Below are 72,089 nucleotides of genomic sequence, written 5' to 3' on the forward strand. Positions count from 1 at the left end.
AAATTTTGTATATGTTATATGTTGCTTGGATAGATATCAAAAGTGGGAATTAAGAACAAGTTTTGTTTTTTTGATTCTTGCTGAACAAGTACAAATCGAAAAAGGAACAAGATTGTGTATTTTTTTCTGAACGGAGCACGGATGGTGAAGATGGGAATTAATCTTGTTGGAGAGGAAGAGAGGAAAAAAAGAGACCAAAATACCCTCGCATGACTAGCACGTGACTAACACTTAACGGACTAAATTAACGTCTGTCAGCGTGAGTGACTAAACGTGTAATATTCTAAAACTACAATGACTAAAATTGCAAGAAAAAAACCATAGTGACTAAAGTTGTAAAATTTGACAAACCACAATGACTATTCGTGTAATTAAGTCGTGTATAATTTGCAATTTAATAAAAATTAATTCAATCTTGTACATACCATTTTCATAAATGCATTTATTAACTAATCTGACTTTTTTAGGGCGAAGATAACGAATCCTATATAATTAAAGCGATGCCATCGAAAGATGAAAATACCAAATAAGAATACACCAATAATAATGAGAAGGCTCGAGACTAGAAAATATAACAGAACCATCGAGCCTCCGCTAACAACAACTGATCCTAACCGGGCTAAAACTAACAATGGGGCACTAAACTGAACAAGGAACAAAGCAAAATACAAACCAAATAAATAGCCAAAACTAAGCTAAATGAAAACAAAACCAAGCACTAAAAAGAAGAGAACTTAAAACTAACACAATAGAACTGAATAAAACACAACATAAACAAACCAAAGTAAGCTATGGAGCTTTTCTACCATTTAGAACACAACTTTATCACCTTACCATTAACCTTTTCATGGTGAACTTTGAAATGTCCCGTTCATATTGATTATAAATGTTCCATATTAATTGATTTCGTTGCGAGGTTTTGACCTCTATATGAGACGTTTTTCAAAGACTGCATTCATTTTTAAAACAAACCATAACCTTTATTTTATCGATAAGGTTAACAAGACACCACTTAGATTATCCAGAAATGATAATCTAACAAATATCACACTTACACACTACCAATACATATTGGTTTACAAATATTAATATGTTACAACAAAATAAATCTCGAATGCGGTTTTAAACAATATTATACAAGCATGCTGACACCAAATCTTGTCCATATAATAGCATGCAACAGCGGAAGCTCTTAATAATCACCTGAGAATAAACATGCTTTAAACGTCAACAAAAATGTTGGTGAGTTATAGGTTTAACCTATATTTATCAAATTGTAATAATAGACCACAAGATTTCATATTTCAATATACATCTCATACATAGAGATAAAAATCATTCATATAGTGAACACCTGGTAACCGACCTTAACAAGATGCATATGGAATATCCCCTATCATTCCGGGACTCCCTTCGGACATGATGAATTCGAAGTACTAAAGCATCCGGTACTTTGGATGGGGCTCGTTGGGCCCAATAGATCTATCTTTAGGATTCGCGCCAATTAGGGTGTCTGTTCCCTAATTCTTAGATTACCGGACTAAAAAGGGGCATATTCGGTTTAATAATCTAGCCATAGAATGTAGTTTCATTTACTTGTGTCTATTTTGTAAAACATTTATAAAACTGCATGTATTCTCATCCCAAAATATTAGATTTTAAAAGTGGGACTATAAATCACTTTCACAGATTTTTACTTCGTCGGGAAGTAAGACTTGGCCACTGGTCGATTCACGAACCTATAACAAATATGTACATATATATCAAAGTATGTTCAAAATATAATTACAACATTTTTAATACGTTTTAATGTTTTAAGTTTATTAAGTCAGCTGTCCTCGTTAGTAACCTACAACTAGTTGTCCATAGTTAGATGTACAGAAAATAAATTGATATATATTATCTTGACCCAATCCACGACCTAGTGTATACACGTCTCAGGCTAGATCACAACTCAAAGTATATATATTTTTGGAATCAACCTCAACCCTGTATAGCTAACTCCAATATTACTGCATATAGAGTGTCTATGGTTGTTCCAAATAATATATATATATGGGTCGATATTGTAGTGACCCGAACTTTTCCATGTTTATATATATATTAATTGAGATTGATATTTACATGATTAAATGTTTCTAACATGTTAAGCAATCAAACTTGGTAAGACTTGATTAATTGAAATATGTTTCATATAGACAATTGACCACCCAAGTTGACCGGTGATTCACGAACGTTAAAACTTGTAAAAACTATATGATGACATATATATGGATATATATATATAGTTAACATGATACTATGATAAGTAAACATATCATTAAGTATATTAACAATGAACTACATATGTAAAAACAAGACTACTAACTTAATGATTTTTAAACGAGACATATATGTAACGATTATCGTTGTAAAGACATTTAATGTATATATATCATATTAAGAGATATTCATACATGATAATATCATGATAATATAATAATTTAAAATCTCATTTGATATTATAAACATTGGGTTAACAACATTTAACAAGATCGTTAACCTAAAAGTTTCAAAACAACACTTACATGTAACGACTAACGATGACTTAACGACTCAGTTAAAATGTATATACATGTAGTGTTTTAATATGTATTTATACACTTTTAAAAGACTTCAATACACTTATCAAAATACTTCTACTTAACAAAAATGCTTACAATTACATCCTCGTTCAGTTTCATCAACAATTCTACTCGTATGCACCCGTATTCGTACTCGTACAATACATAGCTTTTAGATGTATGTACTATTGGTATATACACTCCAATGATCAGCTCTTAGCAGCCCATGTGAGTCACCTAACACATGTGGGAACCATCATTTGGCAACTAGCATGAAATATCTCATAAAATTACAAAAATATGAGTAATCATTCATGACTTATTTACATGAAAACAAAATAACATATCCTTTATATCTAATCCATACACCAACAACCAAAAACACCTACAAACACTTTCATTCTTCAATTTTCTTCATCTAATTGATCTCTCTCAAGTTCTATCTTCAAGTTCTAAGTGTTCTTCATAAATTCCAAAAGTTCTAGTTTCATAAAATCAAGAATACTTTCAAGTTTGCTAGCTCACTTCCAATCTTGTAAGGTGATCATCCAACCTCAAGAAATCTTTGTTTCTTACAGTAGGTTATCATTCTAATACAAGGTAATAATCATATTCAAACTTTGGTTCAATTTCTATAACTATAACAATCTTATTTTAAGTGATGATCTTACTTGAACTTGTTTTCGTGTCATGATTCTGCTTCAAGAACTTCGAGCCATCCAAGGATCCATTGAAGCTAGATCCATTTTTCTCTTTTCCAGTAGGTTTATCCAAGGAACTTAAGGTAGTAATTATGTTCATAACATCATTCGATTCATACATATAAAGCTATCTTATTCGAAGGTTTAAACTTGTAATCACTAGAACATAGTTTAGTTAATTCTAAACTTGTTCGCAAACAAAAGTTAATCCTTCTAACTTGACTTTTAAAATAAACTAAACACATGTTCTATATCTATATGATATGCTAACTTAATGATTTAAAACCTGGAAACACGAAAAACATCGTAAAACCGGATTTACGCCGTCGTAGTAACACCGCGGGCTGTTTTGGGTTAGTTAATTAAAAACTATGATAAACTTTGATTTAAAAGTTGTTATTCTGAGAAAATGATTTTTATTATGAACATGAAACTATATCCAAAAATTATGGTTAAACTCAAAGTGGAAGTATGTTTTCTAAAATGGTCATCTAGACGTCGTTCTTTCGACTGAAATGACTACCTTTACAAAAACGACTTGTAACTTATTTTTCCGACTATAAACCTATACTTTTTCTGTTTAGATTCATAAAATAGAGTTCAATATGAAACCATATCAATTTGATTCACTCAAAACGGATTTAAAATGAAGAAGTTATGGGTAAAACAAGATTGGATAATTTTTCTCATTTTAGCTACGTGAAAATTGGTAACAAATATATTCCAACCATAACTTAATCAACTTGTATTGTATATTATGTAATCTTGAGATACCATAGACACGTATACAATGTTTCGACCTATCATGTCGACACATCTATATATATTTCGGAACAACCATAGACACTCTATATGTGAATGTTGGAGTTAGCTATACAGGGTTGAGGTTGATTCCAAAATATGTATAGTTTGAGTTGTGATCAATACTGAGATACGTATACACTGGGTCATGGATTGATTCAAGATAATATTTATCGATTTATTTCTGTATATCTAACTGTGGACAACTAGTTATAGGTTACTAACGAGGACAGCTGACTTAATAAACTTAAAACATCAAAATATATTAAAAGTGTTGTAAATATATTTTGAACATACTTTGATATATATGTATATATTGTTATAGGTTCGTGAATCAACCAGTGGCCAAGTCTTACTTCCCGACGAAGTAAAAATCTGTGAAAGTGAGTTATAGTCCCACTTTTAAAATCTAATATTTTTGGGATGAGAATACATGCAGGTTTTATAAATGATTTACAAAATAGACACAAGTACGTGAAACTACATTCTATGGTTGAATTATCGAAATCGAATATGCCCCTTTTTATTAAGTCTGGTAATCTAAGAATTAGGGAACAGACACCCTAATTGACGCGAATCCTAAAGATAGATCTATTGGGCCTAACAAACCCCATCCAAAGTACCGGATGCTTTAGTACTTCGAAATTTATATCATATCCGAAGGGTGTCCCGGAATGATGGGGATATTCTTATATATATGCATCTGGTTAATGTCGATTACCAGGTGTTCACCATATGAATGATTTTTATCTCTATGTATGGGATGTGTATTGAAATATGAAATCTTGTGGTCTATTGTTACGATTTGATATATATAGGTTAAACCTATAACTCACCAACATTTTTGTTGACGTTTTAAACATGTTTATTCTCAGGTGATTATTAAGAGCTTCCGCTGTCGCATACTTAAATAAGGACAAGATTTGGAGTCCATGCTTGTATGATATTGTGTAAAAACTGCATTCAAGAAACTTATTTTGTTGTAACATATTTGTATTGTAAACCATTATGTAATGGTCGTGTGTAAACAGGATATTTTAGATTATCATTATTTGATAATCTACGTAAAGCTTTTTAAACCTTTATTGATGAAATAAAGGTTTTGGTTTGTTTAAAAATGAATGCAGTCTTTGAAAAACGTCTCATATAGAGGTCAAAACCTCGCAACGAAATCAATTAATATGGAACGTTTTTAATCAATAAGAACGGGACATTTCAGTTGGTATCCGAGCGTTGGTCTTAGAGAACCAGAATTTTGCATTAGTGTGTCTTATCGAGTTTGTTAGGATGCATTAGTGAGTCTGGACTTCGACCGTGTTTACTTGAAAAATGATTGCTTAACAAATTTTGTTGGAAACTATATATTTTTAACATGTGAATATTATGTGATATATTAATCTCTTAACGCGTTTGATATTATGTGATAGATGTCTACCTCTAGAAAAAGTCCCATTGACTCACCTAATAATAATGAAGAGTCAAATGTAAATTGGAATGATTCGGGGACTGATTCACAAGTTCCCGAAGAGGAACCGGAAGAAGAGTCGGAACCGGAAGAAGAATCGGAACCGGAAGAAGAATCGGAACCGGATGAAGAAATAGAACCGGTGGGGGAAATAATAAAACAGTTAAGTAAAAGAAAATCCTCAACCAACCGACCAAGGTTAATTATGGTCAATGGTGTTTCCGCCAAGGAAGCAAAATATTGGGAGGATTACCAATTCTCCGATGAATCGGATTCCGACGAGAATTCCGATGATGTTATAGAAATTACCCCAACTGAATTTAAAAAGGCAAAAGAAAATAATAAGGGAAAGGGTATAAAAATAGAGAAATCTAATTCCAACCCCGATGAACTTTATATGTATCGTCAACCCCCGAAGTCCTTAAGTTGTAACAATGACCCGGGAACCTCTAAACCACCAGGTTTTTCTAAACCAATGTGGATAACGACGGCTCGTATTAGGGGAAAATCATATATCCCTAGAAACTTGGCAAAACGAACCAAAACCGAAGAAGAAGAAACAAGCGAGTCGGAATAAGATAGTTGTATTCATGTGGTGTAATATATGTAATATAGTGTGCTTATGCTTTATGATATATGTAAAAATTGCTTGTATTAATAAGTATTTTTTTTTATGAATCTAACTCTTGTCTATTTTACAGTATAAAAACACAAAATGGATAGACAACCCAATATTTTAAGAGACCTACCCGGAGACATGATTGATGAAATCTTGTCTAGAGTCGGTCAGAATTCCTCGGCACAACTATTTAAGGCGAGATCAGTTTGTAAGACATTCGAAGAACGTTCCAAGAATGTCTTGGTTTATAAGAGACTTTCGTTTGAAAGATGGGGGATATCACATTGGGAAACCCATAAGTTACGATGTGTTTACTTTGATGCATATATTGCGGGGAACTCAAATGCTATTTTACGCAACGGGTTAAGAAATTATTTTGACTCAATATATCCGAATATAGGACTTCATGATTTAGAAAAAGCGGCTAACATGCAACATAAAGAAGCATGCTATGCTTATGGGTTAGTAATGTTCGCTTCTCACCAAAGTGAGAAAAAGAACATCGGGCTACAGCTATTAAACAAAACGTTCCCACAAGTGACGGAGTCGGTAATTGGGGTAAGAAATGAGGTTTTTAGATTGTTACGGGACTGTTGGACATTACGTAACCCTCGTCCCTTTGACGACGTTACAACACGCTGTCTTATCAACGGCCATAACGGTTATGTTGCACAAGACCAAGGATGGGAAGTAGTCCTAGTAAAACCAGAATGCATGACTTGTTTCTGGACGTATGAATTACGTGTCTTTATTGCCTTTGCTGAACGACTTGTGTACTAGCTAGAATTATCTTCACAACTATCTTGTATCAAAGTTATTGTGTGCTATATTTCATGCTTTATGTAAAATAAGCGGTATTGTAAGTTTGTAAAATATTGTATAAAAGTTTGAACGCGAAATATTATTATAATCAGTTTTTCATATAGAATTGTAGTAGTTGAATTGTATATTAGCTACTAAGTATGAACTTAACGGGTAGGTACTACCCGAATTTAAACTTATAAAACGCTAATATGAAGAAAAAGCTTTTATAAATGAGTTCATATTATGCTACGAAATACTATTAACTACTCTTAATATTCTGTATGATTAACTTGTTCCATTTGACTATTTTGAAGGAAATGGCACCGACTACTCGACACACAGTGAATATGAATGAAGAGGAATTCCGTACTTTTCTAGCTTCAAACATAGCCGCAGTACAGGCTGCGCTACATACCAACAATAACCTTGGATCTAGCAGTACAGGAAATCGTGTAGGATGCACCTACAAAGAATTCACTGCCTGCAAACCTTTGGAATTTGATGGAACCGAAGGACCGATCGGATTGAAACGGTGGACCGAGAAGGTCGAATCGGTGTTTGCCATAAGTAAGTGTACTGAAGAGGACAAAGTGAAGTACGCTACGCATACCTTCACAGGTTCTGCGTTAACATGGTGGAATACCTATCTAGAGCAAGTGGGACAAGACGATGCGTACGCACTACCGTGGTCAGCATTCAAGCACTTGATGAACGAGAAGTACCGTCCCAGAACCGAGGTCAATAAGCTCAAGACAGAACTTAGAGGGTTACGAACCCAAGGAATTTGATATTACCACGTATGAAAGACGATTCACAGAATTGTGCCTATTGTGTCCGGGAGCATTCGAAGATGAGGAAGAGAAGATCGACGCGTTTGTGAAAGGATTACCGGAAAGAATCCAAGAAGATATAAGTTCACACGAGCCCGCCTCCATACAACAGGCATGTAGAATGGCTCATAAACTAGTGAACCAGATTGAAGAAAGAATTAAAGAACAGACTGCTGAAGAGGCCAATGTGAAGCAAGTCAAAAGAAAGTGGGAGGAAAATGGTGATAAGAATCACCAATACAACAACAGCAATCGCAACAATTATCCCAACAATCGCAACATCAATCGCAACTACAACAAACGGCCCAACAACAACAACAACAACAACAGCAACTACAACAATCATCCCAATAACAATAATAACCGCAACAACAACAACAATCAGAAGCAGCTATGCCAAAGGTGTGAAAAGTATCACTCGGGGTTCTGCACCAAATTTTGCAACAAGTGTAAAAGAAATGGTCATAGCGCGGCGAAGTGTGAGGTCTACGGACCAGGGGTTAATAGAACGAAAGGAACAAATGGTGTCGGAACCAGTAATGGCGGAGCAAGTAGTGTCGGAGCAAGCTATGCCAATGTAGTTTGTTATAAATGTGGAAAACCGGGCCACATTATTAGAAATTGCCCGAACCAGGAGAACACGAATGGACAAGGCCGCGGAAGAGTTTTCAATATTAATGCGGCAGAGGCACAGGAAGACCCGGAGCTTGTTACGGGTACGTTTCTTATTGACAATAAATCTGCTTACGTTTTATTTGATTCGGGTGCGGATAGAAGCTATATGAGTAGAGATTTTTGTGCTAAATTAAGTTGTCCATTGACGCCTTTGGATAGTAAATTTTTACTCGAATTAGCAAATGGTAAATTAATTTCAGCAGATAACATATGTCGGAATCGAGAAATTAAACTGGTTAGCGAAACATTTAAGATTGATTTGATACCAGTAGAGTTAGGGAGTTTTGATGTGATAATAGGTATAGACTGGTTGAAAGAAGTGAAAGCAGAGATCGTTTGTTACAAAAATGCAATTCGCATTATACGAGAAAAAGGAAAACCCTTAATGGTGTACGGAGAAAAGGGCAACATGAAGCTACATCTTATTAGTAATTTGAAGGCACAAAAACTAATAAGAAAAGGTTGCTATGCTGTTCTAGCACACGTCGAGAAAGTACAAACTGAAGAAAAGAGCATCAATGATGTTCCCGTTGCAAAAGAATTTCCCGATGTATTTCTGAAAGAATTACCGGGATTACCCCCACATCGATCCGTTGAATTTCAAATAGATCTTGTACCAGGAGCTGCACCAATAGCTCGTGCTCCTTACAGACTCGCACCCAGCGAGATGAAAGAACTGCAAAGCCAATTATAAGAACTTTTAGAGCGTGGTTTCATTCGACCAAGCACATCACCATGGGGAGCTCCTGTTTTGTTTGTCAAGAAGAAAGATGGTACATTCAGGTTGTGTATTAACTACCGAGAGTTGAACAAACTTACCATCAAGAACCGCTACCCACTACCGAGAATCGACGACTTATTTGATCAACTACAAGGCTCGTCTGTTTATTCAAAGATTGACTTACGTTCCGGGTATCATCAAATGCGGGTGAAAGAAGATGATATTCCAAAGACTGCTTTCAGAACACGTTACGGTCATTACGAGTTTATGGTCATGCCGTTTGGTTTAACTAATGCACCAGCTGTGTTCATGGACCTTATGAACCGAGTGTGTGGACCATACCTTTTACACTTGTTGCAAAATTTGGTGCAGAACCCCGAGTGATACTTTTCACACCTTTGGCATAGCTGCTTCTGATTGTTGTTGTTATTGCGGTTGTTATTGTTGTTGGGATGATTGTTGTAGTTGCTGTTGTTGTTGTTGTTGTTGTTGTTGGGCCGTTTGTTGTAGTTGCGATTGATGTTGCGATTGTTGGGATAATTGTTGCGATTATTATTGTAATTGCTGTTGTTGTTGTATTGGTGATTCTTATCACCGTTTTCCTCCCACTTTCTTTTGACTTGCTTCACATTGGCCTCTTCAGCCGTCTGTTCTTTAATTCTTTCCTCAATCTGGTTCACTAGTTTGTGAGCCATTCTACATGCCTGTTGTATGGAGGCGGGCTCGTGTGAACTTATATCTTCTTGGATTCTTTCCGGTAATCCTTTCACAAATGCGTCGATCTTCTCTTCCTCATCTTCGAATGCTCCCGGACACAATAGGCACAATTCTGTGAATCGTCTTTCGTACGTGGTAATATCAAATCCTTGGGTTCGTAACCCTCTAAGTTCTGTCTTGAGCTTATTGACCTCGGTTCTGGGACGGTACTTCTCGTTCATCAAGTGCTTGAATGCTGACCACGGTAGTGCGTACGCATCGTCTTGTCCCACTTGCTCTAGATAGGTATTCCACCATGTTAACGCAGAACCTGTGAAGGTATGTGTAGCGTACTTCACTTTGTCCTCTTCAGTACATTTACTTATGGCAAACACCGATTCGACCTTCTCGGTCCACCGTTTCAATCCGATCGGTCCTTCGGTTCCATCAAATTCCAAAGGTTTGCAGACAGTGAATTCTTTGTAGGTGCATCCTACACGATTTCCTGTACTGCTAGATCCAAGGTTATTGTTGGTATGTAGCGCAGCCTGTACTGCGGCTATGTTTGAAGCTAGAAAAGTACGGAATTCCTCTTCATTCATATTCACGGTGTGTCGAGTAGTCGGTGCCATTTCCTTCAAAATAGTCAAATGGAACAAGTTAATCATACAGAATATTAAGAGTAGTTAATAGTATTTCGTAGCATAATATGAACTCATTTATAAAAGCTTTTTCTTCATATTAGCGTTTTATAAGTTTAAATTCGGGTAGTACCTACCCGTTAAGTTCATACTTAGTAGCTAATATACAATTCAACTACTACAATTCTATATGAAAAACTGATTGTAATAATATTTCGCGTTCAAACTTTTATACAATATTTTACAAACTTACAATACCGCTTATTTTACATAAAGCATGAAATATAGCACACAATAACTTTGATACAAGATAGTTGTGAAGATAATTCTAGCTAGTACACAAGTCGTTCAGCAAAGGCAATAAAGACACGTAATTCATACGTCCAGAAACAAGTCATGCATTCTGGTTTTACTAGGACTACTTCCCATCCTTGGTCTTGTGGAACATAACCGTTATGGCCGTTGATAAGACAGCGTGTTGTAACGTCGTCAAAGGGACGAGGGTTACGTAATGACCAACAGTCTCGTAATAACCTAAAAACCTCATTTCTTACCCCAATTACCGACTCCGTCACTTGTGGGAACGTTTTGTTTAATAGTTGTAGCCCGATGTTCTTATTCTCACTTTGGTGAGAAGCGAACATTACTAATCCGTAAGCATAACATGCTTCTTTATGTTGCATGTTAGCCGCTTTTTCTAAATCACGAAGTCCAATATTTGGATATATTGAGTCAAAATAATTTTTTAACCCATTGTGTAAAATAGCATTTGGGTTCCCCGCAATATATGCGTCAAAGTAAACACATCGTAACTTATGGATTTCCCAATGTGATATCCCCCATCTTTCGAACGAAAGCCTTTTATAAACCAAGGCATTCTTGGAACGTTCTTCGAATGTCTTACAAACTGATCTAGCCTTAAATAGTTGTGCCGAAGAATTCTGACCGACTCTAGACAAGATTTCATCAATCATGTCTCCGGGTAGGTCTCTTAAAATATTGGGTTGTCTATCCATTTTTGTGTTTTTATACTGTAAAATAGACAAGAGTTAGATTCATAAAAAAAATACTTATTAATACAAGCAATTTTTACATATATCATAAAGCATAAGCACACTATATTACATATATTACACCACACGAATACAACTATCTTATTCCGACTCGCTTGTTTCTTCTTCTTCGGTTTTGGTTCGTTTTGCCAAGTTTCTAGGGATATATGATGTTCCCCTAATATGAGCCGTCGTTTTCCACATTGGTTTAGAAAAACCTGGTGGTTTAGAGGTTCCCGGGTCATTGTTACAACTTAAGGACTTCGGGGGTTGACGATACATATAAAGTTCATCGGGGTTGGAATTAGATTTCTCTATTTTTATGCCCTTTCCCTTATTATTTTCTTTTGCCTTTTTAAATTCAGTTGGGGTAATTTCTATAACATCATCGGAATTCTCGTCGGAATCCGATTCATCGGAGAATTGGTAATCCTCCCAATATTTTGCTTCCTTGGCGGAAACACCATTGACCATAATTAACCTTGGTCGGTTGGTTGAGGATTTTCTTTTACTTAACCGTTTTATTATTTCCCCCACCGGTTCTATTTCTTCATCCGGTTTCGATTCTTCTTCCGGTTCCGATTCTTCTTCCGGTTCCGACTCTTCTTCCGGTTCCTCTTCGGGAACTTGTGAATCAGTCCACGAATCATTCCAATTTACATTTGACTCTTCATTATTATTAGGTGAGTCAATGGGACTTGTTCTAGAGGTAGACATCTATCACATAATATCAAACGAGTTAAGAGATTAATATATCACATAATATTCACATGTTAAAAATATATAGTTTCCAACAAAATTTGTTAAGCAATCATTTTTCAAGTAAACACGGTCGAAGTCCAGACTCACTAATGCATCCTAACAAACTCGATAAGACACACTAATGCAAAATTCTGGTTCTCTAAGACCAACGCTCGGATACCAACTGAAATGTCCCGTTCTTATTGATTAAAAACGTTCCATATTAATTGATTTCGTTGCGAGGTTTTGACCTCTATATGAGACGTTTTTCAAAGACTGCATTCATTTAAAACAAACCATAACCTTTATTTCATCAATAAAGGTTTAAAAACCTTTACGTAGATTATCAAATAATGATAATCAAAAATATCCTGTTTACACACGACCATTACATAATGGTTTACAATACAAATATGTTACAACAAAATAAGTTTCTTGAATGCAGTTTTTACACAATATCATACAAGCATGGACTCCAAATCTCGTCCTTATTTAAGTATGCGACAGCGGAAGCTCTTAATAATCACCTGAGAATAAACATGCTTAAAACGTCAACAAAAATGTTGGTGAGTTATAGGTTTAACCTATATATATCAAATCATAATAATAGACCACAAGATTTCATATTTCAATACACATCCCATACATAGAGATAAAAATCATTCATATGGTGAACACCTGGTAACCAACATTAACAAGATGCATATATAAGAATATCCCCATCATTCCGGGACACCCTTCGGATATGATATAAATTTCGAAGTACTAAAGCATCCGGTACTTTGGATGGGGTTTGTTAGGCCCAATAGATCTATCTTTAGGATTCGCGTCAATTAGGGTGTCTGTTCCCTAATTCTTAGATTACCAGACTTAATAAAAAGGGGCATATTCGATTTCGATAATTCAACCATAGAATGTAGTTTCACGTACTTGTGTCTATTTTGTAAATCATTTATAAAACCTGCATGTATTCTCATCCCAAAAATATTAGATTTTAAAAGTGGGACTATAACTCACTTTCACAGATTTTTACTTCGTCCGGAAGTAAGACTTGGCCACTGGTTGATTCACGAACCTATAACAATATATACATATATATCAAAGTATGTTCAAAATATATTTACAACACTTTTAATATATTTTGATGTTTTAAGTTTATTAAGTCAGCTGTCCTCGTTAGTAACCTACAACTAGTTGTCCACAGTTAAATGTACAGAAATAAATCGATAAATATTATCTTGAATCAATCCACGACCCAGTGTATACGTATCTCAGTATTGATCACAACTCAAACTATATATATTTTGGAATCAACCTCAACCCTGTATAGCTAACTCCAACATTCACATATAGAGTGTCTATGGTTGTTCCGAAATATATATAGATGTGTCGACATGATAGGTCGAAACATTGTATACGTGTCTATGGTATCTCAAGATTACATAATATACAATACAAGTTGATTAAGTTATGGTTGGAATAGATTTGTTACCAATTTTCACGTAGCTAAAATGAGAAAAATTATCCAATCTTGTTTTACCCATAACTTCTTCATTTTAAATCCGTTTTGAGTGAATCAAATTGCTATGGTTTCATATTGAACTCTATTTTATGAATCTAAACAGAAAAAGTATAGGTTTATAGTCGGAAAAATAAGTTACAAGTCGTTTTTGTAAAGGTAGTCATTTCAGTCGAAAGAACGACGTCTAGATGATCATTTTAGAAAACATACTTCCACTTTGAGTTTAACCATAATTTTTGGATATAGTTTCATGTTCATAATAAAAATCATTTTCTCAGAATAACAACTTTTAAATCAAAGTTTATCATAGTTTTTAATTAACTAACCCAAAACAGCCCGCGGTGTGACTACGACGGCGTAAATCCGGTTTTACGGTGTTTTTCGTGTTTCCAGGTTTTAAATCATTAAGTTAGCATATCATATAGATATAGAACATATGTTTAGTTGATTTTAAAAGTCAAGTTAGAAGGATTAACTTTTGTTTGCGAACAAGTTTAGAATTAACTAAACTATGTTCTAGTGATTACAAGTTTAAACCTTCGAATAAGATAGCTTTATATGTATGAATCGAATGATGTTATGAACATCATTACTACCTTAGGTTCCTTGGATAAACCTACTGTAAAATAGAAAAATGGATCTAGCTTCAACGGATCCTTGGATGGCTCGAAGTTCTTGAAGCAGAATCATGACACGAAAACAAGTTCAAGTAAGATCATCACTTGAAATAAGATTGTTATAGTTATAGAAATTGAATCAAAGTTTGAATATGATTATTACCTTGTATTAGAATGATAACCTACTGTAAGAAACAAAGATTTCTTGAGGTTGGATGATCACCTTACAAGATTGGAAGTGAGCTAGCAAACTTGAAAGTATTCTTGATTTTATGTAACTACAACTTGTAGAATTTATGAAGAACACTTAGAACTTGAAGATAGAACTTGAGAGAGATTAATTAGATGAAGAAAATTGAAGAATGAAAGTGTTTGTAGGTGTTTTTGGTCGTTGGTGTATGGATTAGATATAAAGGATATGTAATTTTGTTTTCATGTAAATAAGTCATGAATGATTACTCATATTTTTGTAATTTTATGAGATATTTCATGCTAGTTGCCAAATGATGGTTTCCAAATGTGTTAGGTGACTCACATGGGCTGCTAAGAGCTGATCATTGGAGTGTATATACCAATAGTACATACATCTAAAAGCTGTGTATTGTACGAGTACGAATATGGGTGCATACGAGTAGAATTGTTGATGAAACTGAACGAGGATGTAATTGTAAGCATTTTTGTTAAGTAGAAGTATTTTGATAAGTGTATTGAAGTCTTTCAAAAGTGTATAAATACATATTAAAACACTACATGTATATACATTTTAACTGAGTCGTTAAGTCATCGTTAGTCGTTACATGTAAGTGTTGTTTTGAAACCTTTAGATTAACGATCTTGTTAAATGTTGTTAACCCAATGTTTATAATATCAAATGAGATTTTAAATTATTATATTATCATGATATTATCATGTATGAATATCTCTTAATATGATATATATACATTAAATGTCTTTACAACGATAGTCGTTACATATATGTCTCGTTTAAAAATCATTAAGTTAGTAGTCTTGTTTTTACATATGTAGTTCATTGTTAATATACTTAATGATATGTTTACTTATCATAGTATCATGTTAACTATATATATATCCATATATATGTCATCATATAGTTTTTACAAGTTTTAACGTTCGTGAATCACCGGTCAACTTGGGTGGTCAATTGTCTATATGAAACATATTTTAATTAATCAAGTCTTAACAAGTTTGATTGCTTAACATGTTGGAAACATTTAATCATGTAAATATCAATCTCAATTAATATATATAAACATGGAAAAGTTCGGGTCACTACAGGAACATCACTGATGTTCTTTTCTTCGGGTTTAACTTCCTTGATGTGTGCTAGAATGACGTAACAACCTTTTCTTATTAGTTTTTGCGCCTTCAAACTACTAATAAGATTTAATTTCGCATTGTTCTTTTCTCCGTACACCATTAAAGGTTTTCCCTTTTCACGCATAATGCGAATCGCGTTTTTGTAACAAACGACCTCTGCTCTCACCTTTTTCAATCAGTCCATGCCAATTATTACATTAAAACTCCCTAACTCGACTGGTATTAAATCAATTTTAAACGTTTCATCCCCCAGTTTAATTTCTCTATCCCGACATATATTATCTGCAGAAATTAATTTACCGTTTGCTAATTCGAGTAAAAATTTACTATCCAAAGGCGTCAATGGGCAACTTAATTTAGCATAAAAATCTCTACTCATATAGCTTCTATCCGCACCCGAATCAAATAAAACATAAGCAGATGTATTGTCAATAAGAAACGTACCCGTAACAAGTTCCGGGTCTTTCTGCGCTTCTGCCGCATTAATATTGAAAAATCTTTCGCGGCCTTGCCCATTAGTGTTCGCTTGGTTTGGGCAATTTTTAATAATGTGGCCCGGTTTTCCACATTTATAACAAACTACGTCGGCATTATTTGTTCCGACCTTATTTGTTTCTTTATTTTTGTTGTTCTTTGGTCCGTAAACCTCACATTTTGCCGCGCCATGACCACTTCTCTTACACTTGGTGCAAACTGTTGTTCAAATCGCATTCGGATGGTACTCTGCACACCTGAAGCATGGTTGTTTCTGTTGTTTGTTGTTATTGAGGTTGTTGTTGTTGGGATTGTTATTGTTGTTGAAAAGGTTGTTGTTGTAGTTGTTGTTGTTGTTGTTGTTGGGACGTTTATTGTAGTTATTGTTAGGATTGCGGTTATTGTTACAATTGTTGTTGCGGTTGTGGTTGTAATTGTTATTGTTGTTATACTGGTAACTCTTGTCGCCGTTTTCCTCCCACTTCCTCTTGAGTTGTTTCGTGTTGGCTTCTTCGGCCGCCTGTTCTTTAATTCTCCCCTCAATCTGATTTATGAGTTTATGAGCCATTCGACTTGCCTTCTGTATGGAAGCGAGCTCATGTGAACTCACATCTTCTTGAATCCTTACTGGTAACCCTTTTACAAACGCGTCGATCTTCTCTTCTTCATCTTCGAACGCTCCCGGACACAATAGGCACAACTCTGTGAATCGTCGTTCATATGTGGTAATGTCGAATCCTTGTGTTCATAACTCTCTAAGTTCTACCTTGAGCTTATTGACTTCGTTTCTAGGACGGTATTGCTCGTTCATCAATTGCTTGAATGCCGACCACGGTAGTGCGTAAGCAGCATTTTGTCCTACCTGTTCAAGATAGGTGTTCCACCACGTTAATGCAGTACATGTGAAGGTATGCGTAGCGTACTTAACTTTGTCCTCTTCAGTACACTTACTTATGGCAAACACCGATTCGACCTTCTCGGTCCACCGTTTCAATCCAATTGGTCCTTCGGTTCCATCAAATTCCAAAGGTTTGCAGGCAGTGAATTTTTTGTAGGAGCATCCTACACAATTTCTTGTGGAATTAGTTCCACTGCTAGATCTAGAGTTATTGTTATTTTGCATCGCAGCCTATACTGCGGCTATGTTTGCTGCAAGGAAAACACGGAAGTCTTCCTCGCTCATGTTCAAATTCTGACGAGTCGCTGGTGCCATTTCCTTTAAAAATAGCCCAAAAGAATTGAGTTAATCATATAGAATTTAAGAGTAGTCAATAGTATTTCGTAGCATAATATGAACTTATTTATAAAAGCTTTTTCTTCATATTAGCATTTTATAGTTTTAATTCGGGTAGTACCTACCCGTTAAGTTCATACTTAGTAGCTATTATACAATTCAACTACTACGATTCTATATGAAAAACTTATTACAATAATATTTCGCGTTCAAACTTTTATACAATATTTTACAAACATACAATATCACTATTATACATATAAGATGAAATATAGCACATAATAACTTGCTACACGGCAGCTATAAAGGTAATTCTAATTAATACGCAAGTTGTTCAGCAAAGGCAATAAATACACGTAATTCAAAAGTCCAGAAACAGGTCATGCATTCTGGTTTTACTAAAACGACTTCCCATCCTTGATCTTGTGAAAAGTAACCGTTATGACCATTGGCTAGGCAGCATGTTGTAATGTCGTCAAAAGGACGAGGGTTTCGTAATGCCCAACAGCCTCGTAGCAATCTAAAAACCTTGTTTCTTACCCCAACTACTGAGTTTGTCACTTGTGAGAATGTTTCATTTAATAGTTGTAATCTGATGTTCTTTTTCTCACTTTAGTGAGAAGCGAACATCACTAACCTGTAAGCATAACATGCTTCTTTATGTTGCATGTTAGAAGCTCTTTCTAATTCACGAAATCCTATGTTGGGATATGTTGAGTCAAAATAGGTTCTTAACCCGTAGCGAAAAATTGCATTTGGGTTCCCCACATTTAACGCTTTAAAGAAAACACGGCGTAACTTACGGTCTCCTCAATGTGATATACCTCACCTATCAAAGGAAAGCCTTTTATAAACTAAGGCATTTCTGGAAAGTCTTTCACATGTTTGACAAGTTAATTTCGCCATAACTAATTGTACTGATGAATTCTGACCGACTCTAGACAAGATTTCATCAATCATATCCTCTGGTAGGTCTTCTAAAATATTCGATTGTTTACCCTTAACGTCCATTTTGTGTTTTTATACTGTAAAAATAGACGAGGGTTAGATTCATAAAAGATAATTAACAAACAATACAAGCAATTTTATATTTATCAAAAAAGCACAAGCACACTATATTACATATATTACACAACATGATTACAACTCTTTAATCCGACTCACTCGTTTCTTCTTCTTCGGACTTGGTTCGTTTTGCTAATTTCCTAGGGATATATGATGCTCCTCTAATACGAGCCATCATTTTCCACAATGATTTAGAAAAACCTGGTGGTTTAGAGGTTCCCGGATTATTGTTACATTTTAGAAAATACGGATGTTGCCGATACATATAAAGTTCATCGGGGTTGGAATCAGGTTTCTCTATTTTTATACCTTTTCCCTTATTATTTCTTTTGCTTTATTAAATTGGGTCGAGGTAATTTCTATAACATCATCGGAATCCTCATCGGGATCCGATTCATCGGAAAATTGGTAATCTTCCCAATATTTTTCTTCCTCGGCGGAAACACCATTGACCATTATTGACTTTGGTCCATTGGTTGAGGATTTTCTTTTATTTAACCGATTTACTGTAGGTATCAATATTTCTTTCTCCGGAACCTCTTCTTCTTCCGGTTCTTCCTCTTCCGGTTCCTCCTCTTCCGGTTCCTCCTCTTCCGGTTCCTCCTCTTCTGGTTCCTCTTCTTCCGGTTCCTCTTCTTCCGGTTCCTCTTCGGGAATTTGTGAATCTTCCCAAAGTATATTCGACTCTTCATTATTATTAGGTGAGTCGATGGGATTTGTACTAGAGGTAGACATCTATCACACAATATCAAACATGTTAAAAGATTAATATAACACATAATATTTACATGTTAATAATATATAATTTCCAACAAAAATGTTAAACAATCGTTTTTGAAGAAAAACACGGTCGAAGTCCAGACTCACTAATGTATCCTAACAAACTCGGTAAGACACACTAATGCAAAAATTCAGGTTCTCTAAGACCAACGCTCGGATACCAACTGAAATATCCCGTTCATATTGATTATAAACGTTCCATATTAATTGATTTCGTTGCGAGGTTTTGACCTCTATATGAGACGTTTTTCAAAGACTGCATTCGTTTTTAAAACAAACCATAACCTTTATTTTATCGACAAGGCTAACAAGACACCACTTAGATTATCCAGAAATGATAATCTAACAAATATCACACTTACACACTACCAATACATATTGGTTTACAAATATTAATATGTTGCAACAAAATAAATCTCGAATGCAGTTTTAAACAATATTATACAAGCATGCTGACACCAAATCTTGTCCATATAATAGCATGCAACAGCGGAAGCTCTTAATAATTACCTGAGAATAAGCATGCTTTAAACGTCAACAAAAATATTGGTAAGTTATAGGTTTAACCTATATTTATCAAATCGTAATAATAGACCACACGTTTTCTTATTTCAATATACATCTCATACATATAGATAAAAATCATTCATATGGTGAACACCTGGTAACCGACCTTAACAAGATGCATATAAAATATCCCCTATCATTCCGGGACTCCCTTCGGACATGATGAATTCGAAGTACTAAAGCATCCGGTACTTTGGATGGGGCTCGTTGGGCCCAATAGATCTATCTTTAGAATTCGCGTCAATTAGGGTGTCTGTTCCCTAATTCTTAGATTACTAGACTAAAAAGGGGCATATTCGATTTAATAATCCAGCCATAGAATGTAGTTTCATTTACTTGTGTCTATTTTGTAAAACATTTATAAAACTGCATGTATTCTCATCCCAAAATATTAGATTTTAAAAGTGTGACTATAACTCACTATCACAGATTTTTACTTCGTCGGGAAGTAAGACTTGGCCACTGGTCGATTCACGAACCTATAACAAATATGTACATATATATCAAAGTATGTTCAAAATATAATTACAACATTTTTAATACGTTTTAATGTTTTAAGTTTATTAAGTCAGCTGTCCTCGTTAGTAACCTACAACTAGTTGTCCATAGTTAGATGTACAGAAAATAAATTGATATATATTATCTTGACCCAATCCATGACCCAGTGTATACACGTCTCATGCTAGATCACAACTCAAAGTATATATATTTTTGGAATCAACCTCAATCCTGTATAGCTAACTCCAACATTACTGCATATAGAGTGTCTATGGTTGTTGCAAATAATATATTGTAACACCCGCGTTTTGGGCCTAGATGAAATGACCATTGTACCCTTAGGGTATGGTGTAATTAGTGATTTTAATAATTATATGTTTATAATTATTTGGTTATTTAGTTGAGACCAGTTTGTGACAAGGGTCACAGAACAGGTTCGTTTGTTGAATTTGGGCTTCGTTTGGGTTGCCAAATGATGTACGAAAGATATCAGATAACTGATAAATACCCGTGTGTTGTGATGTATGAGTTTTAAGACTCATAAGTGTTTGGTGGGAGGGTTATTCTTCCATTTTCTAGAAAATTCCCCAAACCCACCCGTTCACTCACCTCTCCATCCTACCAAACCCTAATTTCTAATCTTTGTTCTTGAGCTCAAATCATTTACATTTTCGTGTTCCTTATGATCTACTGATTCTATCAAGGTAAGAATCACAAGTTTTCATGATTTAATCTTCAAGAAAATTGGGTTTTGTGATAGTTTTTACAAAGTGGGTAATTTGGGTCAAAAGAGTTGAATTTGATGTTGGTTGAGTCCAAATCTTGTGGGTTTATGTTTCTTGATGTATAGTGTCTTAGATTTGATCAGTTTTGAGGTAAAAATCGAGCTCTAGAGCAAGAATTGGATGAATTTGGGTGAAACCCGTCACTTTGGCTTCAGCTTCTGCAGATGAACTACCCTCGGTCGATGGTCTCTGACCATCGACCGATGGAGTGAGACGATCGGTCGACGGACTAGACGATCGACCGATGGTGGAAGTCCTTCGACGAACGGTTGAAAATTTAACGATCGACCGATGGTGTAGTCCTCCGGCCGATGGAGTAGTGACGATCGGCCGATAGTCTCTGACGATCGACCGATGGTCTTAGACAGTGAAATTTTTACTAAGTGTTGATTTCTAGCCGTTATGCTGTCCGTTTGTATTTTGAGATTTTGATGTAAATTTCAAAAGTGCACAAGTGTTAAGGAGAAAAATTTTAGCGGACAGATTTTCTGACAAAATTTCTATATTTGTGTTATTTAGTGTTTATGGACATAAACTAACTCGTGTATATGTATTTCTCAGGAGAAAAGGAGACAGAGAAGGTTCAGTGATTAGATAGCTGAACACCTTCTCATTTGCTGGTAATCGGTGAGTGGGATTATCTCCGGGTGTAGTATAGAGTAGCAAGTTGTGCTACTATGTTATACTGTTATAGTCGCTATGCTTAGTAGATATGTTGTAATAATGATCATCGTAGAGTTGCCATGCTAGTCGTAGGAACAGTTGTTCGTAGTGGTAGTTGCTTAACAGTTGTGTGCACAAGTTGTAGTTGCCTGTTGGAACCTATTGTTGTTAGGTTCAGCTCAGAGAGGTCAACCTTGTTGTGGTTGGGTCCAGTTGGCTACTGTTTGTTGAGTATAGTGCTGAATGACGCATCACCTGCGTGTGGATTTACTATACTGGGGATTCAGTAGTAAGGACTTTCGGTAGACGCTAGACTGATCAGCTAGTGGTCGTGTGCTCGTACAAGCCGCCGAGTCTCTAGTTGGAGCATAGTTGCTAGTTGATTGTTGTCAGTTGATAGTTGCTAGTTATTAGTTGTCAGTTGCCTGTTATGGATTGTTGTAGTTGCTGTAGTTGTACAAGTTGGTACTGTATGCTAGATCTGTTAGATGATTCTATTCACTTAGCCTCGTGCTAACCCCCCTCACCTCCTCCCTTGCAGGTTTTCGATCTTAGTGCTGGTAGGGACGGGAGTTGGGTTGACGATATGTTTGACAAGACGAACTCTGATGTCTTAACTTTTATAAATATGTAACTAGTTGTTTAACGTAACACTGGTTGTTTGTAATAAGTAACTAGCTAATGATTTGTGATAATCATGTTCGTAATTAACTAAGGGTATTTATGTGAATCAAGACTTCCGCTGTGATTTAAAAAAAAAAAAAAAAAAAAAGCAGGGTGTTTCAACTTGGTATCAGAGCTGGTTTAACCTGACTGGCAGGTTAATCGTAGAGGGGGTTCTCACAGTGGCGACCTGTGACGAAGCATTGGCTCTTACCCCTTGCGATCCCTTTATGTGTAAAGGGTTGGCCGGCTGTGCGGAGACGCGGGCTGTAAAACCAGGCTTTGAGGTACACTCAGTGGTCACCCTGTGCGCAGGAACGGCACTGAGTGGGATGCGTCCCCAACTTGTGTTTCAACTTGGTATCAGAGCATAGGTTTGGCCGCATGTACATTGTGTTGAATGTCATGTTCCCAAACCTTGTGTTGTGTCAAACATATATGAGGGAACGGGTTAAGTGAATGTAGGGATTACATGTGTTAGATGATAGGTACTAACCTGTTTTCCACTAAGAGTTGTGTGAGATATTGTGGTAGTGCAGATATGGCAGATAATACAGGAAACGCAACTGGTCCGTCAGCCCCCGGAACATTCAGAGCCCCAGATGAAGATGGATATGTGTCAGAAGAGGATCCGCAGGAACAAATTTTAGATTTGCAAAGTAAGTTAAAGGAAGCATGTGATCGAATAAGGGAATTAGAACAATGCCAGGTAACCGTGAATCCAAGTGGTAGTGTACCGAATCAGACGATTAGTGGGTATCCGGTGCAGTCAAATAATTATCAGCAAATTGGAAGTGCTTTCCAACAACAGCAATGGTTACCACCTCAATATCAGTTTCCTCAACAGTTTCAGATGCCACCTCAGTTTAATCAACAGTTCCCAAATCAGATGTGGGGTCCGTATCAGACGCCGATGTTTCAACAACCAAAGAAATGTACCTTCAAACAGTTTCTGAATTGTAATCCACCAGAGTACTCAGGAAGTTTTAACCCAACGGTAACACTTAACTGGTTAAGAGAGATAGAAAAGGTTTTTGAGGCCTGTCAGTGCGAACCAGAATTACAGGTTATTTATGCTAGTCGTATGTTGAAAAATAGGGCAATGGTTTGGTGGGATACGGTTATTTCTAGTATACCAAAAGAGCAAGTGAACATGATTACTTGGGAACAATTTTATAGTAAAGTTTGTGAGCAGTATTGTTCGTCTTATGACCTCAATCGAATTAAGACGGAATTTCTGGCAATGAAAATGACACCTCAGATGACGATAGATGAGGTGATTGAGCAGTATATGGATAAATTAAGGTTTGTGCAACAGTGGGTTCCAGATGAGCAGTCCAGAATTCAGCACTTTGTTAATATAATTTTACCGGAGTACAGAACAATGGTTAGGATGGCGACAATGTTATCGCAAGCGTTTGTTATGGCAAAGATGGTAGAGGATGACGTCAGAGCAGCAAGGAATAGAATAGTAGGTTATGAGATGCCACAACAAGATCAGGTGATGAGTCATTCAGACTCTAGGTCAAAGAAGTCTGTTAAGTTGAAACAGAAGAGTGGGTCAGAACATAGTGGGTCAGCATCAAGTCAGAATTCTTGGTGCTATAGTTGCAGATCATCTCATAGTGGTCCTTGTTCAGATTCAACCAAAAGATGTTTGAGATGTGGTATTGTGGGGCACGAGATTCGAATGTGTTCATTCCAAGAGGATGTATGTTGGAAATGTCATCAAGTGGGGCATAGGTCAGCTCAGTGTCCGTATGTAAGAGGATCAGGTTCTGAGGCGGGGCCAGGAGCGCAGTCGGGATCAGTAGGTGGATCTTCTGGTTCTCCAGTTGGGCAGAAAAGAAAGAATCCACCTACGGCAACAGCAAGAGCTTATCAAATGGTTTTAGATGCAGATGTTGATTATGATGTGAATGCAGGTATGATTCAAAATCCTCGTACTGTTTAGTTGTATATATGTATGATTGTGTATATATACATATATGTGTGTTTTAGATTGATAAATCTTGTTGGTAGTGTAAAATTTATTTTGTTGTGCTATGTTGTTGTATGTTTAGTTGCGACCCTTGTGTGCCTGGTTGGGTAAGGGAGACCTTTAGGTTAATTTTGAGATTGAAAACTGTGACTTTGATAAAGATGTGTTGGGTACCCTGATGTAGTGGACTTTTTGTCGACATGAGATTATATGATAGTAACACTGTTGTAACAGATATGATAGAAAGAGGACTGTGCTGATTGGATAATTCCTTTGCTTAAACAGATGTATGATACTGCTAGTTAAGCGTATTTTTGACATTGATGAACATATGTTGCGATTTCCTATGCTTGTTGGATGTGTAGTAATGTTGGTAGATTATATTTGAGTATTTGATGGACAATGTTTTGAGTAACTATGATTGGACAGATGTTGTGATTGATTAGTTATAAAGTAGTTAAATTAATTACCGATGCTTATTGAGGTGATTGATTGGACATAAGTTAGTGAATGAGACAAGTAGAATTTTTTCGTTACGAGCAACTCAGAATGAAGGTATGATTTAGGATAATATGCTTGTGTCTGGCTAACAGAAGTATATTGTGATAAATCATACGGAATTTCTGGGAAGCTGAAGGAAAATTAGGCGGCCTGTGCTATATTGGATTGTGATGTGACTGGATATGAGATGAATAACCTGTGAAGTTCTGTTGACTTACGAGGCAATTTCGTAGACATAGGTATAGATTTTAGCATGATGACTAATTCTATTGCCTAAGCTTTGGATAATTGGGAAAAGTGGACAGTATAAAGAGTTGAATTGGATGACAGATCGTGAAATTTATGATGCGGAATGGCGAAGAAACACGAATTTGACTCTGATTATTTGACTTGATCGTGTAATTTGTGGGCTTAAGTGGATTAACGGACGTTGATCGATGAAGATTATGATAACTTATTTTGTACCGGGAGTGTATTGACGTCAAGAATCTCATTTTCCTATGCAATTGTGGTGGATATTTTCGGTATTGGGGATAAGATTGATAAAGTTAACCGTGTGTTTTGGCGGTTCGAGTAACAATTTTTGGGTTTGTTGACCATAGTTGACCCGATTCCGAGGACGGAATCTCTTTTAAGGAGGGTAGATTTGTAACACCCGTGTTTTGGGCCTAGATGAAATGACCATTGTACCCTTAGGGTATGGTGTAATTAGTGATTTTAATAATTATATGTTTATAATTATTTGGTTATTTAGTTGAGACCAGTTTGTGACAAGGGTCACAGAACAGGTTCGTTTGTTGAATTTGGGCTTCGTTTGGGTTGCCAAATGATGTACGAAAGATATCAGATAACTGATAAATACCCGTGTGTTGTGATGTATGAGTTTTAAGACTCATAAGTGTTTGGTGGGAGGGTTATTCTTCCATTTTCTAGAAAATTCCCCAAACCCACCCGTTCACTCACCTCTCCATCCTACCAAACCCTAATTTCTAATCTTTGTTCTTGAGCTCAAATCATTTACATTTTCGTGTTCCTTATGATCTACTGATTCTATCAAGGTAAGAATCACAAGTTTTCATGATTTAATCTTCAAGAAAATTGGGTTTTGTGATAGTTTTTACAAAGTGGGTAATTTGGGTCAAAAGAGTTGAATTTGATGTTGGTTGAGTCCAAATCTTGTGGGTTTATGTTTCTTGATGTATAGTGTCTTAGATTTGATCAGTTTTGAGGTAAAAATCGAGCTCTAGAGCAAGAATTGGATGAATTTGGGTGAAACCCGTCACTTTGGCTTCAGCTTCTGCAGATGAACTACCCTCGGTCGATGGTCTCTGACCATCGACCGATGGAGTGAGACGATCGGTCGACGGACTAGACGATCGACCGATGGTGGAAGTCCTTCGACGAACGGTTGAAAATTTAACGATCGACCGATGGTGTAGTCCTCCGGCCGATGGAGTAGTGACGATCGGCCGATAGTCTCTGACGATCGACCGATGGTCTTAGACAGTGAAATTTTTACTAAGTGTTGATTTCTAGCCGTTATGCTGTCCGTTTGTATTTTGAGATTTTGATGTAAATTTCAAAAGTGCACAAGTGTTAAGGAGAAAAATTTTAGCGGACAGATTTTCTGACAAAATTTCTATATTTGTGTTATTTAGTGTTTATGGACATAAACTAACTCGTGTATATGTATTTCTCAGGAGAAAAGGAGACAGAGAAGGTTCAGTGATTAGATAGCTGAACACCTTCTCATTTGCTGGTAATCGGTGAGTGGGATTATCTCCGGGTGTAGTATAGAGTAGCAAGTTGTGCTACTATGTTATACTGTTATAGTCGCTATGCTTAGTAGATATGTTGTAATAATGATCATCGTAGAGTTGCCATGCTAGTCGTAGGAACAGTTGTTCGTAGTGGTAGTTGCTTAACAGTTGTGTGCACAAGTTGTAGTTGCCTGTTGGAACCTATTGTTGTTAGGTTCAGCTCAGAGAGGTCAACCTTGTTGTGGTTGGGTCCAGTTGGCTACTGTTTGTTGAGTATAGTGCTGAATGACGCATCACCTGCGTGTGGATTTACTATACTGGGGATTCAGTAGTAAGGACTTTCGGTAGACGCTAGACTGATCAGCTAGTGGTCGTGTGCTCGTACAAGCCGCCGAGTCTCTAGTTGGAGCATAGTTGCTAGTTGATTGTTGTCAGTTGATAGTTGCTAGTTATTAGTTGTCAGTTGCCTGTTATGGATTGTTGTAGTTGCTGTAGTTGTACAAGTTGGTACTGTATGCTAGATCTGTTAGATGATTCTATTCACTTAGCCTCGTGCTAACCCCCCTCACCTCCTCCCTTGCAGGTTTTCGATCTTAGTGCTGGTAGGGACGGGAGTTGGGTTGACGATATGTTTGACAAGACGAACTCTGATGTCTTAACTTTTATAAATATGTAACTAGTTGTTTAACGTAACACCGGTTGTTTGTAATAAGTAACTAGCTAATGATTTGTGATAATCATGTTCGTAATTAACTAAGGGTATTTATGTGAATCAAGACTTCCGCTGTGATTTAAAAAAAAAAAAAAAAAAAAAAGCAGGGTGTTTCATATATATAGATGGGTCGATATGATATGTCAAAACATTTGCATACGTGTCTATGGTATCCCAAGATTACATAATATATTAGAATATATGTATTATACAATATAAGTTAGCTATGATATGATTAATATAGATTTGTTACCAATTTTCACGTAGCTACAACAAGTAAAAATATCCAATCTTGTTTTACCCATAACTTCTTCGTTTTAAATCCGTTTTGAGTGATTCAAGTTGCTATGGTTTCATATTGAACTTAAGTTTATGAATTTAAATAGAAAAAGTATAAGTTTATAGTCGAAAATATAGGTAACAAGTTATTTTTGTAAAGGTAGTCATTTCAGTCGAAAGAACGACGTCTAGATGACCATTTTGGAAAACATACTTTCACTTTGAGTTTAACCATGATTTTTGGATATAGTTTCATGTTCATAAGAAAAATCATTTTCTCAGAAGAACAACTTTTAAATCAAAGTTTATCATAGTTTTTAATTAACTAATCCAAAACAGCCTGCGGTGTTACTACGACGGCGTATATCCGGTTTTACGGTGTTTTTCGTGTTTTCAGGTTTTAAATCATTAAGTTAGCATATCATATAGATATATAACATGTGTCTAGTTTATTTTAAAAGTCAAGTTAGAAGGATTAACTTTTGTTTGCGAACAAGTTTAGAATTAACTAAACTATGTTCTAGTGATTACAAGTTTAAACCTTCGAATAAGGTAGTTTTATATATATGAAACGAATGATGTTATGAACATCATTACTACCTTAGGTTTTGTGGATAAACCTACTGGAAATGAAAAAAATAGATCTAGCTTCAAAGGATCCTTGGATGGCTTGAAAGTTCTTGAAGCAGAATCATGACACGAAAACAAGTTCAAGTAAGATTTTCACTCGAAATAAGATTGTTATAGTTATAGAAATTGAATCAAAGTTTGAATATGAGTATTACCTTGTATTAGAAAGATATCTTACTGTAAATAAGAAAGATTTCTTGAGGTTGGATGATCACTTTACAAGATTGGAAGTAAGCTAGCAAACTTGAAAGTATTCTTGATTTTATGAAACTAGAACTTATAGAATTTATGAAGAACAATTAGAACTTGAAGATAGAACTTGAGAGAGATCAATTAGATGGAGAAAATTGAAGAATGAAAGTGTTTGTAGGTGTTTTTGGTCGTTGGTATATGGATTAGATATAAAGGATGTGTAATTTTGTTTACTTGTAAATAAGTCATGAATGATTACTAATATTTTTGTAATTTTATGAGATATTTCATGCTAGTTGCCAAATGATGGTTCCCACATGTGTTAGGTGACTCACAAGGGATGCTAAGAGCTAATCATTGGAGTGTATATACCAATAGTAAATACATTTAGAAGATGGGTATTGTACGAGTACGAATACGAGTGCATACGAGTAGAATTGTTGATGAAAATGAATGAGGATGTAATTGTAAACATTTTTGTTAAGTAGAAGTACTTTGATAAGTGTCTTGAAGTCTTTCAAAAGTGTATGAATACATATTAAAACACTACATGTATATACATTTTAACTGAGTCGTTAAGTCATCGTTAGTCGTTACATGTAAGTGTTGTTTTGAAACCTTTAGGTTAACGATCTTGTTAAATGTTATTAACCCATTGTTTATTATATCTAAAGAGATGTTAAATTATTACATTATCATGATATTATGATGTATTAATATATCTTAATATGATATATATACAATTAAATGTCGTTACAACGATAATCGTTACATATATGCCTCGTTTCGAAATTCTTAATTTGTAGTCTTGTTTTTACATATGTAGTTCATTGTTAATATACTTAATGATATGTTTACTTATCATAATACCATGTTAACTATATATATATATATATATCCATATATGTGACATCATATAGTTTTTACAAGTTTTAACGTTCGTGAATCACCGGTCAACTTGGGTGGTCAATTGTCTATATGAAACATATTTCAATTAATCAAGTCTTAACAAGTTTGATTGCTTAACATGTTGGAAACATTTAATCATGTAAATAACAATTTCATTTAATATATATAAACATAGAAAAGTTCGGGTCACTACAAACTTCTTTTCCCGAACGATTGTCAAAATAATAAGAGAGAACATTAAACGGCTCGTTTTTATTAAATTACAAAATTTTATATTTAAGAAAATTATTAGTTAAAAAAATGCATCTTAACGTATGCCAATTTTTTTTCCTTTCATGGGTCCGGGGCTATTCATAATTTGTGCATCTACAAGCATTGATCAACTAGAATTATCAAAGGGTATTTTTTAGAGGGGGTGTGGGGTGTTTCGATAGCCAGAGGGTATTTTGGGGGGTCTCGCGTTGTGAGATGTGGATAGATTGTGGTTGTATGTTAATGGTTGTTTAAGATTTAGGTCGCATAGTCGATCACTTTGGTTGGTTTGTACGGTTGTAAGGTGTGATAAGTTGTTAGCTACGGTCAACTGGTTGCTATACTTTTGTTAGTTGTTGTATTGTTCATTACAACGATGTGTAGGTTCAAATAGTTCATTCGATATATACCATTTGTAACTTCACGAGATCATCGGATATTTACACACACACACACACATGTAACTTCACGAGAACTTAAAAATTGAATTCGAAAAAAAACCGAAGCTAAATCAAGAAAAACCGATAAAAATATGTTCTACCGCAAAAAAATCCATTTAAAAAAAAATCAAACCGATCCCGAAAAGTAAAATCGGAACCAAAACTGGTTCCCCAAACCAGTTTTTATAGAACCGTAATTTAAAAATGAAACGGGTAGTTGATTTATGTGCAGCTCTACTTGTGCTATCCGCTTAATAATGTCTTGTTGTTTAGTTAGGTTGATTCCAAAGCGGCGTCAATTTTCCTCCATCATCTCATTTGACAACATCTTGGACGTTGTTGACGGCCCTAACGCGGCGTCAAAATTTGACGCCCCGGACGTCAGTTAGAAATTTGACAGATCATTAAAGTGGTGACAAATTTTTTTTTAGCCAATCAAATTTTATATATTATTAGTTAATAAATTTTATACCTAAATATCATTAAAATTTTCCCACATCATATAACTCAAATTTAACACTCTCTTTAAACAACTTCACTATTTAACCATGTCACATCATAAAAGCAAAATTCACTGCTTAAACAACTTCAGTCTTAGTTGTTGTTTATATTAGTTAAAAAGCAAAATTGATAACTAACCCGTGTTGGTTAGACTCTTTAGTCTTCTAGCAAGCCCTCGAAGTTAAATTGGTAACAAATTAGGGTTTATATACTTCATATACACACTGACCAAACAGAAAACCGCAAACCCCTTACGTAATGAAATCGATATCATCGTCATCATCATCATCATTATCTACTCACATTCACATCAATAACAAAAGCCCTTTTGTATCTCTCCAATTCCAATTATTATCATCAGCAAACTCTGCTTCAGTACTTACATTTCCTTATCGTAATAGTACAACTACGTTTGCTGCCCTAAAAACCGCCAATTCCGGTGGCGGAAACCGTCAGCCGGCCGGTGCTGCAGCTGCTTCTTACTCCGCCGCTGATTTATTAAGGAAACCAATGGTGGAAGTGAAGAAAAATGAAGGGGGAATTATAAAAGGGGAAGATAGCTGGGTGGACTGGGAAGATCAGATTTTAGAAGATACTGTTCCGTTAGTTGGTTTTGTAAGAATGATTCTTCATTCCAGCAAGTATGGTTTTTAATTTTAATTTTGTATTTTAATTTTTGCTTGATACAGTATTATAATTAGCTTATTTTCTAAGCTTATGCATTCATTATAATTTTGAATTTGAACAGTTGATAAGCTCATTTCTAAAGTTTAATGAGCTACCAACTGTGAGCTTATGGGCTAGTTAGCTGTTAAAATTAAGGGGAAGGTTTAATGAGAACCAAATAAAATATGTGAATTTGTGAGAACTACTAGATGGCGTGTTTGTTCAAATGTGATTAGCTTCATACGTAAGTGAACATTGATGTATGTTAGATTTGTTAGGGAAAAAAGAAACTGAAGACTTAAACAAATTCGTTCTAAAAGGCTAAAACACATTTTAACCGATCTGTTCACATGATCGTTTAAATGTGGATGAGCAAATATATCTTTGTATTTATTCACAAGTGATAGATTTCATTCATAAGTTAGCATTGATAAACCTCGAGGTGTGTATTGGTATGACCCGAGTTCTCATAAGGGAGGTCATGAGCTGCAAAATATTAGCCTTAGAGGTTACCCACCCATTTCATGGGCCTAGGAGGTTGCGAACATCTTGCGTACAAGCCTCACCCGAGGGGGGTTTTACCACACGCGATGCCCGCATGGATTTTCCGTGGGGTTTCCTCAGGTCGGTAGGAGTGCAATGTTCATCCCAAGAAATGATCGGGTGGGTGTGTTTCGACATCGCGTTCGGACCCCGTCAGTGACTCCTAACTGCCATTCAAAATAATAAGTTAGCATTGATACATGTTCAATTGATAAAAAAAAAAAAAACGTTCAAAAGTCTAAACTTACTTTTGAACTTTTTTTTTTTTAAAAAAAATTATTGTCAATGGAACATGTATCAATGCTAACTTATGAATCACATGTGAATAAATACGTTATCCAGTGGTTCTCACAAACCAATTACAGTTATATAGTGAAAGTAAGGGTGATACAACAACAAGAACAACAATATCCAATCCCACAAAAGTGAGGTATGAGGGAGTTAAGATGTAGACAGTTGTTCCTCTACCAGTCTTTTTGCCACCAGCAAGTAGAGAAAATCATTTCGCCACCAGTAAGGGTGATAATTATCTGAATGATAACGCACATATCTATATCTATTTAGTGTATGTGAGCTACATTCTTAATGGCAACTTTTTTTATTCATTCAAAAGCTTTGTTGTTAATGCAGATACGAAAGTGGTGAGAGATTAAGTTCTGAGCATGAGAGCATGATTCTACAGAGGCTATTGGCATATCATCCCGAGAGTGAGAAGAAAATTGGATGTGGAATTGATTATATCATGGTTAGTCCTCTTTCCGCCCTCACAAAACACACATGTTTATTCATCAACTTTATTGCCCAAATAATTCTACACGATTACGCGAATATATATATTCATGAAATCCCTACTTTATCTATGTTTTGGTGTACCATTTCAAGATGATTGTTGTCTAAACTGCTACTATGATTCTATAACAAATCTTCGTCTTCTAATATGAAATTTGAAGTTTCCGTAAGTATGTAATATGTTAATGCCTAATGGACATACATGCCCTAGATTGTATCTACATTATGTCATTATAATATACCATGGAATTTTAAGTTGCCATAACTATCTAATACGTTAATGCCTAATGGACATACATGCCCTAGATTTTATCATTTGATGTCTACATTAACTTTTTTTTTTTTTTTTTTTTTTAAGAAATTTTATTGATACAAAACAAAATACACGGGGCAGGGAGTATCCATAACCCCAACAGCAAACGACAAATACAAACAAAATCATTTTATGTCTACATTATGGTATACCAGGTTTATACCTAATTTCTTTTTAAAGAAATAGGTTTATAGCTAATTACTGGGATTCCAGATTTATGTCTACATGTTAGGGTGCGTTTGGTTGGTGGGATTTTATAGGATTTCATGGGATTTGCATTTGAAATCCTATGAAATGATATGTTTGGTTGAAGGATTTGGAGATGGGATTTGTAATTTAAATCCAATGAATGAGGGATTTTAAAATACTTGGGTGAGTGAAGGGATTTCAAATCCCACTTAACTTTAACATAAAAAAAAGTAACTCCCATCTAAAAAAGCATTCCTGCACCTTTTTTGTGTTCCCCCAAATTCATACGGAGTATTCGTTTCCATCTCTATTAATTTGTCTTTTTGGCTTCTATCTAAATTAACACCACCAAATATGCCGATTTCAGTCACCACCAAATTAACACCACCGCCTAATTTCTCTTTGGCTTCAATCGTACGATGAATAGATATGAAAAATTGACTAATTCTTCTACGAGGTAACAAATCTGAAACGACGGGTTTCGATTGAAACTATTGAATTAGATATTAGAATCGACGGTAACAGCTCTGCATATTGAAACTATTGAATCGACGGTAACAGTTCTTATCTTTTCTATTGAAACTCTTGAATCGATGGTAACAGATCTCTGATAGTTTTATTTGTTACTGTATTAGAATTAGATATTAGAAATTAGTAATTGGTGCTAAGCAGGTGTGTTAATTCATAGGTTTTAGAAGTAGCAGGTGCTTTTTCAAAAGCAAAAAAAGATAGCAGGTGCTTTTTAATTCATAAGATTAGATATTAGAAATTAAAAAAGTGAACCAAACACATGATGGTATTTGAAATCTCAGAATTTGAAATCCCATGAGATTTGAAATCCCATAGGATTTCAAATCCTGGGATTTCAAATCCCCGAACCAAACGCCACCTTACAGATAAACTGGGATTCCAAAAGCTAGTAATAACGTTGAACAAATCTGCTTTGTCCACTAATGGAAACTTCTTTGTTAAAAAGAAGTCATTTTTAAAAATTTTAAACTTTAAAATTAATGAAGCAAGCGAATTACTGGTGCACATATAAGCCTTGTGATGTCACCCAGGGAAAAATGTGAGTTTCTTTCTGTCTATGTACCAAGCTCGATAAAAGTGGCTAAATGGGTTGGGGGCGGTATGGGTAACAGATCAAGATTTGTTTCAGATCATAACAAGTTATTTTTATTGTGAATCAATATTTTGTCGGATGGGTTGGGTTGAACTGTAACTTTATCTGTTATCTTTTTTCATTGTTGCTCATATAACATAAGTAATTAAGTTGTTTAAGTTGATGCCACAAAATATTTTTTTGATAAAGCGATTTGATTAGTTTTAAGAACCTGAATACACATATATTAACTTAAAACATTTGCCCTGTTGGAGATTAAAAACAAAAAACATAAATCAACCCATTTAAAAAGTTAATGGGTAATAAGTGCCACCTCTCAGACGTGGGTTTGCAGAATGTTCAATGTGGGTTTGCAGAATGCTGAACATTTATTGTTTCTGGTTGATACCAACAGGTTGGGCACCATCCAGATTTTGAAAGCTCGAGATGTCTGTTCATCGTTCGTAAGAATGGAGAAATGGTCGACTTTTCATATTGGAAATGCATAAAGGGATTAATCAGGAAAAAGTATCCTTTATATGCAGACAGTTTTATCCTTCAGCATTTTAAACGCCGAAAGGAAAAATACTGAAGGTAAAATGTTTCAAATTGTACCTACCCTGTAAAAGTCTTCTCTCTATATCATTTATTTCCCTGTAAACTTTTAATTATTGAGTTCAATTGTTATGCTGGTTCACACCAGGATTACTGGCGGTGACAGTTCAGAATAATAGATGCAGGAATTTCATCTTTTTTTCTTTTTTCTTTTCCTTTTTGTTTATTGTCACTTTGTCAGCCATATTATTACATCAAACAAGTTGCATTTTATGTTCGGCCTCCATAGTGTCAATATTAATATCATATCTCTGCGCTTTCGATCAGACTCTCGACTGTTGTAAACATATCGGAGTGTTCCTGTATTTATTTTCGATGCACCACTTGTAAGGAACTTTGCTTTGGGATTGAAATAAAGTAGGATATTAGTAAAAAGAAAATTTAGGATGAACAGAAAAAAGGATTGACATGAAAAAGATTGTTAAGAATAGTTATTATTGACTTGTAAAATAGTGTATAATTGTTTCTTTAACGAGCATCCAGCAGCTCACGGGGAAAGAAAGAAAAGAGCGAGGAAAGGAAGAGGAGCGACAAAGTTATATATATACTCCTATGCGGAGTATTTTTATGTATAGTTTTTTCTTTGAATGGTAGTTAGGAGTCACTTATGGTGGCTCGAACGTGATGTCGGAACCCGCCCACCCGATCATTTTCTTGGACGAACCATTTAGCACATCTCAGAAGCAAAACTCCTATGACATCACGTGTGGTAAAATCCCCTCGGGTGAAGTTATGAGCAGGTAACCACAAATGAAAGATTTTTTGTAGCTCATGAGAGTTGAACTTGGAAGTTAGGTCAGTATCAATACGCCACACTTGTGTAGGAGTAGGAAATTTCTAAAGCATTTATAATGAACATTATTTTTCATAAATCATAATCAATAATATTAACGTACTTTAATTTTCTAGAGCATTTAAGGAACTTTTTTCATTTTCATAAATAATTGAGATCATAAATAATACAGAATATATAATTGGAAATTAATGAGTATAATTAATATTTTCCTTTTCAATTTTTTTTTTTTATATAATATAGATAACCGATTTGAAGATTAACAAGATACAATACCCTAACATATACAATATATGCGAGTATAAAATTTATGCGTCCATTTCTTTCTTATTAATAATGTTCAATTCTCTTTCTTTTTTGATACGATGATTGAAAAACGTTTAAGGTTTAGTTTCTACTTTTTACCACACCTATTTGTTGCTCAAGTCAATTTAGATTAATCTTTCAGTCTTTTGCTAACAGAACAGTGTGAGAAGGGGTTAATTTTGTACCAAAAATTCCATTGAATCTTTCTGCACATGTGGATTAGGTTATGTTATATTTGATCAACTTAAGGTCTTTTTAGACTAATTTTCATGTTTGACGAGAATTAATGCTACGGATACAAAGATAATGCTTTGAACTAAAGCAATATGAAAATGCAACGACAAGCTACAACTAACGCCTAACCTAAGCAAGGTATATCCGTATTATCAACTTTTCTTGGTTTATAACAGCTTAATGCTTTTTAATTTGAATAATATTTACTAAATTTGGAACATTTTATATCATTTTTCCCTATGAAATTCATGGCGGTAAATTGTTTTAGGTTTTCGACATGAATCAAGATTTTCCTATAACATTTCGTTTTTATATCACCGTAAATTTTTTCACATAAAGACGGAATTTATCTTTTGCAACGATATATTTTGCATCATGAACACAATTAATGACCATTTAAAAAAATAAAATAAACGAAAACTAATATAGAAACAAGGTCGTTTTCCAAAAGAAAACGCCTCAAGAATACAAATAAACGGGGAGAACACATAAGCTCGCGAGTCGCATCCAGAACGCACCAACTAAACGAAATTTAACTATAAACGAATCTCCCCTAATAGCCCGATAAACGTTAATGACCAAATAGTTTATTAAATTAGTAAAATACTTGATACTTCCTAACTAAAAATTGCATGCAAATTCAAAGACAACTATCCTCTTATAAAAATCCTTTTATATCAGATCAATTTTGGACGGCCCATTTCATAACAATAACCTTAACCAACATTGCATTAGCACTTGGGTTTAAAATGTTACAACACATCGATTACAAGTTTTAGTTCAAACAACTAACCAGATTCTAAACAAAAGCTGTAAGTGAAAAACATGCAACAAGAAGTTAAGCATACAACGACAATGGAATTAGAACTAGTTAAACAACAATAGTACATAAATCTAACACAGGTGCTACGTACGAATAACCCATTCATTACATGTAAACCTCCATACCTATATACTTTGACGACTGACACAAAGGACACATACTCAACTTACTTTCACATTCTTTACATAAACAAAGATGCTTACACGGTAACAAAAGCATGCAAACTTCATTAACTCTGCATACCTTACACGTCATCATCTCCTTCATTCCGTTATTACTTTTGCAGAGCAGATGAAAATCAATCGCACGACCATTACAGCAAGACGCAGTATCATCAACCTCACTATCACCAGTTCCTTCTTTACCATCTTTACCCTGTGCGTACACTTGTTGAAGATTGAATTTCAGGGTATTGATCATATTCTCATTGTATATGGCCCGCTGCTGCCAAGTGCCAGCCTCCATAGCTATCTGTTCAACTTGTAACTCAAGTTCTGTATTTTTCTTGTTGATATTTTCCACCATGGCTTCTTTTTCACGCAGTTTTTGAATGAATTTATCTTCGACGTGCGAGATTATCTGAAGCTGATTTGCCTGTACCTTCTCGAGAACTGTTTGCCTGAGTCTATCAGCCTTATAACAGCAAAGAGAGAATAAAAAGGCATATTAGAAGTTTTAACCAACCTTGTCATGACTCATGACTGATTGAACTAGTGCTAAATGTAGCAACTTCGACCCATTTACTTATAGATTGGTCCATTTAGGTCATGGTTTATCATAATGTGTCAAAATGGGTCATGAACAAGAAATCCTATAGGGAAAATACTAAGGCTATAGACACTGAAAGTAAAATTAATATTGAACAAATAGATATGAATTTTTGACCTGAATTTTCATAAACCTATCAATCTCAGCATCCTGTCTCCTCAACTCGCGTTCGATTTCATCTCCCATTACCCCAGCAACAAAGCAAGACTCGCCAGATGAAGCCAACCTGCCATTATCAAGAGACAACCCTAATCCTGTCGAAACCGATCTCGGCTGCAAGAAATCGATAGATGATATCTGCGAATTTGCAATATTAGTATTATTGTTCTCCAAAAACTCTTGCTCTTTCGGCCTCTTCCTTCTTGACTCCATATCATAATTCCTCTGTAAATCGAAACCCCCATCGCTTAAATCCGTACCCGGTGCAAACCCTACCACATGAGCTACACCAAAAACAAAATTCGAAAACTTAGCTTCTAATCACATGAAATCCTCAACTTAATCTAATAATTGAACATATAGTTGCATCAAATTAAGCTTCAATTGACGGAAAATTAAACATATGAAGGTGAAGTAAGAAAATTAGGGTTTACATTGGGGAATGTACGGAGGATGTTGATGAGCCTGATCAGTGTTTATATAATTGATCGGAGCTGAAATTTGACCTTCCATGTTGCTGAATATATCTCTGTACATACAAATTGAGGATTAATTAGAAGATTAAGAAAGAAATTGTAATTTTAGGGTTTAATAAAAAGGGACTTTTACATATATGTATGTACATATCGATATATAGATATTACCTGAAGGGTTTTGATTGTTGTTGTTGTTGTTGAAGGTAATTGTGAAACTGGTGATGATCAGACATAGCCATGTTTTGCGATTGATTTGTTAAAAAGCGAATTAAAATTGAAATGAAGAGAGAAGGAGGTGAAAGGAAAGATTCCAATTGTGTTTTGCTATTTGGCCCTCTTTTTACTATTTATATTTTACAATTTTTTCCAAAATGATATATATATATATATATATATATATATATATATATATATATATATATATATATATATACCAGGTTTTTGAGCCGGTGCGTTACACGAGTGAGTAAAAAACGTGCAAAAAATGTAATTTGCAGTTCATCATCATCATCATCATCATCATCATCATCATCATCATCATCATCATGCAAGTACTTAGATTTGTTGTGTAACTTAAATCTTGTAGGAATAAGCAAAAAAATTTAATAGAGACAAAATTGAAACCAAGGTTGCAAAAGACGCGAGACGGGGTCGAGACGGTAGGGTCCTAAAAGGGTCGAGACGGTCGAGACGGGGTCAAGACGGAGGTCTAGACGGATGTTGACTAACGTTGACTTTTAAATTAAAATGTTATATATTTATATATATATATATATATATATATATATATATATATATATATATATATATATATATATATATATATATATATATATATATATATTGTACATTACATTATTCCAAACATAAGCATTTCACACATGTTTAAATACTTCAACATTTCAAACATAAAAAAAGAAACTTTTGTTATATTTCAGTAGGCTTATAACTACCTTTAGTGGTCTGGTTCAATATATTCAAATTGAAAGAACCAATAAAAGAGAGATGTGTTGTAGAAGATATAGGAGAGAAAGAGGTTGAAGAGGTGTGATGTATTTAATGTATATGTGTGTTTTTGTAACTTACATTATGCACATATATATAGTACAAATTTTACTATCTATATTTGACTAATTACCATCCATATTTAACTACTAAATTTACAACACTCCCCCTTGGATGGTAATTTTTTTAAAGAGCAATTAATACTGCCTCGTTAAAAACCTTGCTAAAGAAAACCCAGTGGGATAAAACTTTAGCTAAGGGAAAAAGAGTGCAGCATAGAGTTGACTCCCCCTCAAATAGACAACGCTGAGTCGTCACATCTTTTGAACTTGCCTCATGCCAATATTGTGAACGTATGTTTTGAAAACAGCGATTGACAGTGCTTTGGTATAAAGATCAGCAGAGTTGTTGATTGAACGTATCTCATTTTAATCTGGTTGTCTTTTACGAGATCTTGAGTATATGAGAAGAATCTGAGGTTTTCATCTGAAACTGTATCATCTAAATCTTTTATGTACAAGTTTGACCCATGTGATTTGTCTACAGTCTCCTTCATGGTTTGCTCAAACTGTTGTTTCAATTCCTATTCCCTTTCAGCCTTTTTCTGAGCCTTACCAATATACCATTCTTTTCCATCAAACTTATGACCGTTAAGACCGTTTATAGCTTTAGCGCCTCGTCAGCATTTATGTTTTGTTCTGTCATTTTTGATACTCTTCTTTCATTTGTACTATGTAAGTTGTATTATCTTCATAGATAGTTGTTGGGCTTTTATAGCGTTCTAGTCACAAGAATCAATAATGATTTGTATCATTGATCTTAACTAAAATCATTCCCGAGTAGCTTCATGTAACGCAATCACTTCGGCATGATTTGATGATGTTGCAACAAGTGTTTGTTTTGAGAACGTCATGATATTGCGGTGCCTCCATTTAGGAATACATATCCAGTTTGAGATTTAGCTTTATGTAGATCAGATAAATAATCTGCATCTGTATAACCAAACAAATCTTGTTTCGAGTTGTTAGAATAAAATAATTATAAATCAGTAGTTCCCGGAAGGTATCAAACTATTTGTTTGATCTCATTCCAATGTCTTTTGGTAGGGGGCTGAGCTGAACCTTGTCAATAAATTAACTGCAAAAGAAATGTCAGATCTTGTATAATTTGTAAGATACATAAGAGCCCCAATTGCACTAAAATATGGAACTTCTGAACCAAGAAGATCTTCATGATCTTCTAGAGGATGAAATGGATTAGTATCAATATTAAGATCTAACAACCATATGAGTACTTAATGGTTTTTGTCTTGTCCATATTAAAATATTTTAAAATCTTTTCGGTATAAGTTGTTTGATGTATAAGTAAGTTATTAGTTATATGCTCAATATGTAAATCAACGTAATACTTGATTTTTTTTTTATTTTAAAATCTTTCTTTAGAAGTTGAATGGCTTCATAGATTTCTTTATTTAAGATAATTGATATAAACAGCTATGATCACATATCCGAACATTGTTTTTATAAAACACACGTGCAAATAAGTTTATATGTATACCCTTTTCTTATCAAGTAATAATTTAATCGATTATACCACATACGTCCCGATTATATAAACCCATTTAGAAATCTTTGTGATTTTATGGAATATATTCCCTTGGGTTTTGCATTAGATGCTTATGATACCTTAACCCTTCAGGTATATTCATATATATATCACTATTAAGTGATCCATACAGATAAGTAGTAACAACATCCATGAGATGCATTTAAATAACTACCAGGTTGATTAAGTATCTAATAAGTAATTGTATTCATTATAGGAGGATAAGTTTTTCTCCTAATTCATTTCTGGTCTTTGTGGAAAATCTTGAGTTACAAGTCTAGTTTTGCCTTGTAACTTCATTTGCACATTTCTTTTCGGATAAAAATTCATTTGTATCCCATTGTTTCACATCTTTAAAAGTGATAACAATTGATCCAAAAACTTTTCTTTTATTGAGCGATTCTAATTCAGCTCGTATTGCTCCTTTCCGTTGAGTTCAATCACGTCTATTTTGATATTCAATGACAGATTTTGGTTCCAGATCATTATATGAAAATATCTCATCAAGATTTTTTATTTCATTTCAGTTTCATAATATTGCATAATTTATTGCAATTTATGTATTTACATTTATCAATATCCTCTGCAGAAGGAGTATTGATTTGTGGTTCTTCTTGAACACTTTCTTTTACCTCATTATCAGCTGATTTTCCTTTTCGAGGATTTTTATCTTTGGAACCAATTGATCTCCCACGTTTCTGCCGTAGCAAAGACTCATGAGTGACATTATTGCCAGCTTTTGTAATTTCAATTCTAGGTGAAGCATTTACTGCTGGTATATATGATTTAGTCACTTATTTTTTGTATCTTTAAATGCATAAAGTAATTAATTTGCAAGTTCTTGCATATGCATTATATTTGAACTTTCTTTTCGCATTCTTTTGTGCGATGATCAATATTCCTTAATTGATGTTCACACCATGAAACATCATTTTATTTATATTTCATTTCTCCCCCTAATATAGGGAACAATGTTTCATTAAAGTGACAATCGACAAAACTTGCTGTAAAAACACCACCCGTCATGGGTTCAATATATCTTATGATTGAAGATGTTTCATATCTAACATATATTTCAATCCTTCTTTGAGGAACCATTTGTTGTGGTTGTTCAATTAAAAATACACTGCACAACCAAATGTTCTAAGATGGAAAATATTTGGTCTCCACCAAAATTAAGTTGGTAATGGAGAATATTTATAACTTGCACTTGATTTAATGCGAGTTAATGTCACATCATGTAAATTTACATGTCCCCATATAAATATTGAGAGTTTTGTACTCATTTCTAATTGTCTAGTTATTAGCTGTAAGCGTTTATCTATTGATTCAGCTAAACCAATTTTGTGTATGCACATGAGCAACTGGATGTTCAACAACAATCCTTGTAGACATATAATAATCATTAAAAGCTTGAGATGTTAACTCACCAGCATTATCAAGTCTCATCCTTTTAATGGTGTAATCAGAATAATGTGTTCTTAATTTAATAATTTGTGCAAGAAACTTTGCAAATGCCATATTACGGCTTGATAACACACAAACATGAGATCATGCGTTAGATGCGTCTATTAGAAAAATGGTCCACATGATGGATGAATTGGTCCATATATATACCCTTGAATTCTTTCAAGAAACATTGGTGATTATTTCTCAATGTGCTTTTCATTAATCGCCATATGTGCTTTTCATTAATCACCATATGTGTTTTTCGTTAATCACCATATGTGTTTTTCATCATATATCATTTTCACCATATGCGCTTTTAATCATATGTGCTGCGCTTTTCGTCATATGCACTTTTCATTATATGCACTTTTCATTATATGCGCTTTTAATTATATGCGCTGCGCTTTTCATCATATGCGCTTTTTATCATATGCGCTTTTAATCATATGCGCTGCGCTTTTCATCATATGCGCTTTTTATCATATGCGCTTTTAATCCTATGCGCTTTTCGGTGCTACATAGATATTTCTCATTTTCGATTATCATTGACTGATAATCATATCCATTATGATATATATCAGAGAAACTTAACAAATTTCTCTTTGATTTGGGAGAAAACAAAACATTTTTTACCAAAAAATTCGTACCATTTGGTAATATGAAATTTTGCCTTTTTCGTTCCTTATATCAAGTTTGCAAGAGCTGATATAGTATTTATAATTCCTTCATTTGATTTAAATCAATGAAATATTTCTTAGATTTGATCATAGTGTGTATGTTACTACTATCTGCAATACATAGGTCTTTACCATTTAATTGATGTTGTATTTCAGCAGGATTCATACTAAAACTTCAAATAAGATAAGCAAATAATGAGTTATATTTCAGCAAGATAATCAAATTATATTACCTGCAAACAAGTTATAATCTGAAGTACATAAAAGATAACACTTAATAAAACATATGCGTTATGGTCTAAAACCATTTATTTATGAGTGATACATAAAAAAAAACTAGGCATCTTAGAAAATTCAAACCATTCAAGTCTCAAGGTAGCTCAGGGTTAATTTAATCAAGATTTGTCAACAGATTCACTCTCGTTTTGTTTTCTTTTGGGACTTATTTGTAGAGCTAAACAAGATGTTCATGTATTCAAGAAATACTAGACTGATGATCCACATTACCAGATCATTAATAAGAATCTCCGGAATTCTTATAAGAGCGTCTACTAATATCTTTAATTTTATTCTTTCATGGATCACCGTTATTTTTTTTTTATTATTTTTTTTTTGATAATTAATATCGTATCTATCTTTGAGTATTTTCCATAATACACTTGGATTTTCGATCATATAATATGTAGATTCTAAGGACTCGTCAATATGTTTGCTAAGAAAAATATTTACTATTGCTTTCTCTTGTTCGGAATAATTGTTATTTTCATTCAGGGTTTCTAAAATACCGTTTGATTCGAGATGTTTTTCTACATTCATAACCCATGTTAAGTAGTTGTTCCCACTTGTTCTAAATGAGCAAATTTAAGCCTTTTCAAATTCGACATTTTCTATTATCAAAAAGATGAATAACATAAATTATAATCATAATCAACTTCTATTCATAGACAAATAATAAAATGAAATTAGAATCATTTTAAATTCATAAGTAGCAAACAACAGAATAATGGTATGATTACAAATAATAAAACCACAAGGGCAGGATAGAATATTGGTTCACCCGGTGGTATATTAGCAACAATGATGATAGTTAATATGACCAATACAATAGGAAAAATCATCCTTGTGTGAATCATTTTTACAAAAACTTTTTGAGAGTAGTAATCTGAAAAATGAAGATTGATTTGTGAAAATGTGAAAACGGAGATGTTTATTTTATATTTGAAAAATATAGTTGTTGTAACGTCGTCAGTTGACGTTAACAACCGTTATGTATATATGACCGTTGTAACGTCGTTAGTTGACGTTAACGAATAAAGTCACTATATCAAAACGCGTATGAGTAATATAAAGGACAAGATTTTTTTTCTTCTTATTTTAACTTTTAAGATTTACTTTTAATAAAAATACAAACTACTTTTTCTTATTTTAACTTTTAAGATTTACTTTTAATAAAAATACAAACTACTTTTTCTTATTTTAACTTTTAAGATTTACTTTTAATAAAATTACAAACTACTTTTTCTTATTTTAACTTTTAAGATTTACTTTTAATAAAAATACAAACTATTTTTTCTTATTTTAACTTTTAAGATTTACTTTTAAGAATAAACATTAGTATGCATGAAATAAATAATGATTAATTGCATAAGTAATCATAAATGTTAGATAACATATAAAGACCCCATCGTATTCGTATTGATCGGAATTAATCTCGACCCATGGTACCGTGTTGTCAAATGACGTGTTGCGTACATAAAGTACCGTGTTGTCAAATGACGTGTTGCGTACAATCATGAGGTCTTATTAACATAAATATAAATGTTAGTGAAGTTAATAAGAGTTAGATTACAGAAAATATAATTCAGGCGGTATAACCGACCATATATAACTTAAATAACATAAATATAAATGTTAGTGAAGTTAATAAAAATTAGATTACAGAAATATAATTCAGGCGGTATAACCGACCATATATAACTTAAATAACATAAATATAAATGTTAGTGAAGTTAATAAAAGTTAGATTACAGAAATATAATTCAGGCGGTATAACCGACCATATATAACTTAAATAACATAAATATAAATGTTAGTGAAGTTAATAAAAGTTAGATTACAGAAATATAATTCAGGCGGTATAACCGACCATATATAACTTAAATAACATAAATATAAATGTTAGTGAAGTTAATAAAAGTTAGATAATTTCTTACCTTGATTAGTGACGTGTGCTTGCTTAGATAAACCTTGATTATACGGAGCACTTCGTGCTGATAACGTGTTATATTTCAGTAGGCTTATAACTACCTTTAGTGGTCTGGTTCAATATATTCAAATTGAAAGAACCAATAAAAGAGAGATGTGTTGTAGAAGATATAGGAGAGAAAGAGGTTGAAGAGGTGTGATGTATTTAATGTATATGTGTGTTTTTGTAACTTACATTATGCACATATATATAGTACAAATTTTACTATCTATATTTGACTAATTACCATCCATATTTAACTACTAAATTTACAACAACTTTAAGTAATAGCACAAGGTTTAATTTTTTTGTTTTTTTTTTAAAAAAAACTTGAAAAAAACAAAAAAAAACCCGTTTTTCCCCGTCTCGGACCGTGTTTGACCGTCTTTTGACCGTTTTTTGGCCGATTTCCGTTTTTTCAAACGTTTTATGTATAAACGGGACGGGGCACTCCAAAATCCGTCTACACCCCCGTTTTTTCCGTTTTTTACAACACTGATTGAAACAAAGCAAATCATAGAAATTGTTTCAAGTGATACAAAAACATAGAACCATAGTCTCTTATACCCACTACACTAAGATGATACTAATGTTTTTTTTATATAAAGATTATGAATAACGTATAATTAGGACACTTTCATCAAAGATAAAAAAGACCATCAAAACCAAAGATTACAACGGAACCACCGAGGCTCGTAGGGAGTCGTAGCTAGAAAACTAACAAACTAAGACCGGTACCAAAGCGTGTGTCTTTGCCTCCATCATTTTGTGAAAATAAAAGACACCATAGTAAGTGACTAGTCAATACCGGTAGTTTAAAAGATAAATTGGAAATTGTCTCAGGAAAGAAGTTGGAAAACGGATGTTGGGTGGAGCCCACTTAAAAGAAGTAAGATTATAAGTGTACTGTGTGTCTGTGTAGACAAAATTTCATTCCCGTCTCTGAACTTTACATCAAATTTGACTCCATGTCCTTTTTTTTTTTTTTTGCATTCCTCGTCCTAATGTATCAAAAATCTAAATCACTCGTCCTCCCGTCTACTTTCTGTCAAAATCAGCTGTTACCTCTTATCACATGCATATCATGTGAGGGTATTTTTGTCATTGTTTTGTCTTTTTCTCTATGATACAAACACTCGATTCATTACAATTAACTTATTCACAACCGAACCACTCCAAAAATCGCATTCATAGCATCAATATTTAAATACCCAACCAAAATACGAGCATTTTCACCTAAAGTAAAGTTACCAGTAACATTTATTCCAATTTCGCAACCCAGGGAACCGGAACAATCCACAATCACGTTAGGAAGTATAAAAAAATTTCCCTTCCCAGCTACATATATATTCCGTGTTAAATTCAAATTAGAAACAACCTTACAAGTAGTATCAAGTGAACCTACTCCACCTAAATCACTTTCACAAGAAGACGACGGAGGATGCGGTGGCGGTGGCGGAGGCGCCGGAGGCGAGTAGTCTTGCCGGAATAAACTTCCGAACTCATCATCAGTGATCGATGCAGAATTCGTAACGAAAATGAACCAAATTAAAAACCCTAATTTGATTTCCCCATTAGAACATGAAGATGGATTTGAAAGGGTCTGACTGGAAGTAAAAAAGGGAGAGAGTTAAAAGGAGTGCAGAAAGAGATAAAGATACAAAAAGAGTGGGTTTGTGAATTTGATCTAGGGTTTCAGATTGAGGGTTCGATTTGGGGGTTGAACGAGATTGAAGAAGGAATCTGGGTCTGCTTTCTTCATCGAAGAAATCCATGAAAGCAGATCTGAAATTTGGGTTTATTTTGTACTAGTATATACGGAGTAATATATAATTACAATTACAATACAATAATAAAATATAATAAAATAAAATAAAAAGAGGAAACAGGGTTTGAATTTGTGTTTATGCAGAGTGAGTTAGATAAAGGTGCAAATAGATTTGAGAAAAAGTTAAAAGAAATATGTAAAATTACGAAACTACTCTCACATGCTTAGCACATGATTTCATTTAACGGAAAAATAGACAGAAAATAGACGGAAGGACGAGGGATGTAGAATTGTGATACATTAGGGACGAGGAATGCACAAAAAAAAAGAAAAATGACATGGAGTCAAATTTGATGTAAAGTTCAGAGACGAGGAATGAAATTTTGTCGTCTGTGTACATGCAATACAATTTCAACAAATGAGCAACTCCATATTTTTTTACCCTTATCGATTCTAATTCAAATTCAATTCAAATATTTATGAAACGGCAACAAATATTAGTCTAGTAACTTTTTTTTTTGATGTTTTAAAATCATTTTAATGTAACATTTTTTAGATTAATCTAATATTTGTGAATCAATGTATTTTTTTTTTACAAAAAGTTAAATATTTTAATTAAATAATAAGTGGGTCCAGTCTTTTTTAAGAAGTATATATTACTGTTGGTAGTGTTCAGTCTTTTTTTTATATTTATAAAGAAGTGTTGAGGTGGCATTGATGTGGCAGTTTAGTCTTTCTAAGAAGCTTGACATGGTTGGGAGCGGTCTAACGGAACCCTATCTAGAAACAAGCCTAATCAGTGGCGGAACTAAGATTTTTTTCATCGGGGGCAAAAAAAATAAAATAAAACAGTAGCAATTTTTTTGGATAAAATATGGATGTTTTGGGGCAAAAAATTGAGGTTTTTAAGCAAATTATTAAGGTTTTTATGCAAAAGTTGAAGGTTTTTAAGCAAAATTTGAAGGTTTTGGTGGAAAAGTTGCAGAATTTTTGGCAAAATTTGAAGGTTTTGGGGCAAAAAAAAAAATCCACCGAGGGAAAAGTCAAAAAACCCAAAATTTTTACACTGAAAAAAAAATCCACTGGGGGCGGATTCCCCCCTCTGCCTGTGATGACCCGAAAATTTTCGATCAAATTTAAACTTTAATCTTTGTATGTTTCTGACATGATAAGCAAAGTCTGTAATGTTGAATCTCAAAAACTTTGAAATTTATATTCATGTAATCAATTACCCTTTTACTGTTCCCGACGATTCACGAACAATTGTGTAGTAAATTATATATATATATATATATATATATATATATATATATATATATATATATATATATATATATATATATATATATATATATATATATATATATATATATATATATATATATATATATATATATATATATATGATGTTATTATCTAAATATGATGGCTATCAATAATTATTATATTATAATTAAATCAATGTTATCATGTAACATATGATATAAGTATTAAATATTACATAATTAATAAATTATAATATTAATATATTAAATGTAATTACAAGTTAAGTATGGTTATTATACTATTATTACATTCATTATCATTATTAACATTAGTATTATTAATATTATTAATATTATAATACTGAAATTCGATACATCTAATTTATTATTGTTATTATTGTTATTATTGTTAATATCATTAAAACAAGTAGTAAAATTATAATGTTAGTTATTATAATTAATATTAGTATTATTATTAGACATTATGATTATATTCTATTATTGTTAATATTTGTATTAGTATTTTATTAGTAACATTATCAATGTTAGTATTAATATTACCATTATCATTAAGAATTATTATTAATAATGATTAATTATTATTGTCATTATTATTAAAATTATCATTTTTATTAGAATTAATACTAGCATATTATTATTTATCATTTATTATTACTAATTCCTTTATCAATAATATTATTATTATTATTAGTAATATTATTATTAGTATTATTAATAGTATTAATATATTACTCCCTCCGTCCCTATATTATTGTCCATTATTCCATTTTGGGATGTTCCAAATTAATTGTCCACTTCCATAAATAGAAAAGAAAGAAGATATTTCATTGGTGGATCTGGAGAGAGAAGATATTTCATTGGTGGAAAAATAAAGTTAGTGGGATTTCCTAAAACTGTGTATTTTTTGTCTGGTGACAATAAATATGGGACGGAGGGAGTATTATTTGATAAATTCCAAAGTTTTCGAATTTTATAAGGATATATATGTAAGCAGATACATAAACAAGGTTATATATATATAAATATATACACAGATATATATATATATAAATATAAATACAATTATAATATGCATATAAATATTATGATGCGTACGAATTCATTAGAGATAGCAATCAAACTGTTTAGGTGATTGAATTATGTCACTAAATTGGTACGATCGAATTTAAGCTGGAATAATAAAACAAGAATCAGTTGAACATCAATATCAAATTCTGTATTACTTTTTGTTCTTGTTTGCCTTAATATTATTCGATCAATTTCAATTAACTACAAAACAAGCTCTCAATCAGTGTCTTTGAAAAACTCATTCAACGTTACCCTCTCACAATCAATTACAAAACACATATACTGATAGAAGAGAAATTCATGATCATTTCCTCTCTTCTTGTTCATTACATGAGCCACCAACATCCACAACTTTTAACTCGATCTTTCATTTTGTTGCTACTTCTTCTTCTGTTCTTTCTTTTGAACCAGAACCACCGAAAGCATCTCCTTCACTTCACCACCCAACACAAATCCGTCACCATACACTCTTCTTTTATCTCTCTCTCCTCTCAAGCCCACGAAGACTCGCTGCTAGTCTGTTTTTGCTTCGATGACAAACACACAACCATCTTCTGTTATGTTAGACTATCGTCAGGTTACTATCACAAAACAATGAATGTTGATTAACCTTTGCTGCAACCATTAACCCCACGAGCAAACACCTTATTTCTGTCTTTATTACAACCTTGATCCTCATCATACCACCATACAAATTACGCCCGTTCTTCTGGTTCTGTTCTAATAGAATAACCACCGCCATCATCTAGCTGAATATTACAATTGAGAGACTATCGACAAAAGCCTGCTGCACCTACGTCACTGTTTCTGTTAAACAACCACCACCCTATCATCACAAACCCACTTACTACCCTTGTTTTCCGTTTCTATCAACCAAAACGCACCATTTACTCCTGCTGCTGCCACGCTACAATATTTCTGTTTGAAAACCGAATACCCTGATCGAAACAACTATCACTCTATTCTATTTTCTCTCTCTCTCTAAAAACCTGATTCATCTTCATCAAACCACCGCCACTTTCTTTCTTTCTTCTCCCTGATCTGCAACCCGAAACAACCACCACCGAATTAAATTTTCCAGACCACTGCTACTGCAGTTTCTTTTAGTGTTTGTGTTCGAATATTTTGAGAATTGAGATAAATAATAACTTATAATAGAGAAGAAAAGGATACTGATGACCCTACGTAATTATTTATCTAACTTTACAAAGCACTATGATTCAAAGTGTCGGTAATCTGTTGGATTTTGTTAAATGGAGAGTGACGATATGATGATGGAAAAAGGAACGAACCAAAAACCCTATTTTTTTCTTTTACTCCGCTGTAAGATTATATCCTTGTTTTGGATCGATTAAAAGATTTCCACTATGGTTCTAATGGGCTATACAACTGACTTATACGTTTTGGGTTTAGAAACTTGGGCCAAGATTGGTAGTCCATCGAATTGTATTTCTTAAAGAAGAAGAAGAATAGAGAACAAATGTAATATGGGTTTATATATATAATTGTTGGGTTATATTCCAGAAAAACGTGAATGGCTGGATGGTTGAGTGGGTTTCGGGTTAGCGAGGTTACCAGGGTTCGAACCTTGGCACAGCAACTTATATTTTTTTTGTGGAGCTTATTTTGAGGTAGTCTTTACATATTGATTTATTATTATTATTATTACTTATTAATATTAATTACTAATATTATTATTATTGATATGATTATTATTGTTATTATTATATTTTTTATGGTTATCAATATCATTAATATAATTTACATTTATGAGTATTATCATTTAAGAGTATTTAGTATTATCATTACTAACATTATTACTATTAGTATTATTATTATTGTTATTATTATTATAAACATTACTTGGAACATGCTAATAACATTTATATTATAAAATTTTAATAAAGGTTGATATGGTAAATTATAAAAATTGGTTATGAAATTTAGTTATAAGAACTATAAATATAAAATTTGAAAATTTAACAAAAAGCTCGTGATAAAACTAATTATTAATAACACGGTTCATATTATTATTTTATTATTAATACTATTAAAAATGCTATCAAATCATTGTCAGTATTATTATTATATAGTTATTATAATCATTATCATAAGTATCATTAACAATAAAAATTTATACTTTTACAATTATTATTATTAATATCATTACAGTTATCACTAATAGAATTATTAACATTATTACACTTATTAGTAATATTACATATAAGTATGAATATATTATATTAACAGTCTTTATATAATTATTCATATATAACAAATTAGGTATTTTTTTAATATATAATACTAATCATGTATACATATTAATATAACTATATAAATATTAATCGTTTTAAATATATACATAAATTAATTATATAAAATATATAACTTAAGATATAATATATCAATTTGTTCGAATACGATTATATGTGTTAATAAATATATAAATGATATAGGTTCGTGAATCCGAGGCCAACCCTATACTTGTTCAATGTCGTTCTATGTATTTTTACTACAAAATACAGTATGGTGAGTTTCATTTGCCTTTTTACCCTTTATATTTTTGGACTGAGAATACATGCGCTGCTTTTATAACTGTTTTACGAAATAGACACGAGTAAATGAAACTACATTCTATGGTTGAATTATCGAAATCGAATATGCCCTTTTTTATTAAGTCTGGTAATCTAAGAATTAGGGAACAGACACCCTAATTGACGCGAATCCTAAAGATAGATCTATCGGGCCCAACAAGCCCCATCCAAAGTACCGAATGCTTTAGTACTTCGAAATTTATATCATGTCCGAAGGAGGATCCCGGAATGATGGGGATATTCTTATAGATAAATTGTGAATGTCGGTTACCAGGTATTCAATCCATATGAATGATATTTTTGTCTCTATGCATGAGACGTATGTTTATGAGAAATGGAAATATGAAATCTTGTGGTCTATTAAAATTATGAAATGATTATTTATTTTAAACTAATGAACTCACCAACCTTTTGGTTGACACTTTAAAGCATGTTTATTCTCAGGTACGAAAGAAATCTTCCGCTGTACATTTGTTTATCTTAGAGATATTACCTGGAATCATTCATGACATATTTCAAAAGACGTTGCATTCGAGTCTTTAAGTTCATCAAGATTATTATTAAGTCAATTATAGTAAGATATATTACGAAATGGTATGCATGTTGTCAACTTTCGATGTAATGAAAGATTGTCTTTTCAAAAACGAATGCAATGTTTGTAAAATGTGTCATATAGAGGTCAAGTACCTCGTGATGTAATCAACTGTTGTGAATCGCTTATAATCAATATGGACTTCGTCCGGATGGATTAGGATGGGTCTCTACAGTTGGTATCAGAGCTGGTATAACGCCGTCCATGTGTGGCGGGTTAGTCGTAAAGGAGGTTCTCACAGTGTTACCTGTGATGAAGCATTGGCTCTTACTCCTTGCGATCCCTTACGAGGGTTGTCAGTAGTCGAGAGGCAGGCCCTAAAATCAGTATCTGAAGTACACTCAGTGGTCACCAGGCGGTTAGCTGGGAAGGTACTGGTTGGGACGGTGGTTGTCCCCACTGTATCTACAGTTGGTATCAGAGCGGTGGTCTTAGCGAACCAGGTCTTGCATTAGTGTGTCTAACTGATAGTCATTAGGATGCATTAGTGAGTCTGGACTTCGACCGTGTCTGCATGTTAAAAGTTTTGCTTATCATTTGGTGTCGAAAATTATCTGCTTATCATTATTAGTCTAGACACGTATTGCTGCATTGATTGCATGAATAGTGTATAGACAAAATTCATATCTTAACATATTTGTCACTGTAGACTTTATCTGACACGTTTCCTTAATTTTCTCCGTAATTCATGGGATCTTTGGAAGTATGTATAGATATTCTATATATAATTAGAATATTATTCGATATTCAAAAATCATTTCATATCAAAACCCTTTAACTGATAGTGAGAGATGGATCCTACACCTAGCTTGGATTCCATTAGTTCCGGAAGCGATTTCGAGATGTATATTGAAGCAGACTCCGAAGTCAATGAACCAGAAGTGCCTCAACCATTTAGTTATTTTTCTTTCTGGAGGAGATGGGGGGTGGGTCCGAGACTTACTTACTCAATGGAGAAATGAAGAAGGCGAGCCCTACCGCGAACCAAACTTACCTCCTAACATCGGAGAAAACGATGTACTCACCGGTGAACCTATGCGCAACACTGTATTCACCCTTCTTGCTAAAATATTCCGCCTCGAAGGTCGCATTACTGCAATCTCAGAAAATATTCAACCTCTACTTCCGAATACCAATCGAAGAGGAATATTAGAAGAAGTTAGGGAACTTCGAATTGATAACCAAGAACTATCGAATCAGATGAGTGGATGGATAGAAATGATAGAGGGTAGGATAGAAAACCTGACAAGAATGGTGCGTGATCTACAAGCTATACTTACTACACCAACATCATCACCAACCTTAGCACCAACAACACTTGTAGCACCGACAGCAACAGTACCACCATCAGCAGCACCAGCAGCATAACCAGTACCAACAACAACAACATCATCACACATCTCAACCTCGCAATCTATACCTCAAGCATAATCATCGTTCTACGAATCGTTCTACATAAACTATCTTCGTCCTTCATGGTGATTATGTAATCTCTAATGTTTTAGAGATTACGTACTCTAGTTCTAGCCGTAAGTCTGATGAGTTTAATATCACATTGACTCATTAAATCCATAATTACGTTTGAAGAAAATATATATGTAGATATGTTTTCATAAAGATTGTAATTAAAATTTTTATTGTACAAACTGTTAATGGTGAAAATATTTTAACGGGTAGGTAATACCCGAGGAATGTTTAGATTTCACATTAATAAATTACATTGTACATTCTTTCAATCTGATTCAACAGTCCTTTACTATCCTATTTTATATCCACAGATATACGAATCCGTTCACCGCAGAATAACCATTTTCATTCAATTTCATACTTGAATTTTAACTTCTCAGAATCCAACAAGTGGCATAATGAAGAAAACATTGAACAAAATAAAATTTGTTAGAAACAAACGAATTAACTAATTGAAATATTGTTAAGAATCCATGCTAACTGTTCCTAGCTAACTGTTCCTAGCTAACCGGTTACATTTTGTTTATCGCAATTTAATTATCGCAATTTTATATATCGTCATTTAATTTCTGTTATTTACTTTACGCACTTTATTTATCGTCATTTAATTTATGTATTTATTTTACGCATTTTAAATATCGGGACACGTGTACAAGGTTTTGACATATCATATCGACGCATATATATATATATTATTTGGAATAACCATAGACACTCTATATGCAGTAATGATCGAGTTCTCTATACAGGGTTGAGGTTGATTCTATAATAATATATACTTTGAGTTGTGATCGAGTCTGAGACATGTACACGGGTCACGATACGTATTAATTAATTCGAATATTATATATTAAACTATATACGAATTATTAAATTTCTAACTGTGGACTATCAACTGAGAACCAACATTGGACAATTAAAATGAATTAAAATATTGATTATAATATATGAAACTAAACAATTCTTCAAGTTTGCCACTTGATTTCATCTTAAACCTCATTTGTATCTTGACGATTATAAACTGCGTTCAAACCTTTCATGATTCTTGGAAACACCTCAATCGAGAGGATGAACCAACCGTACTTCATCTACGGAAGAAAAGATTGATGCATATAGTTATGCACCTGAAAACACTCAGAACCTGAGTAAAACATTTAACCCGTATCTGTGTTAGCTCCTTTAGTATTATTATTACCCAACATAACTTGGTAATCCCTTTTAAAGTAGCAAATTTTATCACAGCTCCAGCAAGTCAACTTCGACTTTTCATTCAAAACAACCTTATTATAACCTTGATATATATGTGTACTCTTTTATTGTTACCAAGGAACCTTTTATATTCCACGACATTATCAGAAGATGTACCAGCAACTCCGTTGATCTTTGATTTTTCGAAAATCATTATATTCATTGAAACCCTATCATATACTCATCCGCATCTTGTAATGAGTATTTCCATACCAAATACCGGGAATCAGCAATCATTATTTTGAATCTCGCAACAATTTTACAACAACAGTTATATGTATATATATATATATATATATATATATATATATATATATATATATATATATATATATATATATATATATAACATGTACCTCTTACAATCATGATCTTCAATTCTGAAATTTTGAACAGCACTCAGTCTACTAATCAATTCCACAAATTCTGAAAAAGCTGAATACAGCAGCACAAACTGTACACGACCTTAACTGTCAAAAGTTTGATGATAAAGAATGGAGTATTGGAAACACTCAATAGAAAATTTAGTACCGAAAAGCGGATTATGCGAAACTATGAAGGAAGCCGTGGACAAATCACAAAGAATAATATGATGATCGCTCCAAATCCATATGGACGAACACGTCATTCATTGATTTCATTGCGAGGTATTTGACCTCTATATGATACGTTTTGTAAACATTGCATTCTTTTGAAAAGGCACACCATAAATGAATATTTAAATCAAAGGTTTTCGACATCTGATGATTTCTACATATAGACAATCACCATAAATAATAGTTTACAACAGTACTTCCGTTGACAATGCAGTCAAAATAAGATACATGGTGATGATTTGGTGAATGCAACGTTTCCTTGAAAAATATGTCATGTAAGACTCCATGCACATAGCTTGTCTAACATCAAAGCAAACAGTGGAAGACTTCTAGGAAACCTGAGAATAAACATGCTAACAAGTTTCAACACAAAGGTTGGTGAGTTCATAGTTTTAATGTTTCGTATAATCTGTATATAAAGGTGGATCACAAGATTTTAGTTATTTCATCCAGAAACGTTTATCAAAATATTCTACAAGATTGAGCACCCTGGTAACTAAACTTAATGTATATATAATTTATACCCTTTGTATAATCATCTTAATAATACACGCAAACCAACGCGTACGCTTCTCAAATAGCATACGTCCGTTAAAAGGCTAGTGCTCTAGGTCGGACGGGGTTATCAAGCCCTATGGATCCATATACTACTACTCGCGCCCACCAGTTATTATAACCGGTAGTTACTAGTTACCAAAGCTAAGGGATTTTCGGTTCAAACTCAGTATAGAATTTAGTATGTACTTGTGTCCATTGTTTTTAAAATAAAATGCATGTATTCTCAGTCCAAAAATATAGATTGCAAAATCAATTAAAAAGGGAGCAATGAAACTCACGCATATAAATCTAGTATTTTCAATATTTATAAACAGTCGCATGTATTCTCAGCCCAAAAATATATTGAGTAAAAGGGATCATATGAAACTCACGCATATAAATCTAGTATTTTCAGTATTTATAAACAGTCGCATGTATTCTCAGCCCAAAAATATATTGAGTAAAAGGGATCATATGAAACTCACCTTAGCAGCTTATATAGTCGTTCACCAAAATGTGACCGAAACTCGGATTACCAAATAACCGTAGATCTCAACGTATCAATATTGTGATTCCATATTTCAGAAAAGTACGTAGATGCAACAGAGATGATAAACACTAGATTTGATTCATAATTATACCCCCGAACATTACCCATAACCTCCTTGGCAATAACCCATAATTTTCTTAGCTTTATCCCGCTCATAAAACTATTTTGAAAGTGACACGCTCATGACCTCGTCGTAGTATTTTATGTATAATACTAATAATATTACTAATAATAATTAGATTAATAATAACATTAATCTTAATAATAATAATAATAATAATAATAATAATAATAATAATAATAATAATAATAATAATAATAATAATATAAATATAAGATGTATCGTATATGTGTGTGAGAAAACAGAACCGAAGTCGAGCTTTTATATAGACTTGGCCAGCAATATGGTGCCATGCGATCGCATGGCTTCCAAGCCTTTCTCCCATGCGATCGCATGGGCAAGATTTCCAGCTCACGATCTTTTAACATTTAGCTTGTCGACATAATATTATATAATATATATAATATATTTAATTTATATAATTAATTATATATTATATTAAATTCACATGCATAGTTGACTTGTAATTTTTGTTCCGATAAGTCGTACGTTTTTACTCGACTTATGTCCCGGTTCCGGTTTCTCGAACGCATTTTCGTACACTTAGAAAACTCGCTTTTTACGTTTCGTGACTCGTACCTTTGTTAAAATATAGTCTTAAATTATCCCTAAACCATACCACTCGAGGTATAACTTATAAATTTGAGTGTTTTGGTCATTTACTTCTATAAATCATCGTCTCGCTATTTGTTAATATATATATATATATATATATATATATATATATATATATATATATATATATATAATACATACATTTTCATTTTGAAGTAGTGTTTTACTGTAGCAAAGTTAATGTAGCAAAGTCAATTTCACTGTAGCAAATAGTGATTTTCGAAAACACTGTATCATTTTGGGTACTGTAGCAATTTGAAAATACTGTAGCAAATTAGTGTTTTACTGGTTCATCTTAAATGCTTTAGTTAACTTATCTAAATATCAATCGAATCAATAAACAAATGTTACTATCGTTTACTAAATAACTTGAAATTATATATATGTATATATCTTTTTAATATACATAAATCAGTTTTTAAATACACATAAAATTTAATAATAAATATTTCAACTTATCATATATATTCAAATAGATATTTAAACCAATAAGTTTAATGTACGGTATCAAACAATTAATACATTGTTACCTTTTCAAGTTATAGTATATATGTATATATTTACATATAATTGTTCGCGAATCGTTGAAAACAACCGAAGGGTATTTAAATATATAAAAGTAGTTCAAAAATTTTGAGATTCAGTTTTACAGACTTTGCTTATCGTGTCGGAAATGTTAATCATACAAAGATTAAGTTTAAATTTGGTCAGAAATTTCCGGGTCATCACAAATAAGTTTGACTTCAAAGAATCCAAATGATTCTGTTTCTGATGAAATCTTTAGCGAATACCTTGCTTCCGAATCTAAACCCTTACGGATAAATCTTCTCCATCATTCATCGATATTAGAAATTCCAAGATATCATCGTATCTTTCATTATAAATATCCTCCATATTTCTGAAGATATTTTCATAACCATTCTTATCTGAAATCATTAATCTCTTCATGATATCAGTGTTACATCATATAGAAACTGTTAGTTTCTATATTCTGTAAACTTTAGAGCTTAAAATATGAATGTTATTGAAGTAATATTGGGAACTGATGCATGAGTTAGTACAATATAATGACACTTGATCAATGTGATTATATTACATTAAGTCATGCTAAGTTTCTAAATGGGACATGATGATTCACAGATTATAACGTCATCATGTGCCATTGTACACGACTCTTACATTTTATCTGATATATAAGCATATCAAGAATATATTTTCTTGACAGTTCTATCTTTCCCGGATATTCTGGTAATTTGACAAATCAAGATGGTGCCATTACGATTCCCTTCTTAGAATATTAACTATGTTCATTTCAAAATTTATACTTACGAATTCTGGACCATTACTCGCTTTACTAGAGATCGAGAGGAGAATAAAAAGGCAAAGAGATTCGAAATATAAGGGAAGATATAAAACCCAACAACAACTCAGAAATTACAAACCGTGCATATCAATACGTATTGCCACGTAAAGGCACGAGAAAATTAATAACACTATAACCCCAAGATAATAGTAAAAATAAATAAAATCCACCGGTGATAAAAAAAAGAAAAAGAAAAAAAAGAATGATAGATAAGAAAGTTAGGAGTATATCAAGGATCAGAATGGGATGGAGCATATTGACAAATGTTTTAAGGTATGAATTGAGGAGAAAGGATAGAAGGTGTGAGTTATAAGAAAACGACGGGGGTGAATTTTGAGAAAAAAATATCCGACAGAGAAATCGGAACAGATTATTGCATTTAATCAAAGAAGATCCTGATTTCCTAAATCGCCGAAACACCAAATCTTATTACTAAGATTTTCTCTAAATCCCTTGAACTCCGGAAATCAATCCTATCTATGTCAAAAATTAAGATGAATCTTTATTTCTCATTTCACTCTATTGTGATAGCTTCATTCGTACTCTTTGAATAATCGAATTATTTTATCCTTATTACTAAATAGTGATAAAACTCTATTCATCAACTCATATTCGTCATGAAAACATTTTTATAGTTAGCCATGACAACCTCGATCAAATTTCGGGACAAAATTTCTTTAACGGGTAGGTACTGTGATGACCCGGAAATTTCCGATCAAATTTAAACTTTAATCTTTGTATGTTTCTGACATGATAAGCAAAGTCTGTAATGTTAAATCTCAAAAACTTTGAAATTTATATTCATGTAATCAATTACTCTTTGACTGTTCCCGACGATTCACGAACAATTGTGTAGTAAATTATATATATATATATATATATATATATATATATATATATATATATATATATATATATATATATATATATATATATGATGTTATTATCTAAATATGATGGCTATCAATAATTATTATATTATAATTAAATCAATGTTATCATGTAACATATGATATAAGTATTAAATATTACATTATTAATAAATTATAATATTAATATATTAAATGTAATTACAAGTTAAGTATGGTTATTATACTATTATTACATTCATTATCATTATTAACATTAGTATTATTAATATTATTAATATTATAATACTGAAATTCGATACATCTAATTTATTATTGTTATTATTGTTAATATCATTAAAACAAGTAGTAAAATTATAATGTTAGTTATTATAATTAATATTAGTATTATTATTAGACATTATGATTATATTCTATTATTGTTAATATTTGTATTAGTATTTTATTAGTAACATTATCAATGTTAGTATTAATATTACCATTATCATTAAGAATTATTATTAATAATGATTGATTATTATTGTCGTTATTATTAAAATTATCATTTTTATAAGAATTAATACTAGCATATTATTATTTATCATTTATTATTACTAATTCATTTATCAATAATATTATTATTATTAGTAATATTATTATTAGTATTATTAATAGTATTAATATATTATTATTTGATAAATTCCAAAGTTTTCGAATTTTATAAGGATATATATGTAAGCAGATACATAAACAAGGTTATATATATATAAATATATACACAGATATATATATAAATATAAATACAATTATAATATGCATATAAATATTATGATGCGTACGAATTCATTAGAGATAGCAATCAAACTGTTTAGGTGATTGAATTATGTCACTAAATTGGTACGATCGAATTTAAGCTGGAATAATAAAACAAGAATCAGTTGAACATCAATATCAAATTCTGTATTACTTTTTGTTCTTGTCTGCCTTAATATTATTCGATCAATTTCAATTAACTACAAAACAAGCTCTCAATCAGTGTCTTTGAAAAACTCATTCAACGTTACCCTCTCACAATCAATTACAAAACACATATACTGATAGAAGAGAAATTCATCATCATTTCCTCTCTTCTTGTTCATTACATGAACCACCAACATCCACAACTTTTAACTCGATCTTTCATTTTGTTGCTACTTCTTCTTCTGTTCTTTCTTTTGAACCAGAACCACCGAAAGCATCTCCTTCACTTCACCACCCAACACACATCCGTCACCATACACTCTTCTTTCATCTCTCTCTCCTCTCAAGCCTACGAAGACTCGCTGCTAGTCTGTTTTTGCTTCGATGACAAACACACAACCATCTTCTGTTATGTTAGACTATCGTCAGGTTACTATCACAAAATAATGAATGTTGATTAACCTTTGCTGCAACCATTAACCCCACGAGCAAACACCTTATTTCTGTCTTTATTACAACCTTGATCCTCATCATGAACCACCATACAAATTACGCCCGTTCTTCTGGTTCTGTTCTAATAGAACACCACCGCCATCATCTAGCTGAATATTACAATTGAGAGACTATCGACAAAAGCCTGCTGCACCTACGTCACTGTTTCTGTTAAACAACCACCACCCTATCATCACAAACCCACTTACTACCCTTGTTTTCCGTTTCTATCAACCAAAATGCACCATTTACTCCTGCTGCTGCCACGCTACAATATTTCTGTTTGAAAACCGAATACCCTGATCGAAACAACTATCACTCTATTCTATTTTCTCTCTCTCTCTAAAAACCTGATTCATCTTCATCAAACCACCGCCACTTTCTTTCTTTCTTCTCCCTGATCTGTAACCCGAAACAACCACCACCGAATTAAATTTTCCAGACCACTGCTACTGTAGTTTCTTTTAGTGTTTGTGTTCGAATATTTTGAGAATTGAGATAAATAATAACTTATAATAGAGAAGAAAAGGATACTGATGACCCTACGTAATTATTTATCTAACTTTACAAAGCACTATGATTCAAAGTGTCGGTAATCTGTTGGATTTTGTTAAATGGAGAGTGACGATATGATGATGGAAAAAGGAACGAACCAAAAACCCTATTTTTTTCTTTTACTCCGCTGTAAGATTATATCCTTGTTTTGGATCGATTAAAAGATTTCCACTATGGTTCTAATGGGCTATACAACTGACTTATACGTTTTGGGTTTAGAAACTTGGGCCAAGATTGGTAGTCCATCGAATTGTATTTCTTAAAGAAGAAGAAGAATAGAGAACAAATGTAATATGGGTTTATATATATAATTGTTGGGTTATATTCCAGAAAAACGTGAATGGCTGGATGGTTGAGTGGGTTTCGGGTTAGCGAGGTTACCAGGGTTCGAACCTTGGCACAGCAACTTATATTTTTTTTGTGGAGCTTATTTTGAGGTAGTCTTTACATATTGATTTATTATTATTATTATTACTTATTAATATTAATTACTAATATTATTATTATTGATATGATTATTATTGTTATTATTATATTTTTTATGGTTATCAATATCATTAATATAATTTACATTTATGAGTATTATCATTTAAGAGTATTTAGTATTATCATTACTAACATTATTACTATTAGTATTATTATTATTGTTATTATTATTATAAACATTACTTGGAACATGCTAATAACATTTATATTATAAAATTTTAATAAAGGTTGATATGGTAAATTATAAAAATTGGTTATGAAATTTAGTTATAAGAACTATAAATATAAAATTTGAAAATTTAACAAAAAGCTCGTGATAAAACTAATTATTAATAACACGGTTCATATTATTATTTTATTATTAATACTATTAAAAATGCTATCAAATCATTGTCAGTATTATTATTATATAGTTATTATAATCATTATCATAAGTATCATTAACAATAAAAATTTATACTTTTACAATTATTATTATTAATATCATTACAGTTATCACTAATAGAATTATTAACATTATTACATTTATTAGTAATATTACATATAAGTATGAATATATTATATTAACAGTCTTTATATAATTATTCATATATAACAAATTAGGTATTTTTTTAATATATAATACTAATCATGTATAGATATTAATATAACTATATAAATATTAATCGTTTTAAATATATACATAAATTAATTATATAAAATATATAACTTAAGATATAATATATCAATTTGTTCGAATACGATTATATGTGTTAATAAATATATAAATGATATAGGTTCGTGAATCCGAGGCCAACCCTATACTTGTTCAATGTCGTTCTATGTATTTTTACTACAAAATACAGTATGGTGAGTTTCATTTGCCTTTTTACCCTTTATATTTTTGGACTGATAATACATGCGCTGCTTTTATAACTGTTTTACGAAATAGACACGAGTAAATGAAACTACATTCTATGGTTGAATTATCGAAATCGAATATGCCCTTTTTTATTAAGTCTGGTAATCTAAGAATTAGGGAACAGACACCCTAATTGACGCGAATCCTAAAGATAGATCTATCGGGCCCAACAAGCCCCATCCAAAGTACCGGATGCTTTAGTACTTCGAAATTTATATCATGTCCGAAGGAGGATCCCGGAATGATGGGGATATTCTTATATACAAATTGTGAATGTCGGTTACCAGATGTTCAATCCATATGAATGATATTTTTGTCTCTACGCATGGGACGTATGTTTATGAGAAATGGAAATATGAAATCTTGTGGTCTATTAAAATTATGAAATGATTATTTATTTTAAACTAATGAACTCACCAACCTTTTGGTTGACACTTTAAAGCATGTTTATTCTCAGGTACGAAAGAAATCTTCCGCTGTACATTTGCTTATCTTAGAGATATTACCTGGAGTCATTCATGACATATTTCAAAAGACGTTGCATTCGAGTCGTTGAGTTCATCAAGATTATTATTAAGTCAATTATAGTAAGATATATTACGAAATGGTATGCATGTTGTCAACTTTCGATGTAATGAAAGATTGTCTTTTCAAAAACGAATGCAATGTTTGTAAAATGTGTCATATAGAGGTCAAGTACCTCGTGATGTAATCAACTGTTGTGAATCGCTTATAATCAATATGAACTTCGTCCGGATGGATTAGGACGGGTCTCTACACTGCCCCCATGTCGCATATGAGTCTCACCACAACCAAGAAACTAACAGCAACAAACCACGAACAAACCTATCCAGCAAATACAAACTTGATTACAAGGTAAAAAGTAGAAGTTTTCCCTGTTCGGGCTACCTAGGAGGGCGAGTAATCCGAACTCATACTCTAATGTACGCACCCCAGCAGGATTAATCGTGGTTGTTTTCAACCCTTCCCTAACCGCCACAAAATATTCGCCTAGACAAGAAATACAAACTTGAATCTACAAACTAAACAAAACAAGAACACACATAGTATGACATGAAACCACACAAAATTTTATTTCTTATTTAATAATAAAGATCACGTCTCAAATAAGTGAAAGCAACAAATTAGTTACTTGCTAAAGCACTTATGAATTCTTCATCACATTCAATCTTCATCATATATTCTGGCAAAAGGCAGATTTCTATACCCATACTGCCACCCCCATTTCGACCCGGATACATCGTAATTTTCCCATCAGCCTTATTAGCACATCCACTTCTCGTTGCTACTGCTTTCCCCAACCCGAATTCACACCCATACATATCAAATCTCGGTGAGCTCGCAATGGTTATAGCATTTGGATCAAACAACTTGCTCATTTTCATTATCATTGGCGTTTTAGACCACGCCCGGGCCCACTTTTTTACTGCTATATCATCATGATTTTTCACCGCTTCATGTAAAATCAAAGCGGCCCAACCAAGCCCATGAGCCATTAACTCCTCAACAGTTTTTGTCCCTCCCACTACCTGAACTGGAACTCCAAAATAGTTATCAGATAAAGGTGGGTCCAGCCTACGACGATTATTAATAGCAAGTTTGCATACAGTGTCCGCGTTCTGTGGTGGGCGTCTCGCACGTGTTATGCACCTCCACAAAAGCGCAGACACTGCTTGCAGACTCGAGATTTTTAGTGTATTACATTCGGCGTTTGCTTTTGCTTTGAGTTTCGAAATGGAATTTTCCGAGAAATCGAAGAATCTCTCTTCCAATAAATGCGGCAAATGGAACCTTTCGATGAATTCATCGAGATGTTTATATGGAAGTTTTATAATGTTATCACATCCATCAAGGTCCACTCGTTTGAAAACCGGGGGACGCGATATACAACCACCATTTTGATCTTGAGATTGAAATATTTCACTCCACGTAAGCATGAAATTCCAGAAAGACGTTGCATCCGCAACCAAGTGGTTAACCGAGCCACAGATGAAGATTCCGTCAGTAAGCTCAGTCACCTGAATGGACAACAACGGCAGCGAATGACCATCATAACTTGTACTATTATTGAGATCAAAGAACGAATGAACAAGTAAAGGTACGTTAACAGGGCTAACGACATCGGATATATTAGCGTTCGCTTTGGCGTATATAAATTTGACACCGGGGATGTTTTCGGGGTCAATGTAAATAACATAGGAAGGTGGGTTTTGTTGTTTTCGGGTTGCTAAACGGGCTGCAAGTGGGTAGAAATGGGTCAGGGTCGCGGAGAGTGTGTGCCGAAGTTTGTCCAAGAAATCGGTTATCGAGAAATTTTGATTTTCGGACGGTTTAGCGTAAAGGAGACCTTTTTGGCTGTAGTTGAAGTTAAGAAAAACGAGCTCGAAGGGTGTGAAGTAGATAGGTTGTTTTGCATCTGATGAGAGATTATGTAATGGTTTCACTAAGCATTCTGATATAAGCCGTACAGTGGGTGACGTCATTGGATATAAGTTTTAGTAGCTAGAACTAGAATAGATGAACATGTGCGTGTGGTGTGGCTGATATATATAGTTGAACATGGAGGGATAAATGATATTTCATCTCATATATCATATATCATATATCTATCATATAGAACATAGATTAGTGGGTCAATCCCAAGTGTGATGTGTCAAATCCCACGTTTAATGTGTCAATCCCACGCGTACGTATTATGAAAAAATAATATACTACGGTCTAAATATGATAAATTAACCATTCACAAGGACATACAACATTAAAAGGCTTACTATGATTAAATTAACCATTCAAAATGAAAAATACAGTAAAATTATGTATTACGGAGTACTAGTTAATGAATCATTTATAATGGTGGAATTGTCAATTTAGATGGTGTTATCACCACCCAAATTAAAACTCTTAACTTTTACTAGTGCTTAAAGAACGATTTTTAGTTCAAGTGTGTATTTACTTTAACGATCTAAATATTCACTTTTCAAGCATCCGTTTCAAGACATCACGAAAATAAATTGGTTTATACTTCGTAGTTCTTATTCTACGAAGAGCTACGTGGATATTTAGTATCTTCCCAACTCGAGAATTTGAGAATCAAAATAAACGTGGAAAGTTTAGCCTACCAACGGGTAAGTTGTGCTTGATTATAATTGAACTGAATAATACCACACTAAGTGCTGAATTGTTCAGCATTTAGCGATCCTATTTGCAAAATGTGAATGCCAAATCGCGTTGAACAAGAGAGAATGTATGTTCATTTAAAGTTGAAAATGCTCACATTCATTTTCCATTAAGCATTATATTCAGAATATTTATTAAACAATAATATTCAGAATGTTTATCAAGCTTCTTCAAAAAAGTTAATATGATACTTTTTATGCATCATATAGAATGTTTATTCGAAAGTATCATAAAAATTATGTCATTTAAAATCAATTTTAATTACAATATTAAGAATATCTGAATTTCAAATCATTTAATACTTAATCATTTTATTATATTTTATTAAAAGCACCAGAGTATGAGATGCTAGGAAATTTATTTTTTCCATTTTTTTGGCAAAAAAATGGAAAATATATTGATAGATAACTTTTCATAGGAGGAGTGAAAAATTAAATAATACAAGCATATTGGCCTAGGTGCACTTAAAAAGTCTTCTGTCCCCTTGGATCACTTAAAAAAGAGCATACAAAAACTCAAGCAGTTAACTTTACATGATTACATCTTAAGCCAAAAACAAAAATGCAACTTCTCTTTTAATGAGTTTGATCAAGTGAGCATTCATGGTTGGTTTGACCACACATATATTTGAAAACTTTCACAAAGCTTCCCATCTACTAACCATTGGAACACTTTAAGTTTGTTTCGACCTACAATCGCCGCCCAACATGTATACGTCCTATTAAAAATCATATCATCTCTTACAATACAAATAGTCCAAATCGTAGCCGGGCCAATCAATCTCCAAAATTTACACACCTTCATACTCATTACGTTAACCCAATCACGTGAAAATTCTAATATCGTTGATGGCATAACCCATGAGGATATTCCACCAATTAAATAAAGCCGCCCAAATGTGTCGGGACCAAGAACAATGAAGAAGTAAATGATCAATAGATTCGATATACTCCGAACACCATCCACATTCATCACTCGTTCCGTTCCTCAAACAATGCCTATACCTCAAATCTTATGAGATGCTAGGAATCACACTCTTGTTGTACACCTACATAATTACGATGTGGTGTGTCATTAAAGACGGATGGGAAGGTGACAACTGTTTATTTGCTGTTATTTATGGATGGAATTTCAAAGTACTACTGTACTTTGTTTCAGGTGTTTGATTACTTATGGTGAGTTTGATACTTTGATTACTTTTTAATTAAATAATTCAACTTTGATTATTTTTTAATTAAATAATTTAACATTGAAAGTTGAATTATTTAACCGTTTAAATACACTCTCTTATTAACCACATTCATTTCCTTTAAGACCATTTGTAACGGTTGCAAGAAACGCCTCAGGTCACACACGTGGAGCTCAAGAAACTCCACACCCAGCCGTAATGGTGCGTCTCTTGAAGGCGTTTGTGGAGCGTCCGTTCGAATGAAACGAGGCAACAAACGGGTGTTTCTTCCACGTTTCCTGATCTGGTTGGTTGGCACCATTGTAGCAATTGAACATAAAGAAAAAAAAATCAATTTTAATTTTTCTATATATATTACCTATATATTTTAATTTTAGACACAAACATCCTACTTTCATTATTATTTGCTATCAAATTATATACAACATAGGATTTTAATTTGTTCACAATGGATAAAACATTCAAGATGCTCGAATTTCTTATTGATGATTCCGATGATGAAAAAATTGTTAGTTTTGTTAATAGTTTAACGGAAGAAGAAGTCGAGGGAGAGACTAGTAGTTCGCGAGTCCCTCGAACCCGGGTTTATATTCATAGGGATCGTGTAGATGCGGCTATAAGGTTATACAATGATTATTTTGCGGATTCACCGTTGTATTCCAAAAAAAATTTAAGACAAATTTTCGAATGAGTCGTCAGTTATTTCTCCGAATTGTCGAAGGTATATCTAACTTTAATAGTATCGATGTTCTTGATTATTTTATGTATATTAGGGAACGTCCCGATGCAACCGATCGTCAAAGTTTGATAATTCTTCAGAAGTGTACGACGACTATACGTCAAATGACGTATGTAACTGCAACAGATTTGTTTGACGAATATATAAAAATTGGTGAGAAAACGGCTGTCTTATATCTTGAAATTTTTTGTCAATGCGCATTTCATTTGTTTACTAGAAAGTATTTCGAAAAGCAACTGCCGAAGATATTGCTAGTGAAATGCCCCGTCCTAATCCATCCGAACGAAGTCCATATCGATTATAAACGATTCACAATAGTTGGTTACATCGCGAGGTACTTGACCTCTATATGATACATTTTACAAACATTGCATTCGTTTTGAAAAGACAAACTTTCATTACATCGAAACTTGACGGCATGCATACCACTTCTTAATATACCCAACTATAAATGACATAATAATATCCTTGATGAACTCAATAACTCGAATGCAACGTCTTTTGAAATATGTCATGAATGACTCCAAGTAATATCTCTAAAATAAGCAAATGCACAGCGGAAGGTTTCTTTCGTACCTAAGAATAAACATGCTTTAAAGTGTCAACCAAAAGGTTGGTGAGTTCATTAGTTTATCATAACAATCATTTCCATTAATTTAATAGACCACAAGATTTTCATTTCTCATAAATATACGTCCCATGCATAGAGACAAAAATATCATTCATATGGATTGAACACCTGGTAATCGACATTCACAATATGCATATAAGAATATCCCCATCATTCCGGGATCCTCCTTCGAACATGATATAAATTTCGAAGTACTAAAGCATCCGGTACTTTGGATGGGGCTTGTTGGGCCCGATAGATCTATCTTTAGAGTTCACGTCAATTAGGGTGTCTGTTCTCTAATTCTTAGATTACCAGACTTAATAAAAAGGGGCATATTCGATTTCGATAATTCAACCATAGAATGTAGTTTCACGTAATTGTGTCTATTTCGTAAATCATTTATAAAACAGCGCATGTATTCTCAGTCCCAAAAATATATATTGCAAAATGATTTAAAAAGGGAGCAAATGAAACTCACCTAATGTATTTTGTAGTAAAAATACATATGACGACATTAGACAAACTGAACAATGCAGAGTTGGGCTCAGATTCACGAACCTATATCATTTGTATATTTATTAATATTCATAGTTGAAATCGAACAATATATGTATAAATTTATTATATCTTTAATTTATATATTATGTATGTTTAATTTGTGTATATATTCATAATGATTAATATTTATATAGTTATATTAATATATTCATATTTATATATATAACTGTTTAGTGTTATATTTAAAAATCAATAGTTTATTATATGTAAGTATTTATATAAATAATATTAATAGGTTATATATATATAGTTATGTAAAATATTATTATAATTATAGTATACGTAATAAGTATATTTTATGCACAGAATATTTACTTGTTAAAAAAAATAGTTTTGATAATAATAATGATTTATTAATAATAATAATAACTTTATTAATATTAATACGAATAATGATTTTGTTAATACTAGTACTTATAATAATAATAGAAATCTCATTAATAATGATATTATTAATAATCATATTACTTAATAATAATACTTATTTTGATATTAATATTAGTAATAACAATAATACTAATAATAATTAATATTGTAACTAGGGTTATGATAGTAATAATAAAAGTAATTACTACTTACATTAGTAATAATAACAGCAATAACTAACATTCGTAATACTTAGTAAAAATAATAATTCAGATACTTAATGATAATAATAATAATATCCTAATCATAATAATACATATATCAATATTAATAATACTAATAATAATATTTATAATAATAATTTGCATTATGTTCATAATAATGTTAACAATAATAATCATGATCATAATTATAATAATAATAATAATAATACATATGTTAATATCAATAATAATAAATAATGTTAATAATATTAGTAATAATAACAATTATAACAATAATATTTAACACTAACAATAATAACAATCACAATAATAATAATAATAATAATAATAATAATAATAATAATAATAATAATAATAATAATAATAATAATCATAATAATAAATTTAAAAATGAAGACTACCTTAAAAGCTAGCTTGTAAGATTAAATGCCCAAAACGGGACTCGAACCCGCGACCTCCCGCTCATACGCAAATACGTTCAATGCTCTATCCATCTTAGCTTTTCTGTTTAATATCCCATCCTAAATCTATATAACCCATCTCTATTACTCGGCCCAAATTGAAAGTCCAACAACCAAATACTTCGGCCCAACAACGAATAGCCCAATTCGATAATCTAATTTAAGAAAAACCCGGTTAAATTATGGAAGTCTAATTGCAGTTTGATGTTTAAATAAAAAAAAATTATTTTTGCAGCAAGCTGGGATTGAACCCGAAACCCCTCGTAAACTCAAAAACACTCCTAACCAACGAGCCACTTGTATTTTTTCTGATATAGTTTCCAACTATATTAATATAAACTGGTTTCTGTTCCCTTCCACCTTCTTCCTCAATTTGATTTAATCAAAGATCAAACCCAGCTATTAAAAGATTACTTAGTTAATTTAGGATTATCAAACAATCTATAAACGTTCTATATGGGTCTTGTATAATCTGTAATCAAATAAAAAATAATAAAAAAAAAAACTGAAAAAGGCTGCATAGCAGCTCACGGTATTTTAAAAAAAAAAATTTAGTTTTTGAATTTTAATACGTAATAGCTTATGATTAAAACATAAAATAGTTTGTAAATTGTATATATAATCTATTGAGATCATCAATTTACCTTGAAACACAAACACGACTTCAAATTTCGCGATGAACGATTCGTTTGACTTTTTGAAACAAAACTTTGACTTCGAAATTCAAGCTTGATACAAAGAATTGAAAGCTGAGATTTTTCAGAAAGTTTGTTTGTAGGATTGCTAACAAGATTGCACTCTTAGTTTTTTTTTTGAAATTGATTGGAGTTCAAGCTTATGAAGAATTGGAACAAATACAGGGGATAAACTATCTGTATCTTTAATTTCTGCTTAATTCACTAAAGAAAATATATATGGCAGTTTACAGTATTTGTGTTTTTGATATAGAGAGTGGAAAAGACAATTGAATTCTTCAGTATCAATCAGGATCGAATATTTCATAGGTCGACAGAAATAATTAAATTAGACAACAAAAAAATTAAAAAATAAAAACTTGATAGCAATTGGTAACCACTCGTACTGTTAATTGATATAGCTCTCAAACGATTTTTGTTTTGTGCCTGTGTCTTTGTTGACAAATTTACAGTCAGGAATTAAAAGTCTCAAAGATGATAAGGACTTTAAACCAAGGTTGTAAAAAACGCTATTCGGGGATTAATCGGTC

The 72,089-nt window shown here is 32.9% G+C and overlaps 3 protein-coding genes across 3 annotated transcripts; 1 reads left to right on the forward strand and 2 right to left on the reverse strand.

Annotated features, from left to right (window-relative positions):
• Positions 1 to 30,874: 30,874 nt before the first annotated feature.
• Positions 30,875 to 35,065, forward strand: LOC139858303 (protein DCL homolog, chloroplastic-like). Its single transcript, XM_071847160.1, has 3 exons — positions 30,875 to 31,353; positions 32,552 to 32,666; positions 34,730 to 35,065. The coding sequence occupies exons 1-3, from the start codon at positions 30,971 to 30,973 to the stop codon at positions 34,904 to 34,906; spliced, it is 675 nt and encodes a 224-aa protein (XP_071703261.1). The 5' UTR covers positions 30,875 to 30,970; the 3' UTR covers positions 34,907 to 35,065.
• Positions 35,066 to 36,985: 1,920 nt separating this feature from the next.
• LOC139857886 (probable BOI-related E3 ubiquitin-protein ligase 2) lies at positions 36,986 to 38,774 on the reverse strand. The gene is made up of 4 exons (XM_071846736.1): positions 38,657 to 38,774; positions 38,447 to 38,541; positions 37,971 to 38,296; positions 36,986 to 37,718 (listed from the first exon to the last, which is right to left on the reverse strand). The coding sequence occupies exons 1-4, from the start codon at positions 38,725 to 38,727 to the stop codon at positions 37,191 to 37,193; spliced, it is 1,020 nt and encodes a 339-aa protein (XP_071702837.1). The 5' UTR covers positions 38,728 to 38,774; the 3' UTR covers positions 36,986 to 37,190.
• A 25,887-nt stretch (positions 38,775 to 64,661) lies between these two features.
• LOC139856955 (uncharacterized acetyltransferase At3g50280-like) lies at positions 64,662 to 66,020 on the reverse strand. Its single transcript, XM_071845665.1, has one exon. The coding sequence runs from the start codon at positions 66,018 to 66,020 to the stop codon at positions 64,662 to 64,664; it is 1,359 nt and encodes a 452-aa protein (XP_071701766.1).
• Positions 66,021 to 72,089: the final 6,069 nt, after the last annotated feature.

Source organism: Rutidosis leptorrhynchoides, chromosome 7, assembly GCF_046630445.1.
Source record: "Rutidosis leptorrhynchoides isolate AG116_Rl617_1_P2 chromosome 7, CSIRO_AGI_Rlap_v1, whole genome shotgun sequence".
In the NCBI taxonomy this organism is placed as follows: Eukaryota; Viridiplantae; Streptophyta; class Magnoliopsida; order Asterales; family Asteraceae; genus Rutidosis; species Rutidosis leptorrhynchoides.

Coding starts and splice junctions, on each gene's coding strand:
- LOC139858303 (XM_071847160.1), top strand. CDS start 30,971: ATGAAATCGATATCATCGTCATCATCATCATCATTATCTACTCACATT. Junction 31,354..32,551: donor ATGATTCTTCATTCCAGCAA/GTATGGTTTTTA, acceptor TTGTTAATGCAG/ATACGAAAGTGGTGAGAGAT. Junction 32,667..34,729: donor GTGGAATTGATTATATCATG/GTTAGTCCTCTT, acceptor TGATACCAACAG/GTTGGGCACCATCCAGATTT.
- LOC139857886 (XM_071846736.1), bottom strand. CDS start 38,727: ATGGCTATGTCTGATCATCACCAGTTTCACAATTACCTTCAACAACAA. Junction 38,297..38,446: donor TCCTCCGTACATTCCCCAAT/GTAAACCCTAAT, acceptor TTTTTGGTGTAG/CTCATGTGGTAGGGTTTGCA. Junction 37,719..37,970: donor ATAGGTTTATGAAAATTCAG/GTCAAAAATTCA, acceptor TGCTGTTATAAG/GCTGATAGACTCAGGCAAAC.
- LOC139856955 (XM_071845665.1), bottom strand. CDS start 66,020: ATGACGTCACCCACTGTACGGCTTATATCAGAATGCTTAGTGAAACCA.